Genomic DNA, 51,205 nt, shown 5'->3' with positions numbered 1-51,205 from the left:
TTTTAATTCTGTAAGTTGTGAGTTGGGGCCTCCATGAATCAGACTTTTTTGTTCAGCACATCCCTCAGATGCTCCATTGGATTGAGATCTGGGGAATTTAGAGGCCAAGTCAACACTTCAAACTCGGAAAACCTTTTCCTAACCATTTTTGCTTTGTGGCAGGACGCATTATCCTGCTGAAAGAGCCACAGCCACCAGGGAATACCGTTTCCTTGAAATGGTATTCATGGTCTGCAACAATGCTTAGGTAGGTGGTACGTGTCAAAGTAACATCCAGACGGATGGCAGGACCCAAGGTTTCCCAGCAGAACATTGCGCAAAGCACTGCACATTTCACACGGTTTAATAGGTTGAGTCCAATTTGGGTTGTTTTTAACCCAAGGGCTGGGTATATATAGGACAGAATGCATGTTGGGTTAATATTACTCATTAAATTGTGTTGTTTTTTAACACAGCATTTTACTATAATACCAACTTTTTTAACTTTATACAAGAATTAATGTTTATGGAGTAATCCTCAACTTTTTAAAACATTTATTTACGATCATTTTTTACAGTATAGCATATTTTATATAGTTTTTAATACATATTGCCTATAGGTTGTTAAAACAACTCAAACGCTGGGTTGAAACAATCCAATTGATGGGTAAGTCCATTTTCAACCCAACTTGGGTTGTTTTTAACCCAAGTTGGGTTGAAAATGGACTAACCCAGCAATTGGGTTGTTTTAACCCTGCAGTTGGGTTGTTTTTACCCAGCGGTTGACTTGTTTTAACCCTGCAATTGGGTTGTTTTTACCCAGTGGTTGAGTTGTTTTAACCGTGCAATTGGGTAGTTTAAACCCAATGGTTGGGTTAAATGTTTGCTTAAGACAACCCAACTGCTGGGTTAGTCCATTTTCATCCCAACTTGGGTTGTTTTTAACCCAGATTTTTTTTTGTACATTTAAGCTCGTTTAGCAATTATTAAAAGTAAAAAGTAAACATTTAGTGAGTCAAGTGTAATCAACCAGTCTGTATTGTCCTGTTTCCACCGTTACGCCGCTGGATCTCGTGCTGGAGCTTGTATCGTGTACAACTTCAGCAGGGAAACTTCTAACTCTAGACCGCCGCCCTGCGTTTTACTCATACCTAAAATATGCGGTGACTGGCTCCATAACCTGTCCACAAACAATCAATGAACAGCACTGAGAACAGTTTAACATCCTAAGTATTTATATTCTGTATCTTTTTTAATAAAATCATGACTTTTTATGAAAGGCATCAGGCGTTTCCATCACGCGAAAAGACCGATGTGCGCACCTATTTGACGGAGCTGAGAACATGATAAATTACTCAACCTGTTACGTCTGACCCAGGATCTGAGTAACACAAAAAAATACACAAAGACTGGGTTGTTATGTCTAAACCCAGTTTGAGGACCCAACAAAATATTCCAAGATTTTTTAAGTGTAATTCTCCTCATATCTTGAAAATAAATTGACGTAAACATGAATGTTAAAACTGTGAACTTAATGTAAACAAACAAGGCTACTTATGTAGGCTACTCTGCCTTCACACAATGTCACAATTACTGTAGTCTTGAGATGACAATGTGACGTTCCATTCAGAGCTGTTAACCTCATCGAAATGCAACACACCTAAATAAATCTGCAGTGGTCAGGTACAGCAGTCATGTTGTAAAAGTAGGAGCTCTCAGAAATTTCTTACAAGCTGTAATAGAATGGTGCGTGTATGACATCACTTTGTAGGCCAAAACGCAGAAACACGTTAGCATTTTAGCACTTAAGGTTTCAACGTCCCCAAGTCAATGTTTTTTTTTAATGGGATTTTGGTTAAATGGCTGAAATAAGGTTTGTGGTCAAGACAAGCTCAAGATACTTTCCGGTGACTTTTATCCTATGACTTAAAATACATCTGTATTACCCCACTCATGAATTTTTAAGCTGCTATGTGTCTTTAAAATGTGGTTGCTAAAAAGTGGCTAAATGGACCTACAAGCTCAATTAGCATTTACAGCCTCGTTATGCTTATAATTGTGCTCTTATTAACTATTCTAACTCAAATGTTCTGAGAAAATGTTTTAAAACTGAAAGAGCTGTTAAAGCTCAGTTATGGTGACGTCGTGGGAAAGTGGTTTAGTCCGTTTATAGCATACCTTTAGCTTTACTTCTGGTGACTGCATTTAGGCTTCGACATGCATTAAAGCTGTGTTCATCTTGATTGGCAAAACGAAAATATCAACTTTTGTTGATCACTGAGCTAGATTTTTGTTTTTTTTGTTTTGTTTTTTTTGTTGCGATAATCCAAAAGCCTAGGAGAAAATCCTATTGGGTTTTGGTCGAGGGAACCAGTGTGATGCTAGCAGTTGATCTGCATCACTCTATTACAAGCTCTAAGATGAATTGAATGCTTCTTAGTTAAAGTTAAAGCCTCGTAATTATGGTAATTACAACATAGCATGAATACACCTTTATCCATTTAGTGCAGTCCTCTTGAAGAGAAGGCCACCCACACGCTCTTCTGATTGGCTGTGATTTGTGATAATAGCTGTGGAATCTTCCTGAACATGGGCTGTGTCCGAAGTTTCATAGGTACTTATTTTGAATAAGTATTTACTTAACGACTGCTGCAAAAGTATGCTCTAAATAGTATGAATAGTATGAATACCCAATTAATAGGCAAGAATACTCCTGGTGTCCTCTTTGATTCCAGTTCTTTCCGACCACAAAGCACTTGAATGCAACAAGCATTTAGAAGTGAGAAGTAGGACATTTCCGATAGCACATGAAGGCAGCATTATAGTGTTGTGAATTCGAACATATACTATAATACCAAAAGTTTTGGGACGTCTGCCTTTACATGCACATTAAGTTTAACATTCCATTCTTAATCCTTAGGGTTTAATATGGAGGAGGGCCACCCTTTTCAACTATAACAGCTTCAACTCTTCTAGGAAGGCTTTCTGCAAGGTTTAGGAGTGTGTTTATGGGAATTTTACCATTCTTCTAGAAGAACATTTGTGAGGTCCAGCACTGATGTTGGATGAGAAGGCCCTGCTCACAGTCTCTGCTCTAATTCATCCCAAAGGTGTTCTATCGGGTTGAGGTCAGGACTCTGAGCAGGTCAGTCAAGTTTCTCCACATCAAACTAGCTCATTCATGTCTTTATAGACCTTGCTTTGTGCACTGATGCGCAGTCATATTGGAACATGAATGGGCCATCCCCAAACTGTTCCCACAAAGTTAGGAGCATAAAATTGTCCAAAATGTCTTGGTATTCTGAAGCATTGCGAGTTTCTTTCACTGAAACTAAGGGGCCAAGCTCAACCCCTGAAAAACAACCCCCACATCATAATCCCCCTCCACCAAACTTTACACTTGGCAAGATGCAGTCAGGTATTCCATTCATACCATTCTCCTGGCAACCATCAAACCCAGACTCATCCATCATATTGCCAGACAGAGAAACGTGATTCATCACTCCAGAGAACACGTCTCTACTGCTCTAGATTGGTGGCGTGCTTTACACCACTGCCTTGACACTTTGTATTGCACTTAGTGATGTTAGTCTTGCGTCCAGCTGCTCGGCAATGCAAACCCATTCCATGAACCTCTCTACAAACTGTTCTTGAGCTAACATTTGACTGTAGAATATTTAGTAGTGAGGAAATGTCATGAAATGACTTATTGCACCGATAGCAACCTATCATGGTACCACGCTTGAATTCACTGAGCTCCTGAGAGCGACTCATTCTTTCACAAATGCTTGTAAAAGCGTCTGCATGCCTAGGTGCTTGACTTTATACACCTGTGGCCATGGAAGTAATTGGAATGCCTGAATTGAATGAGTTGGAGGGGTTATTTTGTCACATACTGTTTTTTACATACAATCTTCTTTTTCTTTCGGCTGTTCTCTTCAGGGGTCGCCACAGCGAATCATCTGCCTCCATCTAGTCCTATCCTCTGTATCCTCTTCTCTCAGACCGACTACCTTCATGTCCTTCTTCACTACATCCATAAACCTCCTCTTTGGTCTTCCTCTTGACCTCCTGTCTGGCAGCTCTAACCTCAGCATCCTTTTACCGATATATTCACTCTCCCTCCTCTGAACATGTCCAAACCATCTCAACCTGCCTCTCTAACTTTGTCTCCAAATCATCTTACATGTGCTGTCCCTCTGATGTACTCATTCCTGATCCTATCCATCCTCGTCACTACCAAAGAGAACCTCAACATCTTCAGCTCTGCTACCTCTAGCTCTTCCTCCTGTCTTTTCCTCAGTGCAACTGTCTCCAAACCATACCACATCGCTGGTCTCACTACTGTCCTGTACACCTTTCCTTTCATTCTTGCTGGTACACTATTATCACACAACAAACCTGACACTTTTCTCCACCCATTCCAACCTGCCTGCACACGCTTCTTCACCTCTTTTCCACACACCCCATTCCTCTGGACTGTTGACCCTAAGTACTTAAAATCCTGCACCTTCTTTTCTCCCTGTAACCTCACTGTTTCACTGATTCTCTCTCATTCACACACATGTATTCTGTCTTGCTGCGACTGACCTTCATTCCTCTCCTCTCCAGAGCAAACCTCCACCTCTCTAGACTTTCCTCCTCCTGCTCCCTGCTCTCACTACAGATCACACTATCATCCACAAACATCATAGTCCATGGAGATTTCTGTCTGACCTCATCATGCCTGTCCATCACCACCGCAAACAAGAAGGGGCTCAGAGCCGATCCTTGATGCAGTCCCACCTTCACCGTGAAGTCCTCTGTCTCACCTACGGCACACCTTACCACTGTCCTACTGCTCTCATGCATATCCTGGACCACTCTAACATACTTCTCTGCCACTCCAGACCTCCTCATACAATACCACAGCTCCTCTCTTGGCACTCTGTCATATGCTTTCTCTAAATCTACAAAGACACAATGCAGCTCTTTCTGACCCTCTCTGTGCGTCTCAATTAACATTCTCAAAGCAAATAATGCATCTGTAGTGCTCTTTCTTGGCATGAAACCATACAGCTGCTCACAAATGTCCACTTCTCCCCTTAGCCTTGCTTCCGCTACTCTTTCCTACAACTTCATTGTATGGCTCATCAGCTTAATAATTTTTCACATCCAATATAGTAGAGAAATAAGCAATTTTTAGCCTAAGTGTTATGAGCCACTAAAACAAAAACTGCTATAATAGACGATTTGTACATTTCCTGTTTACAGCAGTGAAGTGACATGACATGACATGAAACTGATGTGGTTTATCTTTATGGAATCAGTGCCCAGACTGGAAGAATAAACCATCCTGTTTGTGTTTGAATATGTGACTTTTAAAAGGACCTGCAGGTGGTCATTAAGAACGTCTTTGCCTAAGTGTCAACAGGAAAAGCTTGTTTCCCAAGATTCTCAAACTGAAGCACGGTTTGTTTCGTCATGCTTTAATTAGCCTGTGGCGAAACTTCAGGAGCTGGAGCTCAGGTGAGACGATGTGTAGCAGCTCGTTGCACTTGCATCAGAATTGCGTAAGAAGGGGAATATCTGGCGATTTCAAAGAATAAAGAAAGGAAACCGGTTTATTATGTACCCCTGACCTAGCAGTTTGTATTTCAGCATATCACAGTGGGAGTGGTTGTATAGATGAAAACTTCAATAAGAACCCAACCATGTTTACCATTTACTATTTCAATTGTTTTTTACCCAGGGATACATTTGTTTCCACCTCAGAGTAAAAATAAAAATGAAGGGGAAACATTAATTAAAAAATAAAAAAATAAATGGAAATCACAACCAGTGTTATTTTAGTAGTATTATATACTATAATAAAATTAATTAATATTTATAATGTATTTTTATTATATATGTTCAGTTTACATTTTAAGTTTAGTTAATTTTGATTAATTTAATAATGTTGTTTATTTTGAAAAAAAAAAAAACATTCGGATTTAAAGGGATAGTTCACCCAAATATGAAAATTACACCATGATTTACTCACCCTCAAGCCATTGTAGGTGTATGTGACCTTCTATCAAATTAATACAATCTAAGTTATATAAAAAAAATGTCCTGGCTCTTCCAAGCTTTATAATGGCAGTAAATGGCACCCCAAACTTTGAAGCCCAAACTTTGAAGCCCAACAAAGTGTGTCCATCCTTTCTAAAAGTACTCCACATGGCTCCGGGGGGTTAATAAAGGCCTTCTGAAGCAAACCGATGGGTTTTGGTAAGAAAACATATTCATATTTAATACGTTATAAAGTAAAATATCTATTTTGCCAGACTGCCTTCCATATTCAACTTACGAAAAAAGCACAATTGGGGCAGCGTATTACATCGGACAAGCAAGCGTTCAGCTTTATATTTTACTTTATAAAGTTATCCATATATATCCTTCAGAAGGCTTTTATTAACCTCCGGAGCCATGTACTTTTATAATGGATGGAAGCAATTCTTTTTTGGTCTTCACATTTTGGACTGCCATTCATTATAAAGCTTGGAAGAGCCAGGAGATTTTTATCAAACATCTTTTTATTAAAGCATACAATTAAACATACAATTCAAGAGCCAGGAGATTTTTAATATAACTCTGATATGTTCGTCTGAAAGAAGAATGTCATATACACCTAGGATGGCTTGAGGATATGTAAATTATCAGATCATTTTCATTTTTGGGTGAACTATCCCTTAAATGTAAACCTAAACTTGTTTAATTTAGTTGAAATTGAAAAATAATAATAATAATAATAATTTAAGATTAAGTTTTTTTTTTTTATTCTTATCTTTATATTGAATTTTATTTCAGTTACCAAAAATAAATTTGAATAGTTTAAGTTTAGTTAACAATAGTAACACTGGTCCCATCTGTGAGATATAAGGTCACAATTTCACAATTACAGACTTACAAAAAACAGACCTCCATAACACAATCATAAAATAAATTACATAGGCCTAACCTTTTTCCTAAATAGCACTGTATTTTACTTCAGGAACACGAGGAAATCATATACAGATAATTTACATTTGGATTCATCTATATAACTGTAGTAAATTATGAAGTTCATAATAAGAGAATTTGCTGAAGACTTTCTCCTTCTGTGAGTTTCCATTAAAATGCTCTCATGAGCACTTCTTAACAGCTCCAATGTGACCACTACTTTACTTTTAACGTTTGTTATGAAATATGTATCTTTTACTCATGAAAGCACAAATACAAAGTACCGCTATGTATTTACATTGGAATAATTGACCACTTAATCATGTAGGACCACATAATCATGATAGTAATCGACAATATACAGTACAAACAAAGTACAGTACAAACCTTTAAAAAAAAAGTCATTATTCGTACACATGAAATCACTCAAATGCTTACATTAATATCTACAACAGATCTACATACTACATACATACATTTTAAGATTTTTTTTTTTTTTTTAAATGTCAAGACTCCGTTTAAACAGTACAGTAAACGTAGGAAGTAATCAACAGAGTCGCTGAGGATTCTGAAAAATCTAAAATAATGAGGTAAAGTGAAAATTTACAAGTGCATTGCTATTGGAGATGTGGCCTGGTGGGTGGTGCACATGCTCGGACATGTTGCACGGAGGCGCATATGTGGGTGACTAACAATAAAAGTTGCACAAGCAAGTGCATTGCTTTGTACCGGAATTAATTCCCTTTGAGTTCTGGTGTAACTTTTCGTCGCTGAGAGCCGTCTGCAGGAGAATTTCAGAGCAATGGCACGTCAGGGTGCTAAGAATGGTTTGCATGGAGTCAAAAAAAAAAGAGTCCGGTCCACCTTCAAGACTTCAGCATCTCCTGTGTGGAGACCTTGCTGTCCTCTGCTGTATTTTCTTTCAGGCTGCTGGTTGTCTCCCGACCGGAGCCGCGTTGAATGTTGGCCTTGGACGACCTCTGTCGCCTCGTCCCACTGCGAATGCAGCACATTAGGTTCTTGATGGTGGTCCACATTTCCTCGTCTCTGTAGGAGTAGATGATCGGGTTCATGACTGAGTTGAGGACGGCGAGGAGCAGCAGCCAGCGCTTGAATTTCAGGACTTCGCATCGCTCGCACTTGAGGCCATCCATGAGCAGAACCACAAGTCCAGGGGTCCAACAGATCACAAACGCTCCTGAAAAGACATACACAGTTTTTTTCATGTTAACACTGTATATTTCAATCATGAAACTCTCAAAATAGTTTTAGTATGATATTGAATATGGCAATGTTAATGTATTTGGTCTTGGTGGACTAGATCGGCTAATATGGATTTGCTACTGCTAACAGATAGACATTTAAATAAGCATGTAAATAAGTAATGTAGCAGATCTAGGCAGGTGGAGCTGGAGGTGGTGGAGGGTTTCAGAGGAACTGATAGTGCTCTGCAGGACATGCTTACAAAAAACAATGAACCAGGCTATTCAAATGTGGAGCAAGAAATTTCATTGGCTGCAGGATAAGCAGAGGCCAATCAGCTTGCCATGTAGTAATGATACGATTGCTTGCAGACCTAAGTCCTCTAGAATTTCATGACTGAACTAGATGTATAATTGTGTACATCACAAACAATTAGACACAAAATGTGTACATATGCATACCTTAGGTAATATATATATATATATATATATATATATATATATATATATATATATATATATCGTTTATGTTTTTTTTCTCACTTCAATAGGCGCTTTGATATTTCGCTTTAAAACCAAATCTTCTGCTGTCATCTTGTCATCCTCTCGTGATGAATGAAATCTGAATCCTACTGCTGGTCTGTGCTGCGACTATCGTTCGGCTCGCTGTATTAAGCATGTTCCGTTTTAAATTGTCTGTTCTCTAACGTAACTAAATTATTTTATTACTATAAAAAGACGACGGTGGGGCAGTGATAACAGCATCAACACTGACTATCGCAGCGAGCCTACTTTGTTTATGTGAATACTCGCCATGGCTGGCATTTGACATAATGTTGTGTGTACTTGACTGTTTAAGTGCAATAGACATTAAAGGAACTGTATGTAATAAATGTTTTTCAATTAAAAGTGCACTATGTAGTATTTTTGCAGTAAAATATCCAAAAACCACTAGGCCAGGGTTATATATTTTGTTCAGTTGAGTACTTACAATATCCCAAATGTTTCCAACTATTTGTAAATTGTGAGAAAATTGCTATTTTAACTAAGGACCAGCACGTTTCAGCATAGCGTTTGAGCGAGTCGCCTGTCAAACGCGTCATATCTGCGTTACCCTGTTTTATTCTGCAGAAGCGCTTTTCTCTTAGCAGTGTGAACATGTCACAGCAGCGCTGAGCGAACGCACAGAGGAACGTCATAACATCATTTTAAACACACTTAAATGTATCTAATATGATAAACAGAGCTGCTGGCTTTACCTTATAATCATGACCGGAAAAAGTGGAAGTGCACGCGCCTGGCGACTGTGTCCCGTCCCGTCATAATAAAAGTCCCGATACCTGCGAGACGTGTGTTTGTATAACAATAACTCCAGCGGACGTGCTCAGCTCCTCAACACTCGGTCCTGCTCCGCTCTACACTACAGTAACGTTAATAACCACATTAAGCTCCACCCTCCACCAATCACAAAGTCAGTAGTGATTTGGCATCCGGGGGGAGGGGGATACACCGCTCAGCAGTCATTTGAAAGTAATTGCAGTACCAGCTTTGGACACAATCTTACATACACTTCCTTTAAAAATAACTACATTTGTACTTAGAGGCGACTTTATGTGCGAGCACAATCTGCAGGATTGAGTAAAGTGATGCGCAATACACACAATCCTACTCCGAAATTCAAGACATGAAACACCTTGAAACGCTATTCAGCCGGAGCAAATGAAACAAATGAGCAATGAGCGAGGGGAGGCAGGTTTAAATAATATATAAATAAATCATGTATAAAGATGATTATTTTAGGTTTATAGGTTAACTTACTAGCCTTGTTGTTAAAAACAAAAAGGTACTGATATTTCTTTTTTTTTTAAGGAAATGAAAACAGAGAAAGTTGTCATTGGTTCCCAGTGGCAAGCAGGTTCCACAATTTCTCATATGGCTTTGCTGCACCCCTAAGATATATTGCATCCTGCACTGCGGCGATTTTTATCATTGTTTTTTTTTCATTTAGAGAATGCGTTTCTGCCCCAACATGTTCAATAACCCTTTTTCAAACTTTGATAGAGTGACTCACACCAACAAACCCTGCCTTTATTCGCAGTTCCACTTAATTCTTTCAAGTTAACATGAAATCCTGCCTGCACCGCAAAACAAGCTTAGACAAACAGGACGGATCTCAGGTGGAGAACATGTAGCGGCACGTCTTTCAGGATCAGAAAACACTCACGCAGACTATAATGAACAAAGGAGATGGTTGTTTTCCAGATAGCAGAGCTTCTACTGAAAACCTGTATCCTGTTTTACAGAAAAGTGCATTTCTTAATCATTATTTTATCTTTTTTAATAGTACAAATATTGAAACATTCTTAAAACATACATGTGTGATTTTGTAAGGTTAAAAGTGTGATAAATGTGCTTATTTGGCTCCAGAAACGCTTGCTACAGAAGGACATGAAGAGGTTATGACAAACCCTCATCAAATGGGGGTTCCTCTGTGGTTTCTAGGAAGTTCGCCATTCAAGGAACACTCTTTCTCTTTAATCATATTAAACAGCATCTGGAGGAGGACGGCACACCATGTTTCCTGCAGATGTGCAGTGTTATAAGTGCTCTTTGCATGTATGGATTTATTATACAGCATGTTTTCCAAGCATAATGAACAGCAGTGGTGAAAGGGCCGGGTACCACAGGGCCACAACTATTTTAAAAGAAGACTTTGAAAGTATGTGAAGAACCCTTTAATGGCAGCACTGCTACAGATGAAGCACCATTCAGGTATAAACTATTAAAAATAAATATGAGTGCGGGATACAGCCATTTGTTATCAAAGAATAAACCCAGACACAAAGTCTTGGATCAGCCTGAACGGGTTTATAACAACCGGCTGGATGAATAATAACCGATAACAACTATTAACATTATCATGCTTATTACAGGTATGCTTGCCACATAAGTAAATAATTATACATTAAGTATTGATCTGAGTGTAAATATTTAATTAGCTCTTTAACCACAAATCATTTAAGGTGCACAGGAACGGCAGTCAAACCTGTGACTTCCCACTAGGGAACTAGATCGTACCCGATATACTCCCAGTTCTGACGTCACATAGCCCGCGAAAAATAACAATTTCAGCCCCTATGGATACGGTACCAAATACATTTCCAAATATACCAATAACGTAAAAATAAAAGGTACACAGCTTTTCTTGCATTATGCACCATTTTTTCGCCTCAGCTTGCCTCAAATAAGGAGTAGCACCTTTGGCAATAGAAATTATTGTAAATGACCATAAGCCCCATAGGCTCCAGTCCGCCATGCTTTACTTAAAGGAACAGTATGTAAGAAATGTATTTCAATTAGGGGTGACCTCGAATAGTCAAAGATTCGATGCATCGATATGTGGACCCTGATTCGACCACCGATCTCACGGTCGAATCTTCGTGGGTGTTATGAAATGAGGATCATACCATTTTGGCAATATGGGGGTGCTCAATATTTTAAAGACGTGTCGCGGCGCTGAGCTGAGCTGAGCATCGGTGTGCGGCCCCTTTAAGGGCGCTAAACTTCGCACCACGCCTTTAAAATTAGAACACGTTCAATGAGTGTACACACACCGGCGGCAGCATTCAGAGACCTGTCTGCGGCCACTCGGGAAGTTGTTTAAAATCCTGCCGCACCACAGAGCGCTTTCGTGCAGCTCATCTGTCAGTCAATTCAAAATTTAGATCACGTGTATATAATGTGCGTGTCAGGTGACGGTGTGAGATCCTGAGGCGCGGGGCTGGGCTTCGCGTCCTTCACGATCGGCTTCAGAACGCGCATGTAAACACACTCAAAATGTTATTTTCCTCTCTAGGCAGGTATTTTTTTAGGTTTATTTATCAAAATGTTCTTTTATATATTTGTGTGATGTTCTGTATTTCGATCGCGGCTTTAACATGTTATGAGAAAACGGTTTATTAATGTTTATCCACCACATTACCTTAGAGGCTATTTAAACCTAAATTAGAAAGCCACTGTCAGTTCGTCTGTCAGTTGGCAGGCAGTTTTGGTCGCTTTATTAAAATTTGTTGCTGTGTGCAGTGTGTAAAGGAAAATAAAAATTGTTTTACCCTCCTGCTGACAGTGTCGTGCCCCTCCCAACCCATTCACACACACAGATGATTCGACTATCAGTCGACCATAGAGAGATTCGACAATTCTGATTCGATTGTCTAAATCCTTAGTCGAGGACAGCCCTAATTTCAATTAATCATAAAATGGCCCTGATATGTCACTAGACATTAAGAAATCATGTTAAATACTTATATCACTGACAACAATAGTCCGGCCAGGATATTGTCATTTAAAAGTTGTTGTTGCAGCCCTCCACTGATGTTGATGTTGTGTTTTGGCCTGAAGCTCAACCCTCCACCTATCTACTAATCACGAAGTCAGTAGTGTTTCTGCATCCGGGTTGCCAGCTCTGCTCTAGTTACCACAGCTGCAGCTTCAAACGTTCCTGTTGGATCCTGCAGTATATCTGGCAACCTCGAGTCAGGGGGAGGGGGAGAGGGAGACTGCTCTACAGTCATTTGAAAGTGAATGCAGTACCAGTTTTGGCTACAATCTTACATACACTTCCTTTAAATCTAGCTAGTGCAATTCCTCGCGCTCAGGCAGTTTGGCATGACTTTACCTGGAAAAAAGTGAAGTCGTAACTTGCGGTCTCAAAAACCTGCCTGGATGTCGCGATTGGCCAATCAGAATCAAGTGTTTAACAGAGCCGTGTAATAATTTATTTTTTAATACAGCTACAGTGAGATAACGCACAGCTACATAACATTACAGAATATTTCTGGAGAGTGTTTAGCACAAAAAACAATCCTAAACGTAACCTTCTCGCCTCATATTCATGAACTTTGCTAAATATCCATGCATACTTTCACACTTATATCTGAAATCAAATATTTCCCTACTAATAAAACAATATGTGAAAGTCGTTTGTGCAAATTTAATTTACAAAACAGCGGGATGACCATAGGTGTAATTTGCGGGTGGGATACCCACTTTTTGCAAGGGTCGATATTGTCCCCATCACTTTTTGAAACATCACGGATGAACCTACCTAATAATAATAAAAAAAACATCTCCATTTAACTTGCAGAGCATTATTTAGTCTGTTTTGTTAAATAAAAGGCAATCTCTTGTGATGATGTGATTCTGTGCAGTCTACACACAAGACGAGCGCTTTAATATATCGCTGGGTTGCCCTGCCCACTGTGAAATCTCATTGGTTCAGAATCCTGCTCCTCATAACTAAACCTCAAATATTTTCTGATTGGCGGTGATAGTCACATCACACAGCAGTTTCACGTTCAGTGTGCACAGACTGAAAATTGGTTGTTTTTTTTCATAAAATGATCCTGTAATGCTTGTAATTTTGATCTCTGTACAAACCAAAGAACAAAACATCTTGATCTGTCAACATTTGCACAGAATGTAAGCATATATAGCTATGATAAAGTTAATATTTACAAGAAAGAAAAATATAGTTTCACTGTTGTACTTACCTTTTATTTATTTTTAAACAAAGAATTTCTCCCTTTTCAAAAGAGTTGCGCAACAGATTATTGTAACCTTTACCTCCAACGATAACACAAAACAACAAAAGCAAGAATGTAGTGCTTCTGAAATGCAGACGTCTGCTTTTATCTGCAGTTCGTTCAAGAAAATAACTGAGTACTGGGCTGTGAATCTTCACACATCTTCAGAATGTCTCCCAGACACATTTATTATATCTTCAAAGCAAACTCGTCTGACCAAAAACGGGTTTTCACACATGTGAGCAATTGGTTTGAAAGAGAGACACGCATCTACTATGAGGTTTGTATTCTTTCTCTCCAAGGCCACAGGCCACTCATGCTGGTGGTTTGATTCAGATGCCAGGCAGTGTAAAGAGCGACCTTGTGCAAGATAATTATACAGGCCTGGAGGAAGCCTGTTGTGCTGGGAAGAGATGACTCCTCCACTTTAGCCCTATCTGCAACTTGAAGAGATACTCCTAAAACCAGCTTTTCTTCTTTGGGACATGCATTGGTCTGACATAATGTTTGAATTTCTCTAGAAAAGACAAGTTTAGACCAGCACAAACCAACTTTCTGGTTGTTCTAGCTGGTGGTTTTAAACAGGGTCTTAAACAGCAATTCTTAACAAATATGTTTGGGTCAATTACATGTACTATTTTCTTGTTCTATTTTTTTCATGTCTATTATTTACAAAAATGGCTTGAATCTTTTGGGGTGGTGGGTGGTAAAGTATTAAAGTAAATAATGCCTTAAAGGAGTTCACCTTAAAATGAAAATTGCATCATGATTTACTCATCCTCAAGCCTAGGTGTATGACTTTGTTCCTTTTGATGAACAGAATCAGAGTTATATAATAAATATCCTGATGTTTCCAAGCTTTATAATGGCAATGACGGGGGTCTATTGAATTTGAAGCTCAAAAAAGCACATCCATCCATCCATCCATCCATCCATCCATCCTAAACTTACTCCACACATCTCTGTGTTTCATAAAGGCCTTCTGAAGTGAATCAATTGGGATTTGTAAGAAAAAAACAAACATATTTAAAACTTTATAAAGTAAAATATCTACCTTCCGACAAACAGCTTCTGTATTCAACTTACGTAAAAAGCGTAACTGGCGCAACCTATCCCCTATCAGTAAGCGTGTTAACATCATCCATAGCAACGAGGTCAACCCCACTCTTTCTCTTAGCTTAAGACGTCTCTGTTTCTTAGTAAAAGTTGTTCTCAGCTAGCCTGACAAGCCAGACCCACATCAAGATGTTTGGTCTGGAAACTGACCATTGACAGCTCAATCCGAGGGGCAGGATAAACGGTTGTCTTTCAAACTCCCTCTGCACGAGATAGGATAGCGCTACAACCAACCAGAGCAACGAAGGTGAAACAGAGCTTGTTGATAGATTAAACATTTGCCGTATCCGGTCGGCTAAACTCCGAACACATCTTCCTTCTTAAGAATGACTTCAGTGCCGTTCTTTGTTCTTTTCTCAGAGAAAAGCTTAACTCCAAGTCTTCCAGAGTCGCGGTCAAGGCCTATTCGAAAGACCGCCGTTCTCCAGTTTCTGTGTTTACTAGAAGCACGCAAACGCAACTCGGCCGTCGTCATTTTGGCCCCGCCCGCCGACTCTATACACGATGTGATTGGCCCAGCAAGAGTTAGGGGAATACAGCTCAGAAGGGTATTGAGAGTTGCTAGACGACACTCGCGGGCAGATTAGATTTGCTGCCGCTAGGGTGCATATACATTTCTAGGCTAGTTCTCAGCAGCTTTGTGAGTGGGTTTTAAGAGAAAACTCTTAAATAAGAACTTTTACTGCCATTTAGGAGAACTCTTAGTGGTAAGATAAAATGTTATGTGAATACGGCCCCTGGATTTTGTTCTAGAATTGTCTGCAAATCAGTGCATATTTAATTAGATAATACATTATTTGCATATGTAGACATGACATGTTTAACAGGATGTAAAATGTCATGAGGTGCATCTCTACAAAGATATTTTTTTAATTAATGATTAATAATAGAATAAAATACATTCTGTCATGAAACTCCAGATGGCACAGGCCCTCACCCGCTTGCAATCACATCAATCTCAATAGGGCACAGCTGATTGGTTCCTGCAACATCAGTAGCAAATGAGCTCGGTCCGTATTTGCTGTAGTATTTGCAGAATACTTTTTCAAAAACTCTCCACCTTCCCCAGCTCCACCTGTATAGATCTGCTACAGGTAATTCATGTATGCTATATTATCCAGCCGCATGTTTTATTCACAGCAGCGTGTTGTGTATGTATTGACAGTAGCAAGTCCCGTACTTGCTCAGGAGCAGCAATAAAAGCAGCGTAGCAGATCAGTTCCAAGATCAAACATACCAGCATTGTCTTATCGATTACCATACCAGACACTCAGAGAGTTGTCATGGCATTCATTTAAACCTTTAAACATTTAAATTAATGATTAAGATGTGTTCAATCTCAGACATTCAGGGTGTAAGGAAAACCTGTTATCAGTTTTTACATGTACACAAAGAGCAGATTTCTAGAAAAAAAACTTGACAGTTAAAAATTGTCTCTCTCTCTATCAAGTGCTCTCTTCTTTATCATTGGCCTGTTTGCAGACAAAACGTCTGGTTGATTGTTTGAACATGCGATTCATAATGAAAGAAAGAAAAACAAAGGGAAAAGAAACCCAACCTTTGAACTTCTGATAGCAATCAGCTAATTCAAGGGTGGGAAGCTTCGTGTTTTGTGTCTCATTGTGAACACTTGTGTCTCATTGTACATCAACTATCCAGTTTTTCATCTACATCTCCTCAATCAAGTTCTCAAATTCTCAAGATGTATATGTATACTACATGCCTGCTCGTGGTTAACAGGATATGATATCACATCCTTCTAATCTAAATATTTGCCATGGCAGTAAAAATTCACAAAAATATTTACCCACACTGTCCCACATCGCCCAAACTAGGGTGGGTTATGAGCTTGCCTAGAAATGTTTCAGACCACGCAGTTCTCTGGTGTGAGCTAAATTAACCTATTCAGCAGGCTGGGAGCGTTTATCATGCTTACAGACCAAAGGCGTGGACTTTGGACAGCTCATCAGAGCTACGAAGGTTTGTGGGAAAACTATAAACCAACATATACTGTAATTGCCATTGAACTTTGAGTGACTGAGGAGTGATGATACATTCTGACTGATACATATCATTCTGGAATGCATGTGGTGAATCAACATGCTGCAATGAATTCACTTTCCATTTAGTCAGGCTGCTTGTTAATGTAGACTTCTTAATGAATAGCTCACCAATGAAAATTCAGTTATAATTTAATCAGCATCATGTCGTTCCAAAACATTAGGATGCACCGAAAGTTTATCAAGTTATCAAGTTTATCATTTTTTAATTTAGCCGAAAACCAAAACTAAAAGTAAACATTGGACAATTAAATGTTGGTTTAACAAGTTTGTCTCTGGATATTTCAAGCGAACAAGTTTTTTTTTTCTCCAGTATTTGTGTTCACAATGCTGACAACTACTGTAGTGTATACATTACTTGCGCCATATTTGATTAATGTTTCAAGTGTTTTAACCATAAAATTAAAGTCAATGGCGTCAAAAACAGTTTGTTCCACAGAAGAAAGTTAGTCATATAGGTTTGGTACAACTAGAATTTTCATTTTATGGGTGAACTATTCCTTTCACAAGAACAAATTTAAAGGAATATCTCTAGAACTTACCAAAAAATGCTTACAGAATTTTTTTTTATTTTTAATTTAGAAAAAAAAATAATAATACTAAAAATTAAGTTTGGGTAATTTTACTCTTTATGCATTTCAGCATGTATAATAAATCCAGTTGTAGACAGGTCTTAGTTGCTTGTAATTATGGTAATTAGTTATTATAGTAGTACATATAATAAGGACAATGTATAATTTACCGTTATTATTACAGTAAGTACCTGTAACATGCACACTTCAAAATAAAGTGAAAAAATAAAAATCAAAATCAAAAAATGCTCATGTCGACCCAAACCTGTATGACTTTCCTTCATCTGTGGAACACAAAATTGACAAATTATCATCTCTCGATATTTTAGCTATTTAGCTATTTTACATATTGCTAATCTAGCATCATATCTGGTAACTTTAAATTGTGTCCACATTGCTGACATGTTTACCTGGCTGTAGCTTATCTATGTTGTGTGCACAAAATGAGCCATCAGAGAATCATCCAGCCTTCCAAAACCATTACGACAATTCTTGAAATATCTTTAGTTGCTGACATTTCATAATATATAATGTATCTATATACAGAGAAAAATGCAAAAGAGAAAAATGCAAAAGAAGATGCAGAGAAAGTATAGAGAAAAATGCAAAAGAAGATGTTTTTATGTATGTTTTAACTGTGAAAATGAAATAAAAATGAAAAGAATGAAAGTCAATGGGGTCCAAAACCACATTTGAACCTCATTGACATTCAAAAAATTATTGTGTTCCACAGAAGAAAGAAAATCATAGGACAGAACTGGTGTGGTACGACATGATAATTTTTGGAAATTGTGTACAGTGTCCTCGTTACATAAGTTACATGAACATACTGTAGTGATAACTGTAAAATTAGGCATAATTACATGCAACTAACCCTAAACCAAACCCTAAGCCTACCATAAGTACATGTGGTTAACTATTATTACTCGATATATGAATGTATAATTTCACTGTAACAAGGATTCAAATAAAATGTTAACAAATTTTCATTTTGGATAAACTATCCCCAAATCTAAAGGAACATCTCTAGAACTTACCTAGTACGGTCATCACAGTTTTGATGAGTTTGACGGGCGTCCTCTTACGGTTTAAAGATGCAGAAGTGTGCGACTTCATGACGACAGTCTTTTTCATAACATAGAAGTATATCCTCAAGTATACACCCACCATAATGAGGAAGAGCACCAGGTTGGAAATGGACCAGAAGATCAGGTAGCTCCGGCTAAAGATGGGAGCCAGTTTGGAGCACAGGTCCAGACTACAGATACAGTTCCAGCCCAAACTAGGCACGGCCCCCATGAATATCGATATACCCCACACAAGGGCAATCAGCAGGGTCACTCGCCGTTTGGTGAGGTTACTGTGGACCTTCCAGTTCATGATGGAGATGTAGCGCTCGAGGGCGATCACCAGGAGGTTGGTCAGGGATGCTGAGAGACTCGTGTCCAGCAAACCCTGCCGAAAGAAATAGCCTTGAACGGTTAGATCACGAGATATTTTCCCTGTATGGAACATGAGATACACGTAAGCGATCCCGGCGAGAAAGTCTGAGAGGGCAAGATTGGCGAGGAGATAGTAGAAGGGGTAGTGAAACCTTCTGTTCGTCACCACCGCTGCAATGATCATGGCGTTGGCCACTAGGATGAAGCAACAGCAGATGGATCCAAAACACTGAACCAGGATGAGCTGTGTTTGGTCCCATTCATCTGAGGTTATGTTGCTGTTGTTGTAGAAAAAGGCCATGGGCTGATCATGGTAGCAAGTGTTATTACTTGCCATCTTTAGACAAAAACCCACTATGACTGGAAGAAAAACAACAAATAAGTGTATTGTCTGGGACTATAATGGCTCAATTATTTCAGATTGTTTTTCTTATGAGTCATTTAAAGGAAAACCCATAATTCAAAGACAAAACACCATCAGGGTAACAGACAACAAATGCAATACTAAACATAAAATGCAGCATAAACACTTAAATGTACATAACTGATCACCGATAGACTATCTTTTTCAATAAAACTAAAATAAATGTGATTACTCTTTCTATGGGAGCTTGATTCCACCATGAAATAAAAAAATGGCAATTGAAACTTAACAATTTGACTTTTCTTGAATTGCACACACACACACACACACACACACACACACACACACACACACACACACACACACACACATATACATAAATACATACATACATAAATACATTCTGGGTGTATATGTTGCAATTCTGACTTTTTTTACTTAGAAGTGGGAAGTGAAAGATATTTCACAATTAGCCTACCTTTTGTATTCCATGGTAAAGTAAATAAATAAATTAGCTTCAGTTCCTATTCACATAAATAAGTTGATGTAAAAAAAAAATTCTACCATAAATGTATTGTATTATTAAATAAACGATAAAGTAGTTCAGGTTTAATGTATAACCTTTAAATTCATAACAGGGTGAATACAGGGGTATTGGGGCACTTCTCTAAGTTCTTACTGTGGCATTTGTATGTTTTAAGCATTTTCCTGCAGTTTAGGCTATCTAAGGTCCATTATTTTATGGCCATTTTACTCACATTTTGTTTTCACGCGTTTGTTCTACATTATATTTTAGTCTCTCGATTAGAATAAGCTCCTGAGGTGCTGTGTCAAATAGTTTTACGTGCATGTTACACCTCAGGACACTACCAAAACAAATCAAATCAATCAAAATTTCACGTGAAATCAAGTTTTAGCAGTAACTGTACTATATCCCTAAAAGCATGACTCAATTTATGAAACTCGCACAATAATGTGCAGTGATATAAAGCTCTCTTACCAGTGATAGACTCGTCAGGTTCTCAGTTCACTCTCCATTAGTAGTCCGAAGTAATGTTATCGCTCAAATCCGGCGTGACTCCACAGACACTAGGCGACTCTCGGTGAAGTATCTGCTGAAGTTTGCTCTTGAGTTTTAGGGAGTAGGCAGGAGACCGGGAATCATAGATGGTCACTGTGGGCGTGGTCAGCGCACACTGGTGAAACTATGCTGCTGCTTTCAAGTGTGCACAAAAAGTAAATAGCCTACATTTAGTGAAATAATGCGTTTCATCTCATCATGAGCCGAAGAACTATATACATTGTTCGAGTTTGAAGAGAAGAAGCGAAATTGTGTTTAAAAGTTTGTAGATAAATGACGCGTTTTATGAGTCGGTCGTTCTTTGCCAGCCTCTATTGCGTAACGTTACGCAATTTTACTCAGGTGTGAGGTAAACTAAGGACCTCACACACCTGAATGAAAATGCGTAACGCTTAACAACACCACTTAACATCTGTAAATTGACCAAATGTCTTTCAGTCTTTAATACATTGATAAAGCACATCCTTGAGATAAGGAACAAAACATGTCCCAAACACAAAAGCCCTATTTATGTTAAAAAGTAAGAGTATCAACACACTAGAAAATACTTTAAAAGTTACATCTCAAGGAAATGCGTATACTCAGGACATGCATTGCTTATATTTTTAAATAATTAATTTAGTGTTATTTTAAAAGCACACTGTAGCCTGTCTTCAGCATGAGGTCACAATGTAAAACTGTCAAACAAAGTGTTTTACAAATGCAACAACTTAATAAAAAAATAATAATAAAAACGTTAAAAGGCGTTAAAAAGATATCAAAAAATATAAAAAGTAAATATTGAATTATTTTCCATTACAAAATAGCTATAAATCCATCAGGATTTTAAATTATTCTGAATACATAAGGTAGTGCCATTAGCAGCTTTAACTCTGAGGAGCATTTACTATTTCCTGCTCATGTGGATCTCACAGACAGTAGGACACTGGAAGTTGTACGTTTTTAAATATTTTAAACAAGCCATATTTAAGTCTCTGTGGTCATTAACAACTCCGTCATCGCAGTGTAATAGTTTTTTTGTAAATAGTTGTGGGATAAATCTTGCTTTTTTGATTTGTTTATTAAGGCAGCTCCAACTGAGGGGGAAGAAATCAAAATTGCTCTACTGTAGAACACGTGGTTATGGTGGAAAAAAAAATACATTTTGTCAACTCCATCAGGTTTTATGAATGACAGTTGACAGGTGCTCTTAAAAAAACGTATAATGTGATTTAATGTTTTGTTTTGTTTGTTTTTGTAGGTTTTTTTTTTTTTTTTTTGCATATGGGGAATTCTTCTAATTCTGTTTTTTATGATTCTATTTGTATATTTGGCCCCAGCTGGACTTTTGACAACACTGTCAGTATCCTAAACTCCAACAGTAGCCTATTTTACACCTTAAAGGTGAAGGTATTTATTAAATGTAAAAAATACAAATTTTTAATAATGTAGTTTTAGTTTTTATTTTTTACGTAAAAAAACATGTTTCGTGCCTTATCTCAAGGATCATTGAAATATATAATTTATTCTGATACTCAGTATTGACTTAAATTTTGAACATTTTAATATTTAATCACAGTAACAATGAAGGTAATGAGAAAATATGCTTTTTCTGAAATATATATTTATGAAATTACTGGCCTATTATCTTTAGTCAAAAAGTAAGTTTATTTTTTTACATTTTGATGCCACTTCATTATGTTGCAAAAGACTTCATTGCAATTGTAAACTTAAACGCATTGTTCTGCAAAAAAAATAAAATAATAATAATAATAATTTATATACACATTTACATATTTGTATACAGTGGGGGGGGGGGATACTGATTTTGCAAGTTTACCCACTTACAAAAAAGGGTCTGTGCTTTATACTTTAGAGACAGAATATCAACCAAAAAAAATACATTTAAAGGTTTTAAAATTATTTGTATTTCAGTAAGGGAAATAAGTATTTGATCACCAAGCAAAATTAGACTTAGTACTTGGTGGAGAAACCCTTGCTGGCAAACACAGAGGTAAGATGTTTCTTGCAGTTGGTAACCAGGTTTGCACACATCTCAGGAGGGATTTGGGTCCACTTCTCTTTACAAAATCCTCAAGGTTTCATGACTGTTCAACTCGAATTTTCAGCTTCCTCCACAGATTTCCTAGCCTAGAAACCTAGATGCACCCGAGCGGCAGCAAATCTAATTTGCCGCAACTGTCATCTAGCAACTGTCAATACACTTCTGCGCTGTAAACCCCAAACTGTGATCGGGCCAATCACATTGTGTATAGAGTGGTGGGCGGGGCTTAACATAATGACGGCAGAGTTGCGTTTGGGTGCTTCTAGTAAACACAGAAACTGACGAACGGCGGTCTTTCGAATCAGCCTTGACCGCGACTCTGGAAGACTTGGAGTTAAGCTTTTCTCTGAGAAAAGAACAAAGAATGGCACTGAAGTCGTTCTTAAAAAGGGAAGATGTGTTCTGAGTTTTGCCGACCGGATACAGCGAATATTTAATCTATCAACAAGCTCTGTTTCACCTTCGTTGCTCTGGTTGGTTGTAGCGCTATCCTATCGCGTGCAGAGGGAGTTTGAAAGACAACCGTTTATCCTGCCCCTCGGATTGAGCTGTCAATGGTGAGTTTCCAGACCAAACATCTTGATGTGGGTCTCGCTTGTCAGGCTACAGATTTCCCATAGAATTAAGGTCTGGAGACTGGCTAGGCCACTATATAACCTTAATGTGCTTCATCTTGAGCCACTCCTTTGTTGCCTTGGAGCTATGTTTCGGGTCATCGTCATGCTGGAAGACCTATCCGTGACCCAAAGAGCTCAATTTTGGTTTTATCTGACAACAATACTTTCTTACAGGCCTTCTCTGAATCATTAAAATGCCTATTGGCAAACTTCAAAGGGGCCTGCAAATGTGTCTTCTTGAGCAGGGGAACCTTGCCGGCGCTGTAGGATTTCAATCCATTGTGGCTTAGTGCATTACCAATGTTACCAATGTTTTTTGATTGTGGTCTCAACTGCCTTGAGATCATTAACAAGCTCCTCCTGTAGTTCTGGACTGATCCCTCACCTTTCTCAGGATCATTCTTAAATGAGAAAAGAATGATCCTGAGAAAGGTGAGCGAAAGAGTGGAATGAGGGTTTACCGCTCTTGTTATTTGCGATACGTGAAACCACACAAGAATCTTTGGGATTCAGTCTAGCAGATTTAGTCTTTGGACACACTGTCCGAGGTCCACTTAAGCTTTTGAAGGAAAAGTGGATGTCTAAGGAATCTCCTTCAACTAATGTGTTGGATTATGTGAGCTCCTTCCGTGAGCGGTTGCATAAAGTTTGTGATCTGGCTCGTATGTCGTTGTCGTCTACCCAGGAGAAAATGAAAACCCATTTTGATCAAGACACTGTTCCTCGCTGTTTTCATGAAGGTGAAAAAGTATTAGTTTTACTCCCAATTTTGGGATCTGCGTTGCAAGCACGTTTCCATGGTCCTTATGTTGTCAAATCAAAGGTTAGTGAAATGGACTATGTGACAGGAAGAGGAAGACTCGAGTGTGTCATATTAATATGTTGAAACCGCATGTGACGCGAGATGATGACAAAGAGTCTAAAAACCCTATTGTCCCCGTTGCTTCTGTTCCTATGCATTCAACATATTGTCCAGTTGAGGATGGGTTGACTTTACGAAATATTCCTGTTACGGGTGTGCGATTGCAGAATTTAGCATCTTTTCTGTCACATCTATCTGACTCATCTCAAAGGGAGGTATGTGAGTTAATTCAGTCTCATCCTGCTCTGTTTTCAGATGTGCTCTCTCGTACTACTGCTGCTTATCAAGACATTGAGGTAGGCAATCATTCTCCGTTCAAGCAACATGCTTATCGTTTAAATCCAACTAAGCGTGAATTAATGCAATCTGAGATTAAGTATCTTCTTGATAATGGTTTCGCTGTTCCCAGTAATACTGGGAACTGGCAGGTACCATTAACCCCCGCATTCTCACTCCTGATAACTTACTACAGTACACTGTGATGGCTTTCGGCCTTCGAAATGCCCCGGCAACATTTCAACGCCTTATGAATTCTGTATTATCTGGTGTTTAAAGATGTGAGGCATATTTGGACGATATTGTGATTTATTCCTCCACCTGGGATGAGCATTTGAAAACCCTTTACACTGTCTTTGACCGTTTACAAAAGGCTTCACTTACAGTTAACCTCGCAAAATGCGAATTTGGTAAAGCTACGGTAACTTACCTAGGAAAGCAGGTTGGTCAGGCACAAGTTCGCCCAGTTTCTGCTAAAGTGCAAGCGATTCTAAAATTCCCAGTGCCAAAAAAAAAAAGAGAACTGAGACGTTTTTTTAGGCATGGTGGGTTATTACCGTGGAATCTGCCGGAATTTTTCAGATACCGCTTTGCCTCTTACGAACTTGCTGAGTAAAACTCAAGATTTCCTATGGACTCAGACTTGTCAAACCGCATTTGATTCAGTTAAGTTTTTATGTAGCACCCCTGTGTTGACAGCGGCCAAAAAATTTTATTGCCTTTTAAGATGTGGATGCCAGTGCTAACGGAGCTGGTGCTGCGCTCCTGCAAGAAGACGAGCACAGTATGGATCAGTGTGTTACTGCTCAAAGAAATTTTTAAAACATCAGCTGCATTATAGCACTATTGAAAAATAAGCTTTAGTGCTGTTAATGTCTCTTCAACACTTTGAAGTATATGTGGGTTCCAGTTCGTTGCCAGTGAAAGTTTTTACTGATCATAATCCACTAACTTTTCTTGCAAAGATGCAAAATTCTAATCAACGCATTATGCAGTGGGCATTGATTGTACAAGAGTTCAATATTGAAATTTGTTATAAGAAAGGTAAAGAGAATGTGTTGGCAGATGTATAGGGATGATGTTGACTCTTATGGGGGGGGGGGGGGGGGGGTTACGGAATTATGTGTAATTCCGGTTTTTTATATATTTATGTTTATGCTTTTGTCGTTGTTGTTTGTTTGCTTTGTGTTTTTGTGTTATGTAGGACTTCCAGTTGCGGTAAGGTCCACCTCTTCCTGTGGGGATTGGACTGTAGTAATTGATGAGGTTTTAAAACCATCCTTTCCGCTTCCAGTCGGCGAGCTGTTGCGATTCCGGGCCGGTCGCACATCTCCTGTCTCCTCTCCAGCCGTGAGACCGCCATTATGGATTCTTTCGATTTTGTTAATTTAGTTTATGTTTATTTCTTGATTGTTTTGGATAATGGATGTTTGTAGGGTTGACCTGCCCTTTTATTTTTGCAATTTCGTTCTTTTCGTTCTTTTTTTTGGTCTGACGACTGGGCCGGGGAGTCATATCTTTTTTATTTATTTTTTATTGCGGTCTAACCCTAGATGGACCATAATAGTTACTTAGTCCATTGTAAATGATTTTAAAAAATACACTGGGCACGGAAAGTTTTCAGACTACCCTTAAATTTGTCACTCTTTTTTTATATTGCAGCCATTTACTAAACCATTTAAGTTCATTTTTTTCTCATTAATGTACATTAAGCCTCTAAATATTTTCACGTTTTGATCTATGACATAAAACACACTAGTTCTACACCACTACACCGTTATTAAAGGTGGTTGCTAACAAGTTGCTAAAAGGGTTGCTAAAAGTTGCTCTACATCCTTTGGCCGGGACTTTAGACGTCATAGTGACAAACAGGAAATCTCACTTGCCTGCATTTCATTCACTTTTGAATTCTGTAAGTAAATGTTTAATAAAAATAAAATAAACTAGCCTGCGTTTCAACCTCACGTTCTTAGAAGTTTAACTTTCAGTTAATATACATAGTTATATATTTAGTCCTTTCAAATAGTGGTGTTTCCAAATATTGTTGTACACAGAAATCTGTGATATTAAGGTAACCGATTACCAATTCTTCATTTGTAGTGTTTTGTTTTGTCCCAAGATGGAACCACAAATCGTCGACTGAAAGCTGCACTGTTCTACATGTCCAGATTTATAGTGGTTCTCTCCTCGATATATGATCAATCGTCTAAGGAAAATGACATACGATTGTAAATTGATACGGCTATAGCTTACATCGTTAGTGCTTCTGAGGTGGTAAAAGCACGTTTTTTTTCTGGCGAATTAGCAAATGGTATGGAAACATACAATCCAACATAATAGAGTGAAAGATAATCTTTAAAGTCTATTTGGGGCACGAGGATCAGGCATAATAGCCTAATCTTAATCACAAAGACAATAATATTAAGCTTTATATAAACTAACAAAATAATAAATGAATAAATAAATAAATAACAAACGAGAAAACAAATCTGAGAGGCACGCATAAACCCAATTAGTATCTAACATTTTTGGGAAAAAACGAATGGGCAATATTTCTCATGAAAAAGTGGATAAGTGTTCATACACAGCGCAGATCATAATGAGCGAACGCGTTTTTTAAATAAAATTTGAGTACACTTGATGATGACGTAGATCCGCGACTGTGTGCTGTAGTCCGTTTATAGCCTACCGTTAGCATTTTATATCTGACGGCTTTATTTAGGCTTCAAACGGTATACATGTTGGATTCACTTGTACAGCTTATCTTGATAGACAAACGTGTAAGGGTCATAAATCTTTGTTGAACACAGATTGTATTTTTGGCGATTGTCCAAAGGTCTATGGGGAAAATGCTTAGGCTTTTGATCGAGGGAACCCATGCACCGCTAACTTCCGGCTTGGCCTACAAAGTGACGTCATGACTTCGGCACTCTATGAGAATCATAAGGTCAAAGGCACAGATCTGGCTAAGGTTACAAAATCTGCTGCACTTTAGGTTCCTAAAAGCACAGTAGCCTCCATAATCCTTAAAGGGAAGACGTTTGGGATGACCAGAACCCTTCCTATCAGGGGAGAAGAGCCTTGGTTAGAGAGGTAAAGAAGAACATAAAAATCACTGTGGCTCCAGAGATGCAGTCGGGAGATGAAAGAAAGTTGTAGAAAGTCAAGCATCACTGCAGTCCTCCACCAGTCGGCTTTATGGCAGAGTGATCTGACAAAAGCCTCTCCTCAGTCCAAGACACGTGAAAGTTTGCTAAAAAAAAAAAAACACCTGAATGACTTCAAGATGGTGAAAATAAGATTCTCTGGTCTGATGAGACCAAGATAGAACATTTTGGCCTTAATTCTAAGACGTATGTGAAACATATCACCTGTCCAATACAGTCCCAACAGTGAAGCATGGTGGTGGCAGCATCATGCTGTGGGGGTGTTTTTCAGCTGCCAAGTACAGGGATATCCTGGACAAAAACCTTCTCCAGAGTGCTCAAGACCTCAAACTGGGCAGAAGGTTCACCTTCCAAAAAGACAATGACCCTAAGCACACAGCTAAAATAATGAAGGAGTGGCTTCACAACAACTGTGACTGATCTTGAATGGCCCAGCCAGAGCCCTGACTTAAACCCAACTAAGCATCTCTGGAGAGACCTGGAGATGGCTGTCCACCAATGTTTACCATCTAACCTGACAGAACAGATCTACAAGGAGGAATGGCAGAGGATTCCCAAAAAGACTTATGGCAGCATTAGATTAAAAAGGTGCTTCTACTAAATACTGATATCAGTTTTTCTTTTTTAATAAATCTGCCAAAATGTCAACAATTCTGTGTTTTTCTGTCAATATGGGGTGCTGTGTGTACATTAATGAGAAAATTGAACTTAAATGATTTTAGCAAATGGCTGCAATATAACAGAGTGAAAATTTTAAGGGGGTCTGAAAACTTCCCGTACCCACTGTACGTAAATCTTTGATGTTCTACAAAAAAGTACAGAAATAAAATAAATACTTTATATATATATATATATATATATATATATATATATATATATATATATATATATATATATATATATATATATATATATATATATATATATATATATATATATATATATATATATATATATATATATATATATATATATATATATATCAGTATATGGATAAACAAGGTAAATTACAGAATTCATGTTTGGTTAGGAATTGAGTTTCATTTCTTATAAAAAGAAGAAGTGAAGCCATCCTAAAAACCAAGCGCTTCTGATTTAATAGTTTGTTTAGGTAAAAAAAAAAAAAAAAAGCACTGTACACAAAAGTCTTTCTTTTAACAGACCAACAAAGCCTGTCAGCATGTTTCTAGGTTGCATTTTAGCTTGATTTAATATCTACTTTCACTAAACCAACAATGAAACCCAAACAATAAAACTGCACACACATAAAGGACCTCTTTCAGTTTGCAAATACAAAATATTCTTTTATTATCTTTCATTCCCTCACCCCAGGCCCTTCTCCCGGTGAGCAACTGCTTACCAAGCAAGTCACGTAGGAACTCGTCTGCCTTAATTGTGGGATGATAGACATAATGAGATGTGATTCGCTTCATAAAGTAAACCCATTTCCACGAAGGCAAAAGTTACCTCGGCTATGAGTGAACAAAGCATTTTTAGCAGTCCAGTGCTGCACATACTGTACACGGCGCAATCACTCCTTACGCACTTCACATTTTTGAAGCACAATAATAAGAGGCTTTATCTTAAAACTATTTAGCTGCAAATGTTCAAAATGCCTTTGAGGAAACATGCCAAAGGGCGGATATAAAAATCAAACACAAATGTGTAATTTGAGGCGATTCTCTAATGTAAAACATGAGCAGACAATCCAGATGACACATAAATAATACCATAAAAGTTATTTCCTCTAGTTTACAATATTAAACAGGGATAATTTTACTGATTGCACATCAAGATGCTTCAAACATCTTCTGTGGTTGCAATTTGACCCTCTTTTTTTGCTCTTAATTGCATTGTAGTGCACTTTGGCAGATATGAATTTCGGCATTTACCCGTTTGCTAATGCAGGTCTTACCGGTTTCTAATGAAATTGACATGTGCACGAAGCTGTGGCTTCCTGTGTAGTACATGAACCATGAAACATGTACATGGAGCGGTAAACATTTTCACACAATCTTTCCCTGATTAAGCTGCAAATCCATTGCAGTTTTCAGTAGATTCAACAATGAATCGTTCGATTATTCGCAGAGATCAGCTGATAAGAATGATGGTGTCGTCTTTGGGAATCCTGCAAGAGGGCACAAATGAAGTATATCGTGAGTTACAGGAGTCCTCAGTTTTTTGTGTTGTTTTATAAATCAAATGTAAATTCATGTCCCAGTTACACTTAAAGTGATAGTTCACCCAAAAATTAAAACGACCCCATAATTTCTCACATTCAAGTCATACTTGGTGTATATGACATTCTTCTTTCAGACGAATACAGTCAGAGTTAAATTAAAAAAATATATTAAAAAGTTATATTCTGGGCTCTTACAAGCTTTATAATGACAGGCCAAAATTTGAAGCCCAAAAAGTGCATCCATCGATTATAAAAGTAAGCCATACTTCTCCGGGGGTTAATAAAGGCCTTCTGAAGTGTAGGGATAAAAAAATATCCATATTTAAAACTTTATAAAGTAAAATATTTAGGGATGGACTGTGTTCATGAGAAAGAAGAATGTCATATACACCTAGGATGACTTGAGGGTAGGTAAATCATGGGCTAATTTTCATTTTTGTTTGAACAATGCAATCAATGTCTATTGAAAAGTATAAAATCTCATCAAGTTAGTGTTTTAAGCATTTTTACATTATTCCAAAATAATAAGGCAGTAACAATTGAAACAAAATATTTTATTTATGAACTGATTTTCAGCTGTTCTTTTTAATAGTTAACTTATGTTCAGATCATCAGTCATCAAGCTCAGTAAATATGCATCTTTCATTTCACCAAACTCATTGCTAACTAAAAAGTCCATGTTTTCAGGTCATTTCAAGTTTGATTTTGACGTGACCGAGCCACGTGGCTGAGAAGTTTACCCACTTTTCCATTAGCCTTATCATTAACAGCCTAATTTTGTTCATTAAGACAGATTCGCAAACGCTCACGAAAACAAGAGGTGGGATTTTGCCTCCTATCACGTGACTTTTCCCCATTCATTCTCAATCACCCCACACAAAACCCACTGCACACTTTAGGAGGTCTGTTAAAAGTCAATGGGCTCAGGGGAGGCAAGAGACACGCAGTGTCTCATTTGAACTTCACCTGCTGGCGTTGCCGTTGGACAGTGTTACTTTAGAAAAATGAGTTATTTATGCACTTTTTAATGTCACATTTTGTAATATTTGTTTTGTTTAATTTTTTCATTTGGATTTTCTCATCCATTTTTTGGGCGGGAGGAGGCACTTCCTTTGAGGAAACGGCTCTTAAATGTGCAGGTAGATGTTCTGAAACAGTCTTTGAAAGCGTTTCTGTCATCTTTAAACCAACTCAAAGGTACAGATTTTAGTTGTAATAGTTTTTCAGAGCAGACTTTGGTTGCACAGTCTGCAACCTGTATATAAACGTGTTTGGTTGCAGTTTCAATAGGAAGTGAAAGCAAAGATTCCTAAAGAAACTCGAAGAGAACTTTGCATGTTAGTTTCATGTTAAATTAGGTAAATTCTTTAGGTAAAGTCCCCGAAGGACTTGAAGAGTAATGGTGCTGAAAATTCAGGTTTGCATCAGAGGAATAAATTACATTTTAAAATATATTAAAATAGAAAACAGTTACTTGAAATTGTAGGAGGTTTTACTGTATTTCTAATCCTATTAAATGTAGCCTTGATCAGCATTAAAAAAAAAAAATTATACATGACATTTATAAAAGGGGTGATAAAATAAGCCAATATAGTCTGAACCTCACAGCCAACAAAAAAACAAGTTTTCCGATTTCTGAGATGAAAAGATATGGAAATTATCTTGCACATGTAGAGCAGGAACCAGTTGTTCTAATCTAAAGAGATCAGTTAAAAAAATTAAATAAAATGAAAACCAATTCAGTCAAAATGTACTGTAATGTCCATGCTAAAATCCACTCAGTGCAGCACAAGTGGTTTTTAACCTGATATTTAGACACAGCATCAAATTATAGCCGGGCTTCCCCTCACATCTGACACTCAAGCAAACAATGAATGCTTTTTGTGGAGACAGTTTCGCATTCTCGCATTGCAACCCAAAACAGCTAGAGACTACCAAGACAAAAAGCTCTGGCAAAATCTGCCAGAGGATTAGAAGCGCAGAACAATAATGGCATCATGGAGAGTTTCTAAACTCTCATTTGTTTATCGTTTCTGCAAGGCAAGGGGAAGCCTTCTCGATTTTTTTCCCCCACAGAGAACATTTCTCTGTAATCAGCACTTTGCTGGGTGTGTCCGTCTTTCTCTCCCACCACTAATTCCATTTCTCATGCCATAGTGGGCTGACCTCAGCTCTGGAGGAAACACTGCTGCCCTGCAGCTGATGTCTGGGATTATATACTGTACCTTCTGCAGCAACACAGCATAACAGAAGGGTGGATGTTCTCGACTTCACCGCACTCCTGCCCCTGGAGGGGGAAGCCCTCCTTCTGCCCCATCATAAACCGCTGGAGCTCTGTCATGGGGAAGCCTGTCGTTTGGTAACCCTAGGCAAAATGAAGAAATTGATATGAAGCGCTACAAACAAGTATAGCATGGCTTGCTTTGTTGAATATTACTAAGTGTAATGTAGACTATAATATAATATATAATATTAAATTAAAGGAAGGTTCATCTAGAAATTTAAATGTCACAATATACCAACTTTAATGTTGTTCAAACTTATTTTTGGGTGAAAGACTAAAACTACAAATTCTGCTGGAATAAAAAGTCAAACAAAAAGCAAAGGAAAGTAAAACCAAGCAAAAAGCAACGCAAAATAAACGCAAAGCAAAACCAAATAAAAAAGCAGCGCAAAACAAAAAGCAAAGCAAACTAAAAAAGTTTAAAAAAAAAGTAAAGCAAAGAAAAGAAAAGAAAAAAAACTAATAAAAAAGCAAAAAAAAAAAAAAAAGCAAAACCAAACAAAAGAGTAAAGCAAAACAAAAGGCAAAGCAACCAAACATAGAAAACCAAAAGGGTTGAAACATTCCACATTTCTTTCATCAGGATTTTTAAAGTGCACTTCTTCGGTATGGAATTTTCAGTGTAAACACACTACTTACACTGTTGATACTACATCTTAAAATCATCATTAGTCTTATTTGATATTTTAGATTTTTGAATTTTAGATTTTAATGAAATTTGGATAGGAAACTAGGAAACTCGGCTAGGAAACAACCGAATGAAGAAGGGGAACAAGATTAGGAAATGATGTATTCTTGATTCCATTTCACAATATGTTGAATTTGACCATAACACAAAACCATGCAAATTGCAAAAAAACTTTTATCAAGTTGATGGTACCTTGATGGTCTCGTAAGCGTCTGTGATGAGGGCGATGAAGAGGCTGAGCACCATATAGATGAAAAGGGAAATAAACGAGTAGAGATATGCCCGGCTGAACAGCCACACCATTGTGTTCTTTTGCCCAAACTCTGCAAACGTAGGGAACATGTCGTCCCCGTTGACTAGGGAGAAGAGACACTCTGCCACACGACTCAGACCTTCAAACTGAAGGGAGAAGACATTTGGAGGAAGTGAGTGTGTATGAGATCAGTGTGAAATACTGACAGGTGGCCGTAAGCAAAAAAAACACATAAAAACATACAGTGCATCCAGAAAGTATTCATAGTGCTTCACTTTTTCCACATTTTGTTATATTACAGCCTTATTCCAAAATGGATTAAATTCATTATTTTTTAGTTGAGTTTATTTGTTTATTTTCGAACATGAGAGAAATAAAAATACAATAATGTTCAGACATTATTAAAAGAAACAAGTAAAGGTGAAAGAGAAAAAAAATAATTAATTCTATCTCATGAACGAAAATTTATAGTTTCATTTCATTTATTTTTTCCTCAATTCTACAAACAATACCCCACAATGACACCAAAGCTAATGTATATGTATATATATATATATATATATATATATATATATATATATATATATATATATATTATATATATATATATATATATATATATATATATATATATATATATATATATATATATATATATATATATATATATATATATATATATAAAAACAAACAAACAAACAAACAAAAATTACATAAGTAGCCTTTGCCATGACAATTGAGCTCAGGTGCATCCTGTTTCTCATCATCCTTGAGATGTTTCTACAACTTCATTGGAGTACACCTGTGGTAAATTCAGTTTACTGGACATGATTTGAAAAGGAACATACCTATCTATATAAGGTCCCACAGTTTACAGTGCATGTCAGAGCACAAACCAAGCCATGAAGCCCAAGGAATTGTCTCGAGGCACAGATCTGGGGAAGGGTACAGAAAAATTTCTTCAGCATTAAAGGTTTAAATGAGCACAGTGGCCCTCACTATCCGTAAATGAAAGAAGTTTGGAACCACCAGGTCTCTTCCTAGAGCTGGCCGTCTGACTAAATGGAGCGATCGGGCAAAAGAGCCTTAGCCAAAGAGGTGACCTAGAAACTCAATGGTCACTCTGACAGAGCTCCGGCGTTTCTCTGTGGAGAGAGGAGAACCTTCCACCAGAATAACCATCTCTGCAGCAGTCAAACAATCAGGCCTGTAGGTAGAATGGCCAGACGGCACATGACAGCCCACCTGGAGTTTGCCAAAAAGCAGCTGAAGGACTCTCAGACCATGAGAAACTAAATTCTCTGGTCTGATGAAACAAAGATTAAACTATTTTGCCTGAATGGCAAGCATCATGGGGGAAACCAGGCACCGCTCATCACCTGGCCAATAACATCCCTACAGTGAAGCATAGTGGTGGCAGCATCATGCTGTGGGGATGTTTTTCAGCAGCAGGAAATGGGACACTAGTCAGGATCGAGGGAAAGATGAATGCAGCAATGTACAGAGACATCATTGATGAAAACCTTGCACATTGTCAATATTGGGATAGTTTGTAGAATAAAAAAATATATTTAATCAATTTTGGAATAAGGCTGTAACATCATAAAATGTGGAGAAAGAGAAGTGCTGTGAATATTTTCTGGATGCACTGTACATACATACAAACATACATAGATCAGGCATAACATTATGACCACCTTCTTAATATTGTGCTGATCCCCATTTTGTTGCCAAAACAGCCCTGACCCGTCAAGGCATGGACTCCACTAGAACCCTGAAGGTGTGTTGTGGTATGTTGCACCATTATGTTATCAGCAGATCCTGTAAGTTGTGAGGGGGGGCCTCCATGGATCGGACTTGTTTGCACATCCCAGAGATGCTCAATTGGATTGAGACTTGGGGAATTTGAAGGCCAAGTCAACTCCTCAAATTCGTTGTGCTCCTCAAACCATTCCTGAACCATTTTTGCTTTGTGGCAGAAGAGTGAAAGAGTTTCCCCACCAGGGAATACCATCTCCATGAAAGGGTGTACATGGGCTGCATCAATGCTTAGGTAGGTGGTACGTGTCAAAGTAACATATACATAGATGGCAAGACCCAAGGTTTCCTGGCAGAACATTTCCCATAGCATCACACTGCCTCCGCTGGCTTCCCTTCTTCATATAGTGCAACCTGGTGCCATGTGTTCCCCAGGTAAGCAATGCACGCAGCTGGCCATCCACGTGATGTAAAGGAAAAAGTGATTCATCAGACCAGGCCACCTTCTTCCATTGCTCTATGGTCCAGTTTTGCTACTCATGTACCCAATGTTGGCACTTTCGGTAATGGACAGGGGTCAGCATGGGCACCCTAATTTGTCTAAGGCTATGCAGCCCCATACACAACAAACTGTGATGCACTGTGTATTCTGACACCTTTCTATCAGAACCAGCATTAACTTCTTGATGTAGCGACTCAGGCGAATCAAACACACAATCGCCAGTTACATTTAACAAATATGTTTTTGAAAGCGTTGTGCTTACTGACAGACCTTCCCCCAACACAACAGAGAAAGATTCTTCGTTACCCTGGAAACCATCTGATAAGATGTTTTATGGCCCAAAATAATTTGGCCACATGAAGTTTCAGACACAAAGAGTTTAAGACACAGAGCTTTTGCCTCAAATTATAGACAAACCATCTATAAATGAACATGCACCCTAGGACATTATATGTAAACACATAACTGTTTTGTAAAATGTTTCTTCTGTATGGTATTTTGCATTTTTCTATCTTTCTCTTAACAAATTACTAGTTCAGATAACCTCATATATGTCATGACTCCTATCAAATTAATGCTCACTTCACGACTTACACTTCCATGTATATCACTTATTCAGAAAATGCAGTGTGTGTTTGTTGCATTAATTAGAATATGAATGGTCAGAGACCCACTGATTCGAGCCTTGGAACAAAGAGCCATAAAATCTGCTGAGGAATTTCCCGCCGGGAAATCCCAACACTCTCATTGGTTAAGTCTAACCCTGGAGGGTGGGACTACCACCCCAGACCTTAAAAGACCAGTGGAGACAATCTCCGCTCTCTTACTTCTCCAACTCTCTCCCTGTGGGAGCCAACACCCACGGTGGCTGGCACTTAAGCCATGCCACCAATGCAGGCCCTCCAAGCAGGCCCCAGCTCTTCCTCTCTTCCCCTCTTCCCTGGTTCTCCTCGCTTCCCTACTGAGTCATCAACTTACTAGCCCCAAGGGCATTCTTCAGAAGGAGGACATGGAGCGTCTCTAGAAAGCAACCAGCCGCTCCCTTTCGACCTCGGAAAGAACCACCGGACACGCAGGGCATTTGAACTCGGAACAAACGCACACACGCGAGAAGCCACAACTAGAGCAAGTATTATCTTCCAAATTCAAACTGCTGTAAAGAGGGTGTGTTATTTTCCCGTTGGGACAAGTTAACTCCGTGAAGGTTGTATTTGATGAACTGAAGGAAAGCTGCTTCTTATCCCCCCCACTCTCTTTGTCTCTCTCTCTCTCTCATCTCTCTCTCTCTCTCTCTTTTATCTCTCTCTAATTTCAGTCTATTCATTATTCTCTTTATGTATTCTTTCGTTAATATCTATACTTCTACTCTCTTGATGCATATTTAGTATGTACTTTCTGTGTGAATTGTAGTGTTATTTTTAGTTTGTGTTTATTAAACCTCCAAAAGACATTTAATGAGTTGAATCTGTTATTCTGCCACATACACAAAGTCAATGAAACTTACGATCTAACGTTACCTAACTGCTTGTGCTACTATGTTAGTAAAGTAAACTGTATGACCATTTGAAATATTGAACTTGTCCTGATCAGTAAAGTTAATGTTTCTTATGCGCTCGTAAAGCAGTAATCCCTTATTGAGAATTGATTTGAAAAGTCTATAACTAATTTGCAGGACAAACTTAGTAGGATAATTTCAAGCAATTCCGTAAAGGGTTACTTGTATTTAATTAAACAATTTTCCCTATCGGAAAATTTTAATACGTAATGAACGACTGGCAAATTATATTCATAAATTCATGAATATTGAATATTAAATCCCTTTTGAGTTAATTATTCCCCGAGACATTAAACTCATGAGTCATTGTCGTTACATTGAGCAATTTGAGCTTCAGTAGCTCGTCTGTCTGATCAAACCAAACGGCCAGCCTTCACTCCCCATGTTCATCAAGGAGCCTTGGCCACCCATGCCCGTTGCTGCTTCACCACGGTTCCTTCCTTGGACCACTTTTGATAGATACTGACCACTGCAGACCGGGAACACCCCACAAGAGCTGCAGTTTTGGAGATGCTCTGACACAGTTGTCTAGCCATTACACAATTTGGCCCTTGTCAAACTCGCTTAAATCCTTATGCTTGCTCATTTTCCTGCTTCTAACACATGAACTTTGAGGACAAAATGTTCACTTGCTGCCAAATTTACCTCACCCACTAACAGGTGCCGTGGTGAAAAGATAATAAGTGTTATTCACTTCACCTGTCAGTGGTCATAATGTTATGCCTGATCCGTGCATATATACACACAGTCATGTGAAAAAGAAATGTCACCCTATAGAATTCTAAGGTTTTATGTTTCAGGACATAATACAAAAATCATCTGGTCTTTGGCAGGACTTCAAATTGGGTAAATACAACACATGACATATTACACTGTGTCATTATTTACGGAACAAAACTAGGACAAAATGGAAAAGCCGTGGGTGAAAAACAAAATACACCCTTACTGTTAACATAGGAATTAAGAGGGTAAGTATTAGTCAGGCGCTGCTAATCAAATGTCTTTGATCTTCCCATGAGTGGACGTCCCAGCAAATTCACATGGTCAAAGAAATCGCAAAAAACACTCAAGAATTACCCCTCAGCCTCAGTAAAAATGTTAAAGTTCATGGCAGTACAGTCAGAAGTATGGCTTGTTGGAAGGGTTGCCAGGAGAAAGCTTCCTCTCTATAAAAAGAACATGGCAGCACAGCTTAAGTTCTAAGTTCAAGACTTCTGAAACAATGTCCTTTTGAATGATGACACCAAAGATGTTTGACCATGATGCACAGACAACCAAACCCAAACACCTCATACCAACCGTCAAGCATAGTATGTAGGGGTGATGATTAGGGCTTGTTTTACATCCACAGGACCTGCTGACACCATGCAGTCACTGATGAGTCGAACATGAACTCCTTGTATACCAAAGCTTTCTAGAGTCAAATGAGGCCATCTAAAGCTTGGCCTAAATTGGGTCATGCAACAGGACAATGACCCAAGCAGAACAGCAAATCTACAACAGAACGGCTGAAAAAGAAAAGACACAAGGTGTTGCAATGACCCAGTTGAAGTCCAGACCTCAACCTGACTAAAATATTGCAGCCGGACCTTAAGAAAGCTGTGCATAAACAAATGCCTGCAAACCTTAATGAACTGAAGCAATGTTGTAAAGAAGAGCAGGCCAAAATTGACTCACACAGTCATACAGAAAATAATTCCTTCAACGTACTGCTGCTAAAAGTTGCTCTACAAGCTATTGGATCATAAAGTGTTTTTTCCCCCACACTTCCATCACAGCTTCTCCATTTTGTTGTTATTTTTTGTTAAATAAATAATGTACAGTGTTACATGTCATGTATTTTTCATCGGAGGTTGTACTTAACTAATTTTAGGACCTGCTAATGACCAGGCGATGTTTTGTTGTGTCCCGATGCATAAAACCATAGAATTCAAAAGGGTGTACTTTATTTTTCACATGGCTGTACATATACAAATACATTATTATTAGAGCATGTAGTTATATTTTACTATAAAATGTTTATAACCAGTTTTTTTTTTTACTTTATAGTTGTGGTCATGATTTTTAACACCCTTGGCAAATAGATCAAAGATGCTTGTAAACATAAATCTGCATTGTTTATACTTTTGATCTGGCACCAGGATGAACTATGGGAAGAAGGAAATCCGGCGGAGGCAGTGTGATGCTTTGGGCAATGTTCTGCTGGGAAACCTTGGGTCCTGCCATCCACGTGGATATTACTTTGACACGGACCACCTACCAAAGCATTGTTGCAGACCATGAACACCCTTTAATGGAAACCGTATTCCCTGGTGGCTGTGGCCTCTTTCAGCAGGATAATAATGTCCTGCCACAAAGCAAAATTGGTTCAGGAATGGTTTGAGGAGCACAACAATGAGGGATGCAGGATTTGCTGAACAAAGAAGTCTGATTCATGGAGGCCCCACCTTGCAATTTACAGGACTTAAAGAATCTGCTGCTAACATCTTTTAGTGGATTCCATGCCTTGATGGGTCAGGGCTGTTTTGGCAATAAAAGTGGGACCAACACAATTTTAGAAATATTAGATCATAATGTTATGCCTGCTTGGTGTGTGCGCAATATATGCAAACATGTACTGCCATATATTGTTCATAAGACTTAAATCTCAAATCAAGGACACGGTTTAATTTAATTCATTAATTATAAATATTTTAAGCATTATAATGTTTTATATAATATAAATAATAAATAAACTGTTTAATATAGTATACTACTATTATATTAAATTAATGTATTATATATAATAATCAATACATTTGTGTATTTATTTATTAAATAAATGGCTCTTTAAATATATAAGCAGGCATGTACTGCCATCTACTGTTCACAAGAAAGACTACAAATCTCAAATCAAGGCACAATATATCCATACGTCAAAGTATACAATACAGGCTACAAACAATTACAGGTGTTTTGTGTTTTTTTTTGTTTTTTTTTTGTATATAATGTATTCACTCTCTGTTGGTACCTTCTCATGGTAGGGCCCTAGAACAATCCATCCACAGAAGGTGTAGCCTAGGTAGATCATTCCTGCACAGCAGCAGAAACGCAAGACCTTTGGTAAGGCAGCTCGCATAGTGAGGATAAGCACCTGTGTTATCATGATAAAAATTAAAACAAACATTAAAGGGCCATATTATATTATTGGTCTTGCGCACTCAGCACTGTTATATAACTTGGGGTCAATAAATGTGCACAAGTACTTATCCGTGGTAAGCATGCATTACATTTATTTTGGTGTTCTTAATGTGATTTGTATGCAGTTTGACTTACATTGTATTTTTCGAAGTATCCCAGATATCTTATGACGCCCACCCAGACCATTAGAGTTGATGTTCCCAGGAAGATACTGCACACATCATAGTTGGTCAGACTCTGGAAGGAAAAATGAACAGGGATGACTTTTTAGTATTGTAAATATAGGCCAAACTTACACTTCCATGCAAGTACAAAGTAAACATTACACAAAAATAGTTATTAAAAATAAATTACCCTACAGCACAGAACCAAAGTCCATTGATTACTAAGTGTGTGTTGCTCAAAAACTCAGAACTGTAAACTCTGTGCAGCATTTTACACGAATGTTTGTATTTTTAAGTTTCCAACAAACGAAAAACTAATCAACTGACTTTGATTATGAACATTAAGTAAATGCCCCCCCCCCCCCTCCATTTTTTTTAAATCCTTGAAATAAATTTGCTTCTTCTAAATGTACTTGCTTTCCCCTCTAAATGTACTTTAAAAAATATTTAAATAAATAATTTACAAATAAACAAACAAATAAGATATTAAAGATATTAAAAATACTAATAATTCTGCCCATACATATTTTCATGAAAAATAAGCACATTACCCCTCCAAATGTCATAATACTAATATTTCTGCACAAAAATCTATTTTTATTTTATAAAAGCAGCACATTTCCCCTTCAAATGTACTCTGCAAATGTAAAAAAAATAAACAAGCAACAAAATAAATACAAATACTAATATTTGTTTACACAATAAACTAATAATTTTCACAAACAATAAGCACATTTGATCTCTAAATATAAACATTTACCAAAAAATAAATAAATAAAATAATAAATATACTAATATTACACCCCAAAATCAAATGATTTTATGAAAATTAAGCACATTCCCCACAAAATGTACTTTGCAAAAAATATTTTAAATAAATAAAACTAACATAAAAACTCTAAAAAATATATATATATTTTCATGAAAATTTAGCACATTTACCATCCAAATTTAAATTAACTTCCCCAAAAATCTAAATTAAAATAAATTAATTAATACAAAAATACTAATAATTTACCCTAAAATATTTCCCCTTCAAATTTAAACTGCTTTACAAACAAACAATAAATAAAACATTTAAATTTTTAAAGTGTTTAATACAGGTCTTTATTAAAATTATTTATTTGATTTATTTAAATAAAATCAAGTAGAAGTAATGACAATTTCATTTGATTCTGGAGGTTGGCTGGTAAATTCCCCCATAGACACACTAACAGCATCTATTACCGTCAGCATTTTCTGAATTTGGGGAACTACAATATTCTCTGCAACATTTCAGATTATGTGGTGATCAAACACATTGGAAAAAGAAAAGCACCTTAGCCTGTATTTCCATTTTTAGTATCGATCCAATGATGGCCATAACATCACTGACGATCACCAAGACGTACCAGCCGTTTAAGAACTCCCTCTGGTCATCTTCACACACTTTATGATTATTAATCTCAAGGCAGAAGCGAGAAAACCGCTGGAGAGGAAGGAAGTGACACATGACAGGGCACAAACATATCAGAACGCCATGAGTTCACATTGAGTCACTTTAACAGAACATCAAAAATAACTATAATGTTGATGCATCAGTATACAGTAATATGCTGATTATACTGATTTGCAGGCTGTTTTACCTGAAGTAACTTCACAGCAAGTATAATGGAGCGTGTGCAGAGCACTGCAGATATCATACAGACAACGATAACAAAGCCATCAAAGATCAGGAGATAGTGTGTGTTCTTCTGAGCTGAAAAAGACAATAGCAAACCTTTTGAAGTCCACATAACATGAAAAACTTCTCACAACTAATCATTGACCTTAAATGGATAGTTCACCCAAAAAATGAAAATTACCCCATGATTTACTCACCCTCAAGCCATCCTAGGTGTATATGGCCTTCTTCTTTCAGATGAGTAAAACCAGAGTTTTATTAAAAAATAAAGTTATTAAAAAATGTCCTGGCTAATCCATGCTTTATAATGGCAGTTAATGGCGGTTTCTGTTTTAAAGTCCATAAAAGTGCATCTACCCATAATAAGTCCTCCACACAGCTAATAAAGGCCTTCTGAAGTGATGGAAGATGGGTTTGTGCGAGAAAAATATCCATATTTAAAACTTAAACTTTAACTGCGGCTAACTGTCATACGCGCATTCACGAGAGACTACTCTTTGTCTGAAAAAAGAATGTCATATACAGTGGGGCAAAAAAGTATTTAGTCAGTCACCAAGTGTGCAAGTTCTCCAAAAGATGAGAGAGGTCTATAACCATCAAATTATTGCTTCATCATAGGTACACTTCAACTATGAGAAACAAGAATGAGAAACAAAAATACAGAAAATCACATTGATTTTTTTAAGAATTTATTTGCAAATTATGTTGGAAAATAATAATTTGGTCACCTACAAAAAAAAGCAAGATTTCTGGCTCTCAAAGACCTGTAACTTCTTCTTTAATATGCCCCTCTGTCCTACACTCATTACCAGTATTAATGACACCTGTTTGAACTCATTATCTGTTTAAAAGACACCTGTCCACAACCTCAAACAGTCAGACTCCAAACTCCACTATTTGAAAGACATTGATAAGAGCTGTCAAAGGACACCAGAAACAAAATTGTAGACCTCCACCAGGCTGGGAAGACTGAATCTGCATTAGGTAAGCAGCTTAGTGTGAAGAAATCAACTGTGAGAGCAATTATCAGAAAATGGAAGACGTACAAGATCACTGATAATCTCCCTTGATCTGAGGCTCCACGCAAGATCTCCCCCTTTGGGGTCAAAATGATCACAAGAACGGTGAGCAAAAATCCCAGACCTAGTGAATGACCAGCAGAGAGCTGGGACCAAAGTAAAAAAGGCTACAATAACACACTACCCAAATCCTGCAGTACTAGACGTGTCCCCCTGCTTAAGCTAGCACATGTCCAGGCCCGTCTGAAGTTTGCTAGAGAGCATTTGGATGATCCAGAAGAGGATTGGGAGAATGTCATATGGTCAGATGAAACCAAATTAGAACTTTTTGGTAAAAACTCAACTTTGGAGGAGGAAAGAATGCTGAGTTGCACTATACATACTGTGAAGAATGAGAAACTGTGAAACATCATGCTTTGGAGCTGTTTCTCTGCAAAGAGACCAGAATGAATACAGGAAAGAATGAATGGGGACATGTATCATGAGATTTTGAGTAAAAACCTCATTCCATCAGCAAGGGCACTGAAGATTAAACATGGCTGGGTCTTTCAGCATGACAATGATCCCAAACACACCGCCCCGGGCAACAAAGGAATGGCTTCATAAGAAGCATTTCCAGGTCCTGGAGTAGCCTAGCCAGTCTCCAGATCTCAACCCCATAGAAAATCTTTGGAGGGAGTTGAAAATCTGTGTTGCCCAGTGACTACCAAAACATCACTGCTCTAGATGAGATTTGCATGGAGGAATGGGCCAAACTACCAGCAACAGTGTGTAAAAACCTTGTGGAGACTTACAAAAAAACGTTTGACCTCTCTCATTGCCAACAAAGGGTATATAACAAAGTATTGAGATTAACTTTTATAATTGACCAAATACCTATATTCCACCATAATTTGCAATTAAATTCCTTACAATCAGAAAATGTGATTTTCTGGATTTTTTTTCCGCATTTTCTCATGATACCTATGATGACAATTACTGGCCTCTCATGTTTTGAAGTGGGAGAACTTACACAATTGGTGGCTGACTAAATACTTTTTTGCCCCACTGTACACCTAAGATGACTTGAGGGTGAGGAAATCATGGGCTAATTTTAATTTTTAGGTGAACTATCCCTTAAAGCATTCACTGTGGGTGATGGTTTTTCACATACCAGTTCCTGAAATCTTCCAGTTTTTGCACACACTACTAACATCATCAAAATCAAGAGTCAGTTTCATCTTCCCACTATGGCAACTGTTATCAAAGACAATCTGCAAAGAATCAAAATTAATTCCTTCAGTAATTCAAGCTAAAATGGATAATATTTTTTAAAGATGACCTATTATGCCCTTTTACAGAGTCTTAATTTTGTTTTCAGACTACTATTTTTCACACATATTTGACATTTTTGCAGCTCTATTTTTCTGTAACGACCTGTTTAGTTCCTGTCTCTATGCAGCCCCTCCTTCTGAAAACCGCAGTGTGCTCTGATTGGCCAGCTAGACAAGTGGGCTGTTTTTGGTTAACCTCTTCCAGCTTCCTTACCATAACCACAAGTTTCTTTCAACCAAGCAGCAACCTCACTCAGTTCCTCTTGAAGCCAATATGAAAGTGACTAAAACTGCAATTCATCAACTGGCCACTAGGGACAGGCTCCAGAAGGGAGCAGAATCTCATTGAGTCCCATGTTAAAATGCCCAACTTTACCAAAAAAACAAAAAAAAAACATGTTTACAATCTGGTAAAAATTCAGGCTTATTTTGCCCTTAGTGATTTTTTCTGTTTAAATTATATTACGCCGTAAAGTTCTGCATAATTAAAGGCGTGGTCATTTGATTGACAAGTGGATTGCCTTTGTATGCTGTCTGTTAGCTAAGCCCACTCCACCTGTTAGCTCCTCTTTGCCCACTTTCAGTTTTCCGGGAATGGCGTGCAGTGACGCGCTGCCAAGATGGCAACGGCCGCTCTTGCTTCAGAAACGCTCTTCAAAAAACCTATGGGTGATGTCACAAACACTACATCCATTTTTTTTATTTATTTTTTTACAGACATCCATATTTTTTTACAGTCTATGGTTTCAACACACTGCTAACTAACCAGGCCTCATCACTTTTTCGCATATGCCTTTGGCGGGAATTACGAATATTGTGATGTGTTCATTCCCAGAAGAAAACTCAAGACTATATAAATGAAGCGCTTGAGTTCAGAAACATTGTGCACTGATACAAACAATAATTTGTAACTTTGCATACCTATTTTGTACTCAAACAGCAATATTTCAAACTAAAATAAGCTGAAAATATAAAAAGCATAATAAATCATTTTTAAGATATTAAATGGACCTTACCTTCACAAAAAACGTGTAACAGTCAGGGAGCTCATGCGAACGAACGCTTTGCAAATTGATTCCGTTGAGCGCAAAAGTGATCTCAATCTCAACAAGTCTGTATTTCAAACAAAACCATAGGCCATTGAAAAAATATTTGGTGATAAATTAGACCATTTTTTTAATATTTTGATTATAGAATTTAGGTTTACCAACCTATAGAAGTCCAACTCAAAAAATGAAGCGTTGTTCATTCTCCATGTTGCAGCAGACTCTGGCTCTAGACCCAAGCAAACTGGAAAAGACACGAATGTACAGTTACGCACAAAAAATATGATTTATAGGATACAATGTTTACATTTTTTGTCAAATGTGTAACCTGTTTCAAGCTGGGCATCAATATCATAGGATTTCTCAGGCGATCCCACGCTGCCTCTTATGTAGCTCTTCTTACAGATAATCATGGGCAGATACATTTCATTCTCCTCAGCATAATTTACGGGTCCTACAGACAGGTTTCGTAACTGGGAATACTGTTGAAGACATGGATAAATGTTACATCGAGTAGGTTTTAACTTTAAATTGCCTCACATACAGCCCATTTGACAAATATGTTTAAAATTGCGTACACTTGCATGATATGAGAAGACTAATAAAAGCCATTATATTTGTACATGGTGTGTGTTGCTTCATGCGGGCAGATATTTTGAGATTACATAACGAACTTAATACCATTTACTTAAACTGAGTGATTTCCCATCATCAGACACTTTCTCATGGCAAACTCTTTTGAATCTTTTTTACAAAGAAGATTAAAACCGTTTGCTTTCATGTGATGCTTCATCCAAACCACTAGGTGTCAGTATAGGCCTAATACTGAATTCACATGTCGTTCAGATATCTATGGCAATACTATCAACAAAATTAATCTCCAGTGGTCAGGTGGTTGACATTAAAGACGCAATATGTACATTTTTGGCCACTAGAGGTCGCTTATTCAAAACAAAGGCATAGCTTGATGACGCCTGCATTTCACAAAACTTTTTGTCGCAGACGACCGTTTCCGCTTTTTCTGGTCATGCATACAGAGCGCTGTTTTATCATGTTAGACACATCACTTGAGTGTGCTGAAAGTTATATTATAAGGCTGCTGTGTGTTCGCTCTGCAACTATTTTGAGACACGTGGCACAGTGCAGTAAGTTAGATCAAATTTAGGCATGAAAAAAAATGGTACACACATTAAATCAAGAAAAGAAGATTTAAACAATAAGACTAACTGTGTTGAGCTATATAACTTTGATTCATTTTCTGTCTATGAATGTATCCAAACAGTAGCTCACCTGTCTAATAAAACACATAATATTACAGCGTCTTTGGTGTTTCCATAGTTTCTACAAAATAACCGGAGCTTGAGAGTAACCCAGCAGGTATGATGTCATTGATAAACAACACAAGGACATTGTCCATGTCCTGGTTAAACATTCTTGGAAACATTTGGGATAATGCAAGTACACAAATTGACAAAATTTATAACATTGTTGTAGTGTTTTTTTGTTGTTGACATTTTGATCTAAAAATCTTACATATTGTACCTTTAATTTTTTTGCTCCCCAGCCACTGCAGCTATTCATTTGCCAAAGTTACTAGCCACTCAGCAATTTCACTGGCCACAATTTTGACAATTGATACCATGGGGGAAAACTTCCATATTGATATTTTCAATATTATTTCATAATTTAGCAGCAGGTATATTAGGATGCTGTCACTTTAAGACCTGACACATAGATCCATTTTACTGTTACACACGCGTCTTCTTTCTAAACCGTTTCCGTTAACTTAAAACATAATTGTGTTTACATGAATATTTGCCAAGAACGATATTTTGAAAAAAAATTGTGTGTATTTGACTGTTTAAGCGCAACAAGATGTGAAAAAAATGTAGTACTGAGAGGCGGCTTTATGTGCACACACTTTTGGGAAAGAATAAAATTGTGCATAAGTGTCCGCACATAAAGCCACCTCTCATGAAGCCATTGCAATGCAGTTTATTTTTTCAGATTCCTTTTTAAAAGACTACAATTGAAAAAAAAAATGTATAGGCTATATTATATATCAAATTCAATACGCCAAACTGGCTACTCGAAGTGACTGCCAGTGAATGCCACTGCTGAAATACACCCGCATTGGCAGGTTGGCAGGTGTTAATGTCAAACCCTGGTTATTGGCATTCTTCAAAATACCTTCTTGTTTTTTTTCAGCAGAAGAAATTCATACACAGGTTTGGAAAAACTTGAGGATGAGTAAATGACAGAATTTTCATTTTTGGGTGAACTATCCCTTTAAGACAAAGAAAACTGACTGGCGCAACAAACAAAATTGCATTTGATATAATTAATGCTAATAATGTAATGGAAATTTAAATAAACGTGGAGAAAAAAAGCAAGATATATTAAAAGCAAATACAAACCTGATCTATGACATAGTACAAGCTATCATATACATTCTGTTTGGTGTAGACAGCAATACTGTAGTCATCCTCATCCACACCACTGTAGCCCATAAGAAAAAGATTCTTAAAGGCCATCAGGTTCTCCTCCTTGTAGGACACCACGAGCTGGTTATTCAGTCCAAACAGTATGAGCTTTGGAATAAACAGAGGTGTTTTCATTCTGGCTGGTGGAACATTCCATATTTGTATGTAACTTTTATGTCAAAGGGTTAGTTCACCCTTATGTCGTTCCACACCCGTAAGACCTTCATCTTCAGAACACAGTTTAAGACAGCGTATCCAAGTGTAGGCACACTATACTGTCCATGTCCAGAAAGGCAATAAAAACATCATCAAAGTAGTCCAACCGGTAATGAAATTTTTGCAACGTCCAATAAATATGTGACTTCAGTGGGCTAATTAGAATCTCTTGAAGCTTTGAAAATATATTTTGGTCCAAAAATAACAAAAACTGTGACTTTTTCAGCATTGTCTTCTCTTCCGTGTTTGTTTTCAAACCTCAAATAAAGATTCAAATCGTCATGAATCAGCAGATTGATTTATGATTTGGATCTCGTGTAAAACTGTCAAACTGCTGAAATCACGTAACATTGGCGATCCGAATCATGAATCAATCTGCTGATTCATAACCGTTTGAATCTTTGTCTGCGGACTGAAAACAAACTCAGAAGAGAAGACAATGCTGAATAAAGTCATAGTTTTTGTTATTTTTGGATCAAAATGTATTTTCGATGCTTCAAGAGATTCTAATGAACTAACTGACGTCACATATGGACTACTTTGATAATGTTTTTATTCCCTTTCTGGACATGGACAGTATAGTGTGCATACACTTTCATACCCTCTCGGACTAAATATAAAATATCTTAAACTGTGTTCCGAAGATGATAGGAGGTCTTACGGGTGTGGAAGGGCATTAGGGGGAGTCATTAATGACATCAATTTCATTTTTGGGTGAACTAACCCTTTAAGTACCATGTTTGGTCACATAATGACAAATCCTTAAAAGTTCAGAGAACATTCACATCGAAAGCTGAAGTGTGTAATTTTTAAACTCCTAGCTTCACCGAATGAAATTGCAAAAATAGTGACTGTGTTCAAACAGGTTGCCTTCAATTGGTTGAGCAAACAGATTGCCCCACCCCCAATTGACACAACTGGTTGAAACAATATTGGTGCACTAGGGTGGGTGCGTTTCCCAAAATCATTGTTAACCAACTACAGGTCGCAAAAAGTTCCATTGATCATTGTTGGTAACGACTTAATAAACCCCTTAACAATTTGTCTCAACATATCAAGTTGGTATACAAAAGTTTTTGTTTAAATATCAAACACACAATTACACATTTCAACTTTAAGCAAGCAGGTAATAAGACTATAAATACCTGGAGTGTAATCATGAATATTTTCAAAATTTGCACTGCTAGTTTCCATGGTAACTGTCGTCGTGTTCTGTACTTCTCGCAAGGGCTCATGAAGTAAAACCTCAGGTCATCTCTCAGTATCTCTTCTGTCACGGGATCAGTGGACATGGATGTAGAGATGCTATATTAAAATATACAATATATATCTGATTGAAGCTAAATTCTGCAGAAAACACAATTGTTAATTTATGAAATGGATAAGTAGGTTTAGGAAAAGTAGCTATTTATTTTTCTGTGCCCATTTCATTATTCTAAATTGTAAAATAGTAAATAAAATTTGAAATTTGTCCAAAAACTGCTATACAATATTATTAGATAGCACACATACATCTGCAATATCTCTGAAAAGCATCTGCTGTGTGCAAACATCTGAGAAACGTCTTTTAGATGTCAATTTTCCATACATTCTAAATCATAAACATCTTAAATACATTCTCTAAACATCTATTTAACATCTGACAGGAAACACACACACACACACACACACACACACACACACACACACACACACACACACACACGTCTTCAAGATCTAAACGCATACATCATGGATATATTTGAGATGTTCTATCATATAATTAATATAATATACTCTTCTTATTCAGATGTGTGGAAAACAATGCATATCCTACTGAACATTCAGTTTGATAAGTGTTTTGTGATGTTACAAAAATGTATTAGAGCACAAGCAGATGATAAATCAACTTTGTGACACATTACCCATGTGACAGAGTTCTGTTTAGGAAGAGGAAGATAGAAGGTGTCAATGAACAAATGCGGAAAGGGAGGGAAATAAGTTGCTCAATATACGCTTCTTAAAATTTTAACTGAGCCTTTATAAATAATTGCTAAAACTTTGCACTACCAGTGCACGGGTGTAAGTCCAAGGCTCTGTTTGTCAGCTCAACAGCACTGACAGAGGGGTTATTGACATAGTGTAGCCTACTGACTTTAAGAGTAAAACACACAAGATAGTTCACTTTTAAATTATTTCTTTGCAAAAACACAGTTAGAATATTCAAATTCTGCGGTGTCGTGTATATTATTAATCCTACATTAAAACAATACAACTTTTGAATTTATAGTTGTTTATTTATCATGCAAAACAATAAAGATTTTAATAAAACCTTTTGTCAAACTTACCTTGACATGTCAACCCTGACGCCGTGACAGTAACTCTCAGACATTTCCATGGCACTTGCTATCTGCTGAAACAGAAAACGCGTTTCATAGCCCAAAGCGATTCTTGAATCTTGATCACTAAATTACTAAATAGCCTCGCGTTCGACGTCACATCTGCTACAGGTCGAACAGCGCCCATTGGCCAATCGGGAGCGAGGAGGTTTCCCGATGGGCGTGACTTGCTCGTTCACTGACTTGAGAAACGTCACAAAGGTTTGATTGAGGAACTGCTGTAGAGTCTCACGCCGTACCTCAGGTTATACATTTTGTAAGAGCTTGTGGAAGAGAAAGTGGAGGCAATATGTTAAAGACAGCATGTTGTTAGGAGACATTGATACACAGTTGTACAGTACTTATAATATTAGGAATATTATAACAGGTGAAACAGCTACTTATAAAAGCTTAATTGTGGACTAGTATATTTAGAAATATAAACTGGAATAAAGCTTAGTGTATTTGTAATGCATACTGGGTAAACAAGGTTATATTTACATTTTTACATGCTATATCTAGCTAAAAGTATGCTAGAGAGGTTTAATTTAGGCTAGTTAAAGACTTTTGTTCAATAAATAATCTTATCTATGTGTTTTGTTATTATATAAACACAGAAATGTTTTGGGTGGATGTGGAAACTTAATTAGAAGGAAAACAAATGGTATATCTAAATTAAATCATTTTGATATTGCCGGAAGTTTTGGGACACCTGCCTTCATGCACATCCATGAACTTTAATGACATCCCATTCTTAATCCGTAGGATTACATATGGAGTTGGCCCACCCTCTGCAGCTATAACAGTTTCAACTCTTCTGGGAAGGCTTTCCACAAGGTCTAGGAGTGTGTTTGTAAAAAAAAAAACGCACAAAAAAAACCTGACTTTTCTTCAAGATGCATTTGTGAGGTCCGGCACTGATGTTTGACGAGAAGTCCTCGCTCGCAGTCTCCGCTCTAATTCATCCCAAAGGTGTTCTGTCAGGTTGAGGTCTGGACTCTGAGCAGGCCAGTCAAGTTCATCCACACCAAACTCGCTCATCCATGTCTTTATGGACCTCGCTTTGTACACTGGTACACAGTCGTGCTAGAACAGGAAGGGACCATCCTCAAACTGTTTCCACAAAGTTGGAAGCATGAAATTCTCCAAAATGTCTTAGTATGCTAAAGCATTAAGAGTTCCAGCAGGTATATTAGGCATGCTTTACACCACTGC

The 51,205-nt window shown here is 37.6% G+C and overlaps 2 protein-coding genes across 4 annotated transcripts; both read right to left on the bottom strand.

Moving 5' to 3' along the window:
• Positions 1–6,838: 6,838 nt before the first annotated feature.
• Positions 6,839–20,398, bottom strand: lpar3 (lysophosphatidic acid receptor 3). Its single transcript, XM_067414855.1, has 3 exons — positions 20,281–20,398; positions 18,512–19,276; positions 6,839–8,137 (listed from the first exon to the last, which is right to left on the bottom strand). Exons 2-3 carry the CDS (start codon positions 19,251–19,253, stop codon positions 7,806–7,808), a joined length of 1,074 nt encoding a protein of 357 aa, XP_067270956.1. The 5' UTR covers positions 19,254–19,276; positions 20,281–20,398; the 3' UTR covers positions 6,839–7,805.
• An 8,220-nt stretch (positions 20,399–28,618) lies between these two features.
• mcoln2 (mucolipin TRP cation channel 2) lies at positions 28,619–50,080 on the bottom strand. Of its 3 annotated transcripts, none has more exons than XM_067416105.1 (14): positions 49,961–50,079; positions 48,779–48,938; positions 47,352–47,525; positions 45,263–45,416; positions 45,100–45,178; positions 44,905–45,001; positions 43,729–43,828; positions 41,519–41,631; positions 41,212–41,361; positions 39,865–39,966; positions 39,560–39,682; positions 32,674–32,880; positions 31,735–31,874; positions 28,619–29,455 (listed from the first exon to the last, which is right to left on the bottom strand). In XM_067416105.1, exons 1-14 carry the CDS (start codon positions 50,008–50,010, stop codon positions 29,419–29,421), a joined length of 1,686 nt encoding a protein of 561 aa, XP_067272206.1. In that variant the 5' UTR covers positions 50,011–50,079; the 3' UTR covers positions 28,619–29,418. The 3 variants fall into 3 exon arrangements, with proteins under 3 accessions (XP_067272206.1, XP_067272207.1, XP_067272208.1); XM_067416106.1 differs by having other exon boundaries at positions 48,779–48,903; positions 49,961–50,050; XM_067416107.1 differs by lacking the exons at positions 28,619–29,455; positions 31,735–31,874 and adding an exon at positions 33,583–33,669 and having other exon boundaries at positions 32,746–32,880; positions 49,961–50,080.
• Between the last annotated feature and the right edge of the window lie 1,125 nt (positions 50,081–51,205).

This window comes from Pseudorasbora parva, chromosome 14, assembly GCF_024679245.1.
Source record: "Pseudorasbora parva isolate DD20220531a chromosome 14, ASM2467924v1, whole genome shotgun sequence".
Taxonomy (NCBI): Eukaryota; Metazoa; Chordata; class Actinopteri; order Cypriniformes; family Gobionidae; genus Pseudorasbora; species Pseudorasbora parva.
This window is presented reverse-complemented; position numbering and strand designations above follow the sequence as displayed.

Bases quoted from the DNA above. Each gene is read 5' to 3' on its own strand.
- lpar3 (XM_067414855.1), bottom strand. From the start codon at position 19,253: ATGGCAAGTAATAACACTTGCTACCATGATCAGCCCATGGCCTTTTTC. The intron at 8,138-18,511 runs GTAAGTTCTAGA...ATGTCTTTTCAG, and splicing joins AACTGTGATGACCGTACTAG to GAGCGTTTGTGATCTGTTGG.
- mcoln2 (XM_067416105.1), bottom strand. From the start codon at position 50,010: ATGGAAATGTCTGAGAGTTACTGTCACGGCGTCAGGGTTGACATGTCA. The intron at 48,939-49,960 runs GTAAGTTTGACA...ATTTTAATATAG, and splicing joins GTCAGGGTTGACATGTCAAG to CATCTCTACATCCATGTCCA. The intron at 32,881-39,559 runs GTACCAACAGAG...TTCTCCCTTCAG, and splicing joins TAGGGCCCTACCATGAGAAG to TTTGAAGGTCTGAGTCGTGT.